Source organism: Sphaerodactylus townsendi, linkage group LG15 (assembly GCF_021028975.2).
Source record: "Sphaerodactylus townsendi isolate TG3544 linkage group LG15, MPM_Stown_v2.3, whole genome shotgun sequence".
NCBI lineage: Eukaryota > Metazoa > Chordata > Lepidosauria > Squamata > Sphaerodactylidae > Sphaerodactylus > Sphaerodactylus townsendi.
Window position 1 is genome coordinate 17,821,045 of NC_059439.1, and position 63,277 is coordinate 17,884,321.

The 63,277-nt window shown below is 46.5% G+C and overlaps 1 protein-coding gene and 1 long non-coding RNA gene across 2 annotated transcripts in view; both read right to left on the reverse strand.

The window, feature by feature from the left end:
* Window positions 1-8,555, reverse strand: part of HDAC5 (histone deacetylase 5) — a 102,818-nt gene extending 94,263 nt beyond the window's left edge. The window contains exon 1 of the mRNA XM_048516450.1: window positions 7,707-8,555. Within this exon, the coding sequence (XP_048372407.1) occupies window positions 7,707-7,857 (151 nt within the window). The 5' untranslated portion in view covers window positions 7,858-8,555. The remainder of the gene's footprint in view (window positions 1-7,706) is intronic.
* A 4,565-nt stretch (window positions 8,556-13,120) lies between these two features.
* On the reverse strand, window positions 13,121-58,029 carry LOC125445160. The gene is made up of 3 exons (XR_007246271.1): window positions 57,801-58,029; window positions 40,867-41,060; window positions 13,121-13,225 (listed from the first exon to the last, which is right to left on the reverse strand). It is a non-coding gene; the product is annotated as an uncharacterized LOC125445160 (long non-coding RNA).
* Between the last annotated feature and the right edge of the window lie 5,248 nt (window positions 58,030-63,277).

The window sequence follows — 63,277 nt, forward strand, 5'->3', positions numbered from 1 at the left end:
AAAAACATGGTTTAGAAATATAGTAAAGTTCCTTGTTTAAGGAAAGTATCCTTCTTTTGATTTCTAGAAACAAAATTAAGTATTTGAAAGTATGAAGTATTTGGCAGGCAGTCAGAGAAGTAGTTGTTTCTGTTGGCAGTAGACAATAGGACTTGCTATAACGAGTTTAAATTATGGACAGAGAGATACCAGCTGGAAATTAGGATCTTTTTTTTACAGTAAGAGTTTTTCACAGTAACAGAGAAATTATTAATGCCCCGCCCTCGGAATGCCCGGCCACGCCCCCTGTCGTGCCCCACCCAGCCCCATTGGCGCTACGCCACTGTTTGAATCCCACCACCATGGGAACCTGTTACTAAAAATTTTGGATCCCGCCACTGGATAAAAGGTCTGGATTCTGTGTCCCACAAGGAGCGGCTTAGGGAGCAAGGTATGTTTAGTCTGGAGAAGAGAAGGTTAAGGGATGACGCAACAGCCATGTTAACATTTGAAGGGATGCCATGTTGAAGAGGGAACAAGTTTGTTTTCTGCTGCTCCAAAGACTAGGACAAGGAGTAATAAATCCAGAGTACAGGGAAACATATTCCATCTAAACATCAGGAAGAACTTCCTGACGGTAAGGGCTGTTCAACTGTGGAATAGACTGCCTCGGAGTTTGGTGGAGTCTCCTTCATTGGAAGTTTTTAAACAGAGGCTGGGGGATGGCCATTGATTGGGAATGCTTTGATTGCGTGCTCCTGCATGGCAGGGGGTTGGACTTGATGGCCCTTGGGGTCTTTTCCATGATACAACCTTGGTTAAATACCACTCAGTACACTCAACAAGAGAGTCCAAACAAGTGCTTTCCCCCCTAACTTCTTCTCCCATCATTGAGCCTTAATCCACAAAACTCAACACATGCCCCTGCCCTTTGAGACACCCCCTCTAATTAACTGTCCTCTCTAAATTACCCTCTTTCTCAGGTTGTTCTGCCTGAAAAGTCACAGCAGCTGACATTTTATGGCACACGAACAATGACACTTTCTAGCCCTCCTCAAGATCTACTCACCCCACTCAAAACACTTGTATCTCCGCCCTCAATAAAAGAACGATCCTTTGTTTCAGAGGAAACCTATTATATTTATTCCATTTAGATGTTTATACCCAGTGTGCTCCCCAATGGAGACCTGAAGTGGCTTTCAACATAATGCTTCCCTCCTCATTTTAACCTCACAACAACTCTTTGAGGTAGACTGGCACATGCAGAATAAGGCACTTTTCAATCCACTTTCACAATCGTGTGCAAGTGGATTTTGCTATTCTGCACAGTGAAATCCAACTGCAAAGGGCACTGAAGTGGATTGAAAGTGCCTTATTCTGCACGTGCGGAAGGGACCTGGGATGGGGTGGGATCCAGTCAGAGGTGGGATCCAGAAGGTTCTCACAGGTTCCCGAGAGTAGGTTACTAATTATTTGTGTGTGCCGAGAGGGGGTTACTAATTGGTGATTTTGCCACGTGATTTTTGCCTTAGTTACGCCCCTCTCAGCAGTAGCGCGCAGAACTTGAAGCACTCTAGCAGGAGGTGCACCGGCGTGTGTGGCAGCCTGAACCTGCGTGCATTTGTTTCCCACCCAAGGACCGGCACAGCAGCTGAGTCCTTGCCACAGCCCCGCCCAGGAATGCCCCGCCCCCGGAATGCCCGGTCCCGCCCCCGGAATGCCCAGCCCAGCCCCATTGGCGCTACGCCACAGTTTGAATCCCACCACCATGGGAACCTGTTACTAAAATTTTTGGATCCCACCACCATGGGAACCTGTTACTAAAATTTTTGGATCCCACCACTGGAGAGCGTGACTGGCCCAAGATCACCGGATGACCTTCCGTGGCAGGAGGGGGTTTGAATTTGGTCCTCCTAAATGTTCGTCCAACACTCTAACCACTGTTATCACACTAACTCACTTTAAAACCATAAACTTGGGAAAGACTCGCTGGGTTCCAGCCCCCATCCTAGGACAGGATATCCTCTGTGTGAAACATCCCAGGCTGCTCTGTGTTCAGCTTTGTGGACTTCCTAGGCAGAATACTCCATGAGTCAGGTGCTCATGCACAAAAAAAAAGGAGAGAAGAACGTTTAACCCTTTCTACCTACTTACTTTCCCAAGCCATCCCTGCCCGCCCTTCCAGCTTCCACACTTCAAGAACTATGCTTAATCTCCCTAACCCGATGAAATTCTGCAGGGAGAGGGAATTCAGTGGGCAGGGAAAGAGCTAAGCGCCAACTTCACTGCTTTTCCCTGGAGAATTTTGCTTCCAGAAATTGCATTGTATTCTGTCTTTCTGTTAACGTACAGTTCGGCCGTCAAAAATAGTTAAATTCGCCTGGTTTCATTTGCCTTCTTATACGCAAAAAGCCCTCACCGTCTCTTGCCCAATGCACAGCGGATAATAGGGCCTGACCGTTCTGCCAAGATTCCCCCCCCTTGCATCCTTTCAAATAAAAGCTGTCTCTTTTCAGACCAAAATTATCTGTGGAAGCGCAGGAAAGCTGAAATGCAATTACAAACCAACTTTCCTGCAAGGCCTTCGATCGATTCAGAAGCCGTCTGATGCAAGCACGCTCAAAATGCCCTTTCTGTTTTTCACACACGCACACCGGGGAGGAAAAGGGATGTGCTTTAAATGGCACATGCAAACTCAAGTCTGCTCCACTCCAGGAGAAACACACCTAGCACAGATTCTAGACCTTTGAGCATCTTCCTAGCTCTCTTTCCCCTTTGTCAACAACCCCCCTGATTCTAAACCCCGGCAACGCAGACAGCACAAAAATGGACGCCTGGGTCCACAGAACTGTGCACAGCAGATGCACCAGACGTTTTACACTCTCTGCAGATGCACGTCCTCCCAGATGTCTGCTCAGCCTTTCCTTGAAAATCCAACAAGGCTTGGAAAAACAGGCCAATCTGTCAATCACTGTCTGTCTGTCGAGGGCTTCTCCTGTCATCCACACCAACCAGCCTGCGGTGGGACTCCAGTTTTCCTCCCAATTTTAACACAAACGGTTGACCAAACGTTCTAACTCTAGATCAGAGCTGGCCGGTAGAAGTTACAGAAGAGCGGGAGAATGTCAAAATGGGCATCTCGGTTAGAGCTTTGCCCGTTTTCTCTTATAATGCGTGGATAATTTTGGAGTCGTGAAAAGACAGGGCTGATCCTGGAGATCCTTCTCCTATAAGACTAACGCATGGCTCAGGCCTCATTTAGAAGAAGAGTTTGGATTTATACCCCCCCTTTCTCTCTTGCAAGGAGACTCAAAGGGGCTTACAAACGCTTTTCCCTCCCCCCCCCCCCAACAAATACCCTGTGAGGTAGGTGGGGTTGAGAGAGCTCCAAAGAACTGTGACTAGCCCAAGGTCACCCAGCTTGCATGCATTGGGAGTGCACAAGCGAATCTGGCTCACCAGATAAGCCTCCACAGCTCAAGTGGCAGATCAGGGAATCAAACCCAGATTCTTCAGCACCTGCTCTTAACCACCACACCACGCTGGCTCCAGACAACAGAATGAAATGGTTTAACAATGAAAGAATAAACCTGTTGAAAGTGTTATTCTGCCTCGATTCAGACCACCAGTTCATTTAGCTCGGCTGCAGCGATGAATAGAAGCTCTCCGGAGTCTAAGGATGAGAAAAACCTCTCCCAACTTGCCACTACCTTCTTAACTGGATAGACCAGAGACTGAAGCTGGGATTTTCCGCATGCAAAGCACTGAGCCACAACCCCAAGCTGTATCACTTCAGATTGTAGATGGAAGTATGTTTTTAAAAGCTTCCTATGTTTGTTTTTAAAGTCCCCTGCAAGCAAAATACAGTCTCTAAGATGGGAGATTTGGGGGCGGTCTCATCTAATTTTCTAGTTTTTGTGGGTTGGCCTTTCCCTCCGCCCCCCTGCATATGGGGGCTCTCAACAAATGGCACATGCGCACACACACCTGCAGTGTACAGGAGTACAATCCATTTCACCTCCACATTTGGTTGGATGAGCAACCCAGGCTTGAAATCTCTAAGGAAGGAAATTACATAACCTCCCTAGACAACTAATTTCCGTTGTTCAGGCACACACGCAAAGGCAACCCAACATAGTGCAACTGATAGTATTTCAGTTGTTGTTGTCCACAGCACACGGAGTACGAAAATAAAGCTTACACGCCTCTTTGAGCACCTGTGTACAGGAGGCTGGGCAGTCCGACGGAGAGACATGGAGTACGTGCATATTTTATTTTCGCATTTGGGACCTAAATGCAGCACCGGCTCTCTTTATGTTTTGTTGCATTAAACTGGGATCTGTAGCACTGCCACCAAGTGTTTTTAAGAAGTGGGTAGGGCCTGGCAGGGCTTTTGCCCAGCAATGCTTCTGACTGGCTACTGGAGATCTGATTGGCAGTGCAGAATTCTTTAAATGTTGCGTTAGCAGCAGCTGGGGCCACCACAACACAAGGATCTGCACGGTGTTACTCAAGCTAAACTGTGGTATCCTTTTGGGACTGGCTGCACTTCCTGGGGCAGCCATTTTGTGGTAGCCATTTTGTTTGGAATGCTTCAAAGCAGGGATCCCCAAACTTTTTAAACAGGGGGCCAGTTCACTGTCCCTCAGACTGTTGGAGGGCTGGACTAAAAAAAACTATGAACAAATTCCTATGCACAAATGATTGTAAAATGTTTGATTTCACCTTTCAGCCTTTCTGTCATGGTCTATTTTTAGAACAGTGACCAAAGTATGTCAAGTACAGGGTGGGCTACAAATATTGTTGGGGAGGCTGTGGAATACCTTCCCCTGTAAAAAAAAAAAAAAAGCAGAACTTTCCCAATGAAGCATTCCATCTAACCCAGGATCAGGTATCTTCCTGGGTTCTTTCCTCCCCAGCAGCCAGCGAGCGATTCGCCAGCCTGGCTGATGCCAATGGGAGTGAGGCAGAACAGAAAGCCTGAGAGCAACACATGGAGTAGCCGAGAGGGAAGGGCGGAGCAGGCGTTGCCACATGTAAGGTTTCCAACTCTGGGTCAGAAAATTCATGGAGATTTGGGGGTGCCATCATGTAACTGCAATCAACGGCCATTGGGGCCGGTTCCTCCTCTCCCTCGAACCCCCACTGCACATGAATGGAGCCATCGCTGCCATGCCTGGCGGGCCGGATAAATGCCTTCAGGGGGCCACATTTGGCCCCCGGGCCGTAGTTTGGGGACCCCTGCTTCAAAGCATGGCAGGGGGTTGGACTTGATGGCCCTTGTGGTCTCTTCCAACTGTATGATTCTATGATTTCTGAATCCACCTCTCAGTGTCAGAATGCGAGGGGAGCTTGCAGGTTCAAAGAGAATGGGGAGCCCTGAAATGGATCATCTCATCCACTATTCAGACTTGGTACCATCTACAGCATAGGTGTCAAACTCGTGGCCCTCCAGATGTTATGGACTACAGTTCCCATCATCCCCTGCCAGCATGATGCTGGCAGTGGATGATGGGAACTGTAGTCCATAACATCTGGAGGGCCGCGAGTTTGACACCTGTGATCTACAGGATCGCTGACAAGCAATTTACCATTTTTTTTGAAAAAAGTCTACAAAGAACCTTGACTGAATTTTTAATTTTTTTTTTTTAAAAAAAATTGCTGCGGCAGCCTCACACAAATGTGTTGTGATGTATTGTCAAAGGCTTTCACAGCCGGATTCAACTGGTTGTTGGGCGTTTTCCAGGCTGTGTGGCCGTGGTCTGGTAGATCTTGTTCCTGACGTTTCGCCTGCACCTGTGACCAGCATCTTCAGAGGTGCATCACAGTGGGTAACACACTTCGCTCTGTGATACACCTCTGAAGATGACAGCCACAGATGCAGGCAAAACGTTAGGAACAAGATCTACCAGACCACGGCCACACCGCCCAGAAAACCCACCAGAACCAGTGCCATGATGTCTCCTTTGGATCTTTACATTATGATGTCCGCCAAGGTTTACAATAAAGCAACAAAAAACTCAGAAAGTCAGTAGAGTCACAGCGCCAGAAAATATCAACAGACCCATCTAATAAAATTTGCCTTCGCTGCCAGAAAGGACTATCGTGCTCAGCGATGCTTGCGTGGCAATCCTTGGGCCACAACTAAACAGTGTATCTGCATAGCTCCCCCCAAAAAAACCTGCAGAGCGAATTGTACCATATCACCCAAGTCAGTAAGCCAAGTGTTATCCTGAAATAGAAAAAGAAGAAAACTCAAATAACATGGAAGCAATCCCCTACTTTGCTTTAAGGTTAGGTTCGTTAGAAACAGTGAGAGAACAGTAACTGAGAGAACTCCTGGCAACAACCAGAGGATCAGCAAAACCCAACACCGGGTCATACCAAGACAATTGTGAGTACAATCACAGGCAAGAAAAACACCTCATCCAGGTACGTGGCCGAGCGCAAGAGGCACCCCAATGTACACAGTCCCTGAATGCATGTAAAGCCTGCAGGCATCTCTGATGTGAAGATTTCACTCCTTTCTAGGAGCATAACCTACTTGAGCCTCTGAACAGGCAGAGTAACCTGTGCTGTGTGCATAGACCTCTCAGGACAGGTAACGAATATTGTGTTGCTCACGCCCAGCCATGGGCTAGCAGGAAAGGAGGGGAAATGCTCCATGTTCTCACTAGAGGACAGACTTGCAGCTAAGACGAGCTTCTCACATGTTTGCTTTTTCTAACATCAACAACGAGATAAAAGTTCTACCACACTATAGGTGCATGCCTCTTTGCAAATCCCCGGGGAAAATACTGCAGAATCCTACAGACCAACTCCACGTCTTGAAACTCCACGACACTTGAATTTTCGAAGTACTGGGAGCCCCATTGTGTGGCGGTGTCCTCACTGTGTAGCAGCCCCTATGCACGTGATAAGGAGGGCCACAACTGGAGCTCCTGATGAAATCCTGCAATACATCCTTCTTGGGAGGATCGGCACCAAGATACTTTACAGGGCCCTTTTTCAATCAAGGGAGTGGCCCCATGAATGCCATAGGAAACATTTGCAGAGGTTACAGGGAGAAAGAAAAGCAGTTCCTAGCACAGAAGGCATGAACTGGCTTATGTCAAATGAACAGCTTGGGAATCGAGCCCATTCCCTTGTTGTTAAGCGGCTGGATAGCAATTTGGAGCAGAAACACTCTCAACCCAATCCAGTAAACACAACCATTGAGGAGAAACATGCTTGTTGACAGACCCATGCCTATACGAGAAAGCCAGAAGAGACAATATAATTTTCTATGCAGAGCATGCTCAGCATCAAAATAAGATGCTCAGTATCAAAATAAGATTCCATTCCATTCCGTTCTACAATGCATTTCATGGGGCCAACACGGAAAAGTCTATTGCCATGAATGAAAATGTTAAAATCCCTTCTTTCCAAAATCAAATATCTGTTGTTTTAGGCACTGACGTTGCACAAAGATTCACATTTCCAGGTGCCAATGTCCAACTTAGGGGCATTCCAAGCACCTAGAATATCTTCCACATTGCTGTCTGCCGCGTGTGGGCCAGTTTCAACAGAACACCAATTGCTTTAAACTCAGACAGCGATGCGCAACATACAAGAACATTATCTTGTGCTCTCTTATGCATCAGCTGCTCCGTCCCAAGGTCCAAACCAACCCCCCAACATGCTCGACTTGTTTACTCTCAGGACACACCGGGTGTGCAAACACTCACCTGCCACAGGTAGGCCATGGATCTGTGCTCGCGACAGGAGCTCCAGCGACGGTTCGCGTCCAGAAACTCCATCTGAAGAGAAACACGATTCGGTTTCGTAAATCGTCTGCAACATCTCCGACAGTCCCCGTGCCGAGGATACAAGAAGCATGCCAAGGAGCAATCACGCACTGCCGGTGATCCACTTCAGTTTCCCTTCAGGATAATCCGTCGCGCAACCAAAAAGCTCGGGGAGTTGTCTGTTTTTGTGCTACACGGCCTTCGCAAGCTAGTCAACATCTTATTCCAGACACAAACATATACAGCTGTCCTCTCTGTGGAAGCATTTTGCTGGGAAAGTTAATTGTCGTTCAGCAATGAGGAAAAGGGAAAACAGAACACAGCCCAAAACTAAATTGAAGCCGCCAGGAAAGGAAAATACATTTTTTTTTCTTGCGTCCGAACTGTCTCAGGGGTTGAGCAGAGATGGAGGGCAACGGCTTTCTCAACTCCAGAAAAAAAGAGCTAGACGAATCTCAAGATGTAGAAGGAAACCGGGGTGACGAATAAGGGGGGGGGGGGGGGGGGTTTTACACCTCAGCAGCAACCGGATTCACACAGAGAGAGGTGGATTTAGTAAGACCTCCTTAGACACAAGACAGGCGAAAAGATCCAAAAACGGAAAAAGAAAACCCTCCACAAAACCGGAATTCTGGCTCCAGTCTCAAGCAGAGATCTCCAGTAAAGCAACGGCTGTCATTTTCCTTGCAAAGACCCCCTTTTACCAAAAGGACCCCTTTTTACCAAGGCACAAGTGTGGGGTTTTGTTTCTCCCCGTCCCTGCCACCGAACGAGATGGCTTCTGCCGGGGGTGACCTGAAATAGAAAGTGGGGAGGGGCTAGCTAAAAATAAACCCAGCCAAGCTCTCTGGGAGCCTGGGATGGTTCAGGAGAAAGGAACCGCCTGCCTATCAGAAGCTGCATTTCCACCACAGGGGTCAGTGGACAAGATTCCCGGGGGGAAAGGCTGCGCCGGCTGCCAAGCTGAGGAAAGGAATGGGAGGCCAGAACAAAAGGGGGCGGAATGGCTGCTTCTCTGTCATGGATGCCCGTGTCCATCGACAGCTACTGTGTTTATTAAAAGCCAGTGTTCTTAAAGAGGCATATTCTCATTTGTAAAAAAAAAAAGCTCCTTAGACTTTTTTAAAAGAATTTTTTTAAAAAAACCCCAAGAGGTGATAATCTGAAAAATGCAAGGGGAAGGAAGGAAGGAAGGAAGGAAGGAAGGAAGGAAGGAAGGAAGGAAGGAAGGAAGGAAGGAAGGAAGGAAGGAAGGAAGGAAGGAAGGAAGGAAGGAAGGAAGGAAGGAAGGAAGGAAGGAAGGAAGGAAGGGGCACTGAGAGAAGGAAGGAAGAGGAACTAAGAGAGGAAGGAAGGAAGGAAGGAAGGAAGGAAGGAAGGAAGGAAGGAAGGAAGGAAGAAAGAAAGAAAGAAATAAAGAAAGAAAGAAAGAAAGAAAGAAAGAAAGAAAGAAAGAAAGAAAGAAAGAAAGAAAGAAAGAAAGAAAGAAAGAAAGAAATGCAGCTCTTTAAAAAAAGAAAATAATATAAGCTAAAGTATACCAGAAGGGTAGGTGGTGGGATGCCAGAATAACAAGTACGTGAAGGGAACGGCAGGCAAAAACTTTTAGAGACCTCACAGGCTTCTCAGAGATGTTTTATGTATGCAAAGTGTTGTCAAGTCAGAGTCGACCTATGGCAACCTGGTTTTCAAGACAAGAGACCAACAGAGGTGGTTTGCCACTGCCTTCCTCTGCATAATGAACCTGGTATTCCTTGGTGGTCTCCTATCAAAATACTAACCAGGGCTGACCCAGAGGTGGTTTACGGAAGGGAAACGATTGAAGTGAACGGTTGCCAGTAATGCAAGTGTGAACCATGCACAGATTTAGGCCAACGTACTGAAAGAAATGTCTGGTGTGCCCCTTGAGTCTATTTATAACTGGTCTGGACCCTTCACTTGAGCTGGTCCATAACAGAACACTCGCAACAGGCAGTGTTTGGGTTGTAGAAGCTTTACGGATTAACCAACATGTCAATGATCAGTAAGGTTACGTTGTACGGTTTTAGTGATGCAAAAAAAGGGCAGTCTTATTTTGGCTTTTTGTTGATCATTTACTCTGGATTGTGGTGTTGTTTCAGTTCTCCAGGGTTGGTGACACCAGGTCCTCTAAGGCTGCATTCACATGTGACCACCCTCGCCTCTCCTTTTTTAATACCAGGAATTCTGGTAAAATGCTGAGGTTAAACAAAGGTGTACAAACACTGGCATGAACATTAAGAAGAGTTTGGATTTACATCCCCCTTTTCTCTCCTGTAGGTGACTCAAAGGGGCTGACAATCTCCTTTCCCTCCCCCCCTCACAACAAACACCCTGTGAGGTAGGTGGGGCTGAGAGAGCTCAGAAGAACTGTGACTAGCCCAAGGTCACCCAGCTGGCGTGTGTGGGAGTGCACAGGCTAATCTGATTTCCCCAGATAAGCCTCCACAGCTCAGGCGGCAGAATGGGGAATCAAACCCGATTCCTCCAAATTAGAACGCAACTGCTCTTAACCACTATGCCACTGCTGCTCCAGCTGCTCCTGTACGTTGTATCCAGGATCCAGTTTAGTGATAGCAAGAAGCAAGCCTTTATTGGCATAGACAGCAGTACAACAATAATAAAAAACGGATTAAAAAGCATATACAATACAAAATACATGTTAGGTCAAAGGAAATCTACTGGCGTTTAGTAATTTCCAGGAGAATGTCTGCCACTATCATACAGAGAGAAGGATCAGGGTTGTCCAACAAGTAGTATAATCTAATTAAATCGGGGAGATCGGGTAAATGTAAAGGAGTAAGATTCACATACTTGGATCTGATTTCCTTGAATCTGAGACAGTGAAGTAATTGGTGGGCCAGAGATTCAATGAGCCATCGTTACATGGGCACAACCTTTTAGCCTTTTCTTGCTTATTAAATCTGCCATGTAACAAGGCAGAAGGCATAACATTAAACCTGGCGAGCATTATGGCTCTCCTTTGAGCAGGGTTTATTAAGCAATACAGGTAGTGTGCCAAGTGGCCCCGTTCAAATGGGAGAGAAAAATACAGGGGGGGAGCACGTTTTCTTGGCTGCGGTGATTAGGGTAGAGAACTCTCTATCCAATAGTTGACCTTTTAATTTCCTATAAGCTTCTGAATAGGACAAAGGGCAAACAGAGCTCAGAGCGGCTTAATAGTAGTAAATTGTACAATTTATTGATTGAATGATTAAATACATTGATTAAATAAACAATTAAAACAGTTTAAAACAGTTATACCAGTTAAAATCCACTCTAATCTGGTTAAAACAATTTAAAACAGGGACAGTTAAAATCCAATCTAATCCGGTTTGAAAACATTTACATTAAAATCAACTGAAAGCTCAATTTCAAATCGAAGTTAAAATAAGGCCGATGACAAAGGCCATTGAAAGCAATGGGGACTCAGGGTTCAGCAGTTCAGCAATAGGGATTGGGGGATTCAGTTGTAAAACACATCATCTGAAAATCATCATAAATATACTTTAAGACCATCCCGCTCCCCCCTCCTAAAAATACATAATCATCCCTCCCCCCCATGATGCCCCCCCGATGGACTTAATTGGGTTGGGGCTGCACCACAGAGTGTCAGTATGGTGACTGCAGGAAAAAAGCGAAGTATCTTAAGGCAGGGGTCTGCAACCTGAGGCTCGCCAGATGTTCATGGACTACAAATCCCATCAGCCCCTGCCAGCATGGCCAATTGGCCATGCTGGCAGGGGCTGACAGGAATTGTAGTCCATGAACATCTGGAGAGCCGCATTGTTTAGGGATTAAAAGGTGGGAGGAACACCAACGTTGAGTGTCACCATTTTTGAAATGGGGCTAAGGACTCAGAGGTGGGATCCAGCAGGTTCTCACAGGTTCCCGAGAGTAGGTTACTAATTATTTGTGTGTGCCGAGAGGGGGTTACTAATTGGTGATTTTGCCACATGATTTTTGCCTTAGTTACGCCCCTCCTCTCAGCAGTAGCGTGCAGAACTTGAAGCAGTCTAGCAGGAGGTGCACCGGTGTGTGTGGCAGCCTGCGCCTGCGTTCATTCGTTTCCCGCCCAAGGACCGGCGCAGCGGCTGCGTCCTTGCCACAGCCCCACCCTCGGAATCCCCCGCCCCCGCCCCACTGGTGCTACACCACAGTTTGAATCCCACCACCATGGGAACCTGTTACTAACATTTTTGGATCCCACCACTGGTTAAGGTCCATTATCCACTTCAGACTGGATGTCGAACAAAGGACTTTTTAAAATCTAGCTTAAAAGGAAACGTTCTAGAATGCCATGGATCATATGGAAATGACCCCTCCCCCCAAATGGGGGCAGGCTGTGGTTCTACCTGAGAGCAAATCCTTAGGTGGAAGTACCGGTATTCCCAAACAAGCTAGGCCTGTTGTCAGTTCCTCAACAGCTGTCCAGTTTCTTGCAAACAATTCATCCTGTTCTTCTAGCCTTCATGGCTGGTTTTCTTTTTTGTTCCATGGTGGAGGAAATTTCCACTGACCTAGTACAACCAGTTTCTCCTCTTTGGCACTTTCACCAGGTAAGGTAAGGTAGTGATTGAATTTGTTTCTTTCCATTATGTTGTTCGCTTACACAACCCATTGAACCTTGCTCATGGATCCACCTTCTTGTTCGTGCATTTCGTTTCATTGTGTGTTGTTAAAAAGTTTATTTTCATGTTTCTAGGCCGCCTCGGGGACCCTAAACTTGGCGGGAAAGTGGCATTAAAATGGATTAAATAAGATAAAAAGTTTTTCTAAGCCCACTGAATCAACAGAAGGGAATCAACTCCGTTTAAGATTGTGCTGAAACATCACAGCAGAAATATCGAGCAGGAATTCTAGCCCTTAAACATTTTGGGGAGGTGGAGAAACATTTTCCTTTCCTGGGCAAGATCACTGAAAGGGCAGCTGCTAACCAGCTCCAGGGGTTTCTGTAGGAAACATCAGCCTTGGATCTTTTTCCAGTCCAGCTGCTGCGATGGCCATGGGGTGGAGATGGCTCTGACCGCCCTCACAGATGACCTTTGGAGACACCTGGACCAAGGTGAGTCTGAGGTGCTGCTACTGCTTGACTTGACAGCAGCGTTTGGCTTGGTCGCTTATGACATCTTGACATCGTGCCAACATTGGGATCTGTGGGACAGCTTTACAGATGTTGCACCAATGTCTCCAAGGCCAGGGACAGAGGTAGCAATCAGAGAGAGAACTTCCGCCTGCCACTCACTGGTATGCAGAGTCCCACACAGGGATGATTCTCTCACAGATATTATTCAACATCTACATTATTCAACATCTACTTGTCAGGTTGATCTAGAGGTTTGGACTAGGATGTCATCAGTACAGTGCTGTTACCCAGTTGTATCTGCTGATGGATGGTCACCCAGATGATGCCCCAGATGTTTTGGCCAGTTGTTTGGTAGCTGTGGTGGAATGGAAGAGTCAGCTCAAGTTAAATCCAGCTAAGACGGTGGGACTACATTCTAATGTGGCGGGGCGGGACTACATTCTATGCGGAAGCATGCAATTTTTCTCAACCACTGCCCTCAACTGACTGAACTATCATCTTTATGTGAAACAGTGTAGAGAAGTGGCAACAATCATTTCAGTGCTACATAACAGCTTTCTCCCCAGAGATCTAATATGGAACCATCGAAATGAATTGGTATGTATGAATTCTAAGCATGAGATTTTTTTAAAAGTTTACCCCAACTTTAGCAATATTGACTGTAGAAAGATCAATGCCAAACGATAATAATAACATTGACTGAAGCCTTTACAAATCGATAAAAGAAATGCACATGCCCCAATACAACGTTACAACAGGGCATAACAACACTAAACATATTCCCCGGGGCATGCATGATCACACATTGTAAATCCCATGCACGTGGGGGCCCAACCTGAAAAAAGGCCCCAGGAGTGTATACTCGTCCCACTGAAGAAACATGAGTGTCCCTCCCCCATCAGTACAACTGGAGCCACTAGTGAGGCAAACAGAGCCCCCAAGGCTTTTTCGGGTCACGAAAATGGGATTGGATAGAACGCATAAAACCAGCTGGTTTGCTTGCCATGGTTCTGATCCAAATCAAGACCCACATGTGCGTGTGGATTAAGTTCCCAGCACAGAAATTATCATAGAATTTGGCATAGGTGTCAAACTCGCACCCTCCAGATGTTATGGACTACAGTTCCCATTATCCCCTGCCAGTGTGAGATGATGGGAACTGTAGTCCATAGCATCTGGAGGGGCGCGAGTCTGATTCACAAAGTGGGCAGTGCCACCTGCCGGGGGGAGGGGGGCAGTGAGGAATTTGGAGGTGGTAGAGAGGTGGCAGAAAAATGTGGGGCATAGAATGGTAGAGTTGGAAGAGACCCCAAGGGCCATCAAGTCCAACCCCCTGCCATGCAGGAACACATAATCAAAGCACTCCTGACAGATGGCCATCCAGCCTCTCTTTAAAAACCTCCAAAGAAGAAGACTTCCCCACAGTAGCGGGGCAGCACAGGGATTCCTGGGCCAGCTGGCAGGAAAAAGGTCTTGTCCTTCCGTCCTTGCCGTGTGACAGGTGAGTTTTAAAGGAAAAGGAGCAGCAGTGTAGCCCGAGTGTAGCCCGAGTGTGGGGGAACCACGGCAAAGAGCCCCGTGGCCCTGCTTTGAAAGGCAAGATTTTTTTACTGCAGCAGCCCTCTCCTTGCTGTGCAGCCCTGCAGGGTGGGGAGCCGAGGCAAACAGCCCTGTCACCACTGCTTTGCAACGCACAATCTTTTTTTTAGAAAGGGAAAGCTGCACTCTCCTCACTGTTGTTTGAAATTTGTGATACAACTAATACAAAGAAAGAGGTGTGCGTTAAAATGTATGTGTTTGGGGGGGGGGGGCAGGATCCAAGGGGGCAGCAGCCTGAAAAAGTTTGGGAATCCATGGTGTAGGCCCTCCCGAGAAAGTGGAGAAATTATCTTTTTGGTCGGCCTTGACTCAGGCAACTGAGCTGAGGGCAGCCATTTCAAATTTCCGCCTGCATTCCAGCTCCCTGCTCAGCAAGGTCACTTGCTAACACTTTTAATTTGTTTTAATTGCGTAAATCCGCCTTCATTTTCAATAAGAAAATCAGACTGCAACAAAAGAAACAATAACGCAATTGCATTAAGAGGACCGAGTTTTCCATGTGTCAGAAACTATCACAGTAAAATGTTCAATCTTTTTAACCTTCTTTTTGACGACAGATTCCAGTTTGGGTTTTTTGTCTCAAGGTATCAGATTCGGAGGCACATTTGTCAAAATGTAGGGGAACTTCTTGTACTGCTTTAACCTCCCTTCTGTTATTCCGATGGTTCATCCATTTCTTTGGCTTGCTAACCTGTTTGGAATTCTAGCCTTTCAGAGGAAATGAGAGGGTGTTTTTTTTTTCTCAATCTACGCAACAACCGAGTTTAGAGGTTTTGAAACCTACGTAATAACCAAGTTTCAGATATTCAGAACATCAGTTTTACTGCCCAACTTCTAATCATAAGAACCAGGTCAGCGTTGGCTCAGGAAACCACACGGCTTGCAAGGTCACCCGCCCTTCCCAAGTGCAGACCACCTTCAAAAGACGAAGGAGGGCGTGTGTGGAAACTATTATGCCGCAGGGAAAAAACCCCACACTTATCCAAATACATTTTACATCTTTCCCTTCATAAAGTTAAATAATGGTATCTAATTTTGAACAAAGTGCCGTTTCTGAAGTTGACAGAGAGAAATTTTTCTCCCTTTCTCACAATACTAGAACCAGGGGGCATACATTGAAAATGCTGGGGGGAAGAATTAGGACTAATAAAAGGAAACACTTCTTCACGCAACGTGTGATTGGTGTTTGGAATATGCTGCCACAGGAGGTGGTGATGGCCACTAACCTGGATAGCTTTAAAAAGGGCTTGGACAGATTTATGGAGAAGTCAATCTATGGCTACCAATCTAGATCCTCTTTGATCTGAGATTGCAAATGCCTTAGCAGACCAGGTGCTCGGGAGCAGCAGCAGCAGAAGGCCATTGTTTTCACCTCCTGCATGTGAGCTCCCAAAGGCACCTGGTGGGCCACTGCGAGTAGCAGAATGCTGGACTAGATGGACTCTGGTCTGATCCAGCAGGCTAGTTCTTATGTTCTTATGTTCTTATGTTCCCTATTTTCCATATATGCGGATATATTCAGACTTTGTCTGATCTAACAGCTCTTAATCGGGGGGTGGGGTGGGGCATACAAGGCTGCCAAGGGGGCAAGGTACAAATCAGAGGCTTTGGGTAACTCCCCTTCCAATACCCTGAAGTGTAAACTAAAAAAAACCTACCTAGACTTTTTAAAAAGAATGTTTTTTTTAAAAAACCAAGAGGTGATAATCGGAAAAACGCAAGGAGGGCAAGATCAAGGCAGTAGAAACTTCATATTAAAATTAAAAGCTGAAGAAGAAGAGGAGGAGGAGGAGAAGTTTGGATTTATACCCCACCTTTCTCTCCTGTAAGGAGACTCAAGGTGGCTTACAAGCTCCTTTCCTTCCTCTCTCCCAGAGGCGTCGCTCCAAGGAGACAGGGGGGTGCGACACACATCTGGCTCACCAGATAAGCCTCTGCCACTCAGATGAAGGAGTGGGGAATCAAACACTGCCATACTAGGTCCGTGGGAGTAAATTAAAAGGAGAACTTAATGGAGAACTTCACTAGAATGCCTCATTTGAAAACAATCAACTATTTTTAATATTGTCGAAGGCTTTCATGGCCGGATTCACTGGTTCTGGTGGGTTTTCTGGTGGGTGGGATTCAACTGGTTCTGGTGGGAAGTCTTCCCTCTGTGATACACCTCTGAAGATGCCAGCCACAGATGCAGGTGAAACGTAAGAAGAAGAAGAAGAAGAAGAAGAAGAAGAAGAAGAAGAAGAAGAAGAAGAAGAAGAAGAAGAAGAAGAAGAAGAAGAAAAGAAGAAAAAGAATGAAAGAATGAAAGAATGAAAGAATGAAAGAAAGAAGAAGAAGAAGAAGAAGAAGAAGAAGAAGAAGAAAAGAAGAAAAAGAAGAAGAAGAAAGAGAAGGAAGGAGGGAGGGAGGGAGGAGGGAGGGAGGAGGGAGGAGGGAGGGAGGGAAAGGAAGGAGGAGTTTGGATTTATATCCCCATTTCTCTCCTGCAGAGGAGGGAACTAAAAGGGGCTTACAATCTCCTTGCCCTTCCCCCCTCACAACAAACACCCTGTGAGGTAGGTGGGGCTCAGAGAGCTCTGAGAAGCTGTGACTAGCCCAAGGTCACCCAGCTGGCGTGTGTGGGAGTGTACAGGCTAATCTGAATTCCCCAGATAAGCTTCCACAGCTCAGGCGGCAGAGCTGGGAATCAAACCCGGTTCCTCCAGATTAGATACACGAGCTCTTAACCTCCTACACCAAACTGCTGTTAGGAACAAGATCCACCAGACCACGGCCACACAGCCCAGAAAACTCACCAGAACCAATCTTTTTAATGGTAGTCAGTACTATCTCAATCAGTTTACAATATTCTGTGCTTGTAGAGCTGTCCAATAAACCCAGTGCCACACGCCGAGGCATAAGAACAAGATCTCCACCAGTCAGCGGTCTGATTATATATATGTACCATTGGCTGAAAGTCTCTAATATTTGTCTTCTGGAGCATCTGCCGAATATTTTCCACAGTATCTATATGCAGACTGTCCCATTTCTATCAATCTCAGCTCCGGAAAGGCTGCAATACTAACCATAAAACATCTCATAACAGACCGTATAAGATTCACGTAAGACGATGCCACTTTTTAAAAAGATGGATCGCCGAACTTCCGAACGTATTAATCACTCTTATTCTGCTGGGATCGCTTTGATATCTTATTATAAAATAATAATTTTCAAGTCTTGTCAAACGTCTCCGCAGTGTCATTTCTTAATTGAAAATATTAAAAGGACATTCTTCAGTTTGCCTTTTGGCTATTTTTTTGCTCTAAGACATAAATGGTAGATTCACGAGTCAGAACTGCTTTCGGACATCAATCCTGGAACTATCGACTCCGCAGCCTCGTGCGAGACCTGCCGAAAGAATCCATTACGTTCAAAATTAAGTAATTTGAAAATCTGGGCTTGATTCTTGAAGAATTACCCATCTGTTCTGCCTTGTCCTAAAAGTCTACCAGTTCGATACTTTTTTTTCCCCCTATAAATGAGCTTTGGTTTTACTTGCATCTTCAAGTTTCGGATTTGTTTCTGTTTTACAAGAAAGCTCAACTGACGCTAACAGGAGTGTAAATAATCTCTGCAAGGTAGTGTGGAATTGTTATTGTCCCCCATCACAAGGAGGCTGCAGAGTCTGAAAAGAGAAGAGAAATACCTCTCTGAGATGTGGACCCCACTGTAGGACTCGTATCACCTGAAAGACTTGCAGGGTATTGTTTAAAGTAGAACTGAACCTATGGTGATTGGACATTAGGAATGCCCGGAGCCCCTCGGGGATGGGGCGGTATAAAAATCTAACTAATAAATAAAATAAATAATAAATAAATCGGTGTTTCCCAACCTTTTTGAAGTCGCGGTACCCTTGACCTCGCTCTTCATATCTCAGGGTACCCTTGAGGTTCGTTAGAATTTTTTTTTGCATTTTTTAGGGTTTTTTCCATTTTTGGCCTGTAGGTGGGGGGTGTGGCAAGCAGGGGGAGGGGAGGGAAAGCAGCGTTGATAGCCACATTGTTTCTTTGCCTAAATTTGGCATGGATTGGGGGGATTTAAAGGGAGAGTTCCCTTTAAATCTACCCTCCCAATCCACACCAAATTTAGGCAAATAAAACAATGCCGTTTTTTCAATGTTGTTTAAAGGGAGCCCATGAGGCTTCCAACCCCAACCCCCCCCCCTTCAAAATCCATTTGATTCTGGTGTGGGAGGGCAGGTGGTAGAATTGTCAGGGTACCCCTGAGACGTGCTCATGGCACCCCAAGGTACCACGGAACCCTGGTTGGGAATCACTGGCCTAAATGTTCGCTACTCACTGGCTATAATACTTATTTGATCTGTACATGAATGTTCATGACCATGGTTATGCTCATGGGATGTGAAATGCGAGCCATATACTACTATACAGATAGAACAAGAGTTTGAAGAAAAGTTTGGATTTATATCCCACCTTTCTCTCCTATATGGAGACTCCAGGTGGCTTACAAACTCCTTTCCCTTCCTCTCCCCACAACAGAGGGAGGTTGTGAGGCTGGTGGGGCTGAGAGAGTTCTGAGAGAACTGTGACTAGCCCAAGGTCACCCAGCAGGAATGTAGGAGTGCGGAAACACATGTGGTTCACCAGATAAGCCTCCGCCACTCAGGTGGAGGAGTGGGGAATCAAACCCAGTTCTCCAGATTAGAATCCACCTGCTCTTAACCACTATACCACGCTGGCTCTCAACTGGTCTAGGGAGAAACAGTTTCCTATGGCATTTAAATTGTTAGGAAAAAAACACACACTGTCCAATCTAAATTCTCTCTGTTGAGAGAAGAGGATGCGAAAAAGGGGGCTGCCAGTCATTTTGTAACACCATCTTGATTACAGTGGGAAGGGAAACCTAGGAAAAAGAATTAATCTTATATCCATGACCCCTGTTCCAGCAAGCTAGGGATGATCATATGGCAGGGATTGAAGGCCTGGAGTTTAAGACAATAGGTTTAAGCTGCTGATCTGCCAGGGTCTCTTTTGGAAAATAGCTTTCATCTAAGCTTTACCTGGCTTCAGACCTCGCTGCTCTCAACGTACAAGTGCAGAAGTCTTGAGCGTGGAATAGAGTTGGAGATTTGCAAGCCGGGCTTTGGATGGCTTAAATCCTACAAGGTCTATCAGGCCCTTTGGCATCCCCAATCACTTATAGAACCAAGCCCTTCATGGTCCGCACTACACCTTGATCCTGCCTTTGCACGCTCCAAGCAGCCTGCAAAGCTCTCTCTTCTTTATCATGCCCCCACAAGAACACCTGCAAGACAGGCGGCCATTTTATCGGGGTCCCTTTGAGAGCTCTTCAGGCCCCACCTGTCAGTTAACAACCTGAAGAGTCACATCATCCCCACCCCTATTTCTTTTATATTTTCATTGCATCGGGGGAAGATACAGAGATAAATACATGCCGAAAAATTATTTATGGCGAGGGCCCTTGTAGCATCTGCCGGCTGGCAAACACGGCCCTCCGACTCCTCTGGGTTTAAAAGCCTAACTCAAACTAAACAGATCAAAGAGTGTGGTGCATTAAGGGAAACCATTTTTCTCCCAGATGCCAAAGATTACACTTTGTTCTGAAACAGCAATGCCCGTTGCATCATGCTCCACTTGTAAGTTGCCGAAGCTTCCTTGTTATGTAATTATTACCTCAGCTGCGCTCAGTCCAGAGCTATCTGTGTGACGGCAGTGTTCAAAATGCCACACAAACACAGAGCTGTTTTGAAGTGGATGAGCAAAGTCCTTGCAGTAAGACGTAGGTAGCCAGTGTGGGATATTAGCCGCATCGGCTAACGGCGTTGCCTTGTTGTTGTGGGCCTTTCCTGAAGAAGCAACACCTCACACATGCAAAAAACGGATCCTGCCCACACTCAGTGAAATCTTATATGAGTTTCCGGGTGTTCAAGAACTGCTAGAGAGGGAGCTGGGGGCAGGCAGCAGGGTATGCTATATGTGCTATACAGCAATCATAGTGTAGTGGTTAAGAGCAACGGATCCTAATCTGGAGAACGGGATTAAATCCCGCACTCCTCCATATGAGTGGCTGACCCTAATCTGGGGGCTTTCCCCACTTACCTTCTGCTGCGCGCTACTCCGGGAAAGTAGCGCAAGGTCTAGCGGCGCTCCCCACTTGCAAGGGCGGCAACCACGCAGCCGCCCCGACACTGCCGCTCTTGCACCACCTCAGCGCGCGTCATTCCTGGCGCTGAAGAAACGGCACCTTTTGATGACCCCGCGCAGACCCCACGCAGAGCGCAGCTGGAGCGAGGTAAGTCAAGATAGGGAACCCCAAGAGCTAGCTGCCAGGAATGGCCCAGCTGAGGGGCGTGAGAGCGGCAGCCAGAAAGGTGAGAGTGGGGAAAGCCCGCTAATGGTGAAACTGGAATTTGTTTCCTTTCTCCTAAACATGAAGCCTGTTGGGTGACCTTGGGCCAGTCACAATTCTTTCAGAACTCTCTCAGCCCCACCTACCTCACAAGGTGTCTGTTGTAAGCAGAGGAGGAGGAGGAGGAAGGAGGAAGGGGAGTTTGGATTCATATCCCACCTTTCCCTTCCTCTCCCCACAACAGGAGAGAAGACTCAATGTGACTTACAAGCTCCTTTCCCTTCCTCTCCCCACAACAGACACCTTGTGAGGTATGTACGTCTGAGAGAGTTCTGAGAGAACTGTGACTAGCTCAAGGTCACCTAGCAGGAAAGTAGGAGTGTGGAAACACCAGATAAGCCTCTGCCCCTGAGTGAGGAATCAAATCTGTTTCTCCAGCTTAGAATCCACCTGCCTTTAACCACACCACGCTGGAAATGAAAGGAGTTTGTAAGCCACTTTCAGACTACAAAAAGGAGAGGAAAGGTGGGGTTGAAATCCAAACACTTCTTCTCTTCTCTATTATGCAACGGGGTGGCAATAGGCAGGTCGTGGACAAAATATGAAATATCTGTTCCACAGGTTGGACCTTCAAGAACCGGGAGTCTCACTCTACAAAACAGGCAAATTCTACCAGCAGAAGGCTCTTCATAGTAGAAAACAGAGTCCCTGGGGGAACCCAACCTTTGCAATCCAGCCCCATGGCTTTTATCATGTTCACACTCACGGCAACCTTGTAAGCAACGACGGGGGAGAACAATAATTTCCCAGGAAAATTTTTCCACATGACATATTTATCTATAGTTTCATCTATAGTTTATCTATAGTTTTCAGGGCTGTTGTGCTACAAATCAATCATGCTAGATGGGTTAAATATGGGATATGAAACATGACACTTGACTTGCACATGGTCCAGATTTCTCCATGGTGTAAATCAGTGGTGCGATTCAGCCCATTTGCACAGGTTTGATACTACTGGTACCTAATTTTTTGTTGAGTTCGGCGAACCGGTTGTTAGGGCCGCCCAGCTGCTCTGAGAAGCTAAAAGCTTCGTTGCTCCCTCTCCCTGGAGAGGGGGAGCTAGGGGATTTTCTGAGCCCCCTCTCCCAGGGGAGCAAGGGGGCTTTCAGAACAGCAGCGGCAAGGCCCCATTGCCCCCCTTCACCTCCTCAAGAAGTTCCTCAGCAGCGGGTAAGCGGGCGGCGGGGGGAGGCAGGGAGGGGAGGCACAAATTGGTTGTTATTTATTTATTTATTATTTATATTTATATATCGCCCTCCCCAAAAGCTCAGGGCGGTGTCCATCAATCCTAAAACAATTTAAAACATCAAATACATAATTTACAATAAAATAATATATAAAATCCTAACTACAGATGGCTGTACTATACTATAAAATACTAAACAACCCCTCCTTCCCCCTTTATGTACCCACGGGAGGCCAGATGTTCTCATGGCGGAGTTGTCATCATCCCGGCTGGCCAAACGCCTGGCGGAACAGGTCTGTTTTATAGGCCCTGTGGAAACTTTGTAAGTCCCGCAGGGCCCTGATCTCACCTGGAAGCCTGTTCCACCAGGTAGGGGCCAGAGCCGTGAATGCCCTGGCCCTTGTAGAGGCCAGCCGGATCGCCTTGGGGCCAGGAATCACCAGTAGGTCCGCCTCCGACGAGCGGAGGGGCCTAGAAGGGTGGTTAGAATCCCGCCCCTGGTGTAAGTGCCTTCTTTCGCTCCTATTATTTGACTTATTGCAATCAGAAAATTTTCCAATTCAGATTGTCCTGGAAAACCCAGGTCTCTGCCTGCAAAACCAGATGGGGAAGTAAGGCAGAGAGATTTACCGACAACTTCACATGGATATGGCCGAGTCCAAGCCCACTTTCTCCACCTTCCCCAGGTATTCCCCTTTGTAGTCAATCCAACCTGGGTAACGAGGCACACATGGAAACCTACTAAGGGCTGGTTTTCAAATCCCTGCATCCCACATGCTAAAGCAATAGGTCATCACTGGATATCAGTGCAGCCACTTGGATATTTCTGGGCAGGTCAAGAGCTAGCCCCGTATTTACCAGCCCTGTTAATTTAAAACCTAGACTTTAAAATAGCCGCGGGATATTTATAGGATCTCTGTCCACTCTATCCCTCCCTCTACACCCTCCTCATGTGCTCTTGGACTTAACGTCAGAGAAGTTATTTATGGACGCATGAGTGAAGGAGAGGCCAGAAGAGCTCTTTCATCCACACACCCCTTCTTTGCATGACTGGCCTTTCAGATCACGTCAAAGGGGAGGCTCACAATACAAGGAAAGGCGATCTCCCATATGGCTGTCCTCCCCAGTATGAGGTCTTGGTTTTCATCCCAGAGGGGCAGTCACTCTCCAGGGAGCTGCCCATCTGAGCCAGAAAACAGAGAGAAACACGGCCTTCCAAAGTACTTGAAGGAGACCAGGAAGACTTTTCTCTTCCAATGGAACGAGCGCCCAGTTTTTATTCATTTGTGAAACATGGGATCCAGGCTCCTTTTCTTTTCTGAAGTGAAACCTGTTGCGGCAATAGAATGATTCAAAGCACAAGAATATATCCTATTAATACACAAGCCTCAATATAAAGTGCACAGTCCGTTTATTGTGCTAGTTTATTGTGCTAGTGTGATTCCAAACACCCTCTTATAGCTATACCTAACTGACTACCACTATTTACTCTAATGCCTAATTCCAACCCCCAACAAATACTTATTCATGGGATCCAAAAATTTTAGTAACAGGTTCCCATGGTGGTGGGATTCAAACTGTGGCGTAGCGCCAATGGGGCTGGGCGGGGCCTGATGGGGGCGTGGCCAGGCATTGCAGGGGCGGGGCTGTGGAAAGGACACAGCCGCTGTGCCGGTCCTTGGGTGGGAAACAAATGCACGCAGGCACAGGCTGCCACGCACGCCAGTGCACCTCCTGCTAGACTGCTTCAAGTTCTGCGCGCTACTGCTGAGGAGCGGAGGAGGGGCATAACTAAGGCAAAAATCACGTGGCAAAATCACCAATTAGTAACCCCCTCTCAGCACACACAAATAATTAGTAACCTACTCTCGGGAACCTGTGAGAACCTGCTGGAATCCACCTCTGCATAACATACAATTAAACATACAAAAAACTCCCATAAAGGATAGAGAAGTTGGGGGATGTTATCCCTTAACTCATCCGTTTGTACAGTCTTATGAACTTCCTCCTCTTCTTGGACCATAAAACCAAAACAATTCAATTATCCATAACAAAATTCCAATTAGGCACAAATCTTGGAGGCCATCCACAAAGAAAGCTTCTCTCTTCTCTCCATCTGAGCGTAGACGGGATCCGCAGTATCATTCCACGTTTTCCAAAAAGCAATCTTCTTCATTAGAAGCTCAGCATAAAGGTAGTCAAGTCACTTGATAAGGGTGTCATAAGCTGTTAAGCTGCCTGTCCCTCTTAACTTGCCCCTTCCGCGCACGCAGAATAATGCGTTTTCAAACCACTTTCACAATTGTTTGCAAGTGGATTTTGCTATTCCGCACAGCTTCAAAGAGCACTGAAAGCAGTTTGAAAGTGCATCATTCTGAATGTGTGGAATGAGCCTCAGTTACCGGTAATGTTTCCCCAATGTTCAGACGGTAATCTTTCTGTCTACAGGACAATGAAGCTTTCTTCTCCATTGAATACATAATACAAAAAAAACACCAGTTCTGATTAATTACTTATTAACATGATTCAGATGTAGTTGTGTGTGTATTTACACTCCTCTCTTCCATTCTAAATAAAGATTCCCACTTCTGTGGCAAACTACGGTTTGCAAGTTGCCTGGAAATCAGGAATCCAAATGCAATAAACCATGGTTTGGAATTCTGGTTTGCAGGAAAACGTGAAAGATGATTTATTGATTGGCTACAAGGGCAAATTATGGTTTGCCACAAGTGAGGAAATACCTACTTATCTGGCTACACAATTAAATGGGGAAGGAGGGGTTATGTAAACCCAAGAATCCCCCAGACCCATTCATGTAGTGACAAACAATTATGGTCTGCTGTTATGTCTGACCCAAGCCATAGCCTGTTATTAAATGTTTCTCAATATATAAAATTCAACAACAAAAATGATGGAACAGACGGAAAAATAAATGCAAACCGGATATCATCTTTAGAGGACTGTGGTTGAGATTTTCGTTTCCTCCTTAAAGTATAATCTTAAACATTCTTTCAAGCATAAGGACATTTTGCTTACTTGGTTTTTCCAAACCGCTGCAAAAACATACACTGCCAATCCCCCCATTCAATCATTTAAATTCAACCAATCTCAGAGGATTGCTGTGTGGATTAAATGCAGAAGAGATTCTTGTATATTACCCAGAACTCTTTGGACAAAAGGGTAAATAAAAATGCCATGCAAGGAAAGACATACGCCTACTGAAGGCCTATTAGCAAGCCACAGAGGCCGAATCTTATTCCCACAACTTGGGCCCCTTCCGCACATGCAGAATAATGCAGTTTCAATCCACTTTCACAATTGTCTGAAAGTGGATTTTGCTATTCCGCACAACAAAATCCAGCTACAAAGTGCATTGAAAGTGGATTGAAACTGCATTATTCTGCATGTGCGGATGGGACCTCAGAAACAGAACACTGCTTTTTACTGGAGAACTGGTTTTAATTCCCTGCTCTTCCACTTGAGCAGTGAGAGTTAATCTGGTGAGCCAGGTTTATTTCCCCATTCCTACACATGATGCTTGCTGAGGGACCTTCGGCTAGTCACAGTTCTCTCAGAACTCTCTCAGCCCCACCTACATCACAAGGTGTCTGTTGTAAGGAGAGCAAAGGAAGGCATTTATAAGCTGATTTGAAACTGCTTATGGTTGAAAAAAAGCAGGTATAAAACCAAACTCTTCATCCTCCTCTTGTACCATGGAGGCTCCATTTAACCTTCATGGCTAGTAGCCAATAATGGATTTATCCTCCATGAACTCAATCTGGGAATAAAACCACCTTTTTAAGGCAAAGCTAATGGCTTGACATTACATCTGTACAAAGCATTTCTTTTTCAGTGTGAACCCATGTACAGTTACTCCTGTTTAAGTTGATGTCAGTGGCTCAAACTGAAATAAATCTGCACAGGATTGCTATGTTCACCCTGAATCCAGACTGCCCATGATCTTCATTGTGTGCATGTGAGATGACAGACAGAATAATAAGGGAGAGATATAAAAGTTCACTTTGGCCCATAATGCATGGAACGCTTACCGCGGGACTCTTCTCTGTGCAGTGGGCTTGCAGAGGGCTCTCCTTGCATTTCTTTTTACATACAAGGAGGCACTCCCTCCCTGGAGTTGGTCCAGTGGTGGGATCCAAAATTTTTAATAACAGGTTCCGATGGTGGTGGGATTCAAACAGTGGCGTTGCCACACACATGCACCTCCAGTCCCTATTGGGCAGGGAGGTTGCTTTAGTAACCCCTTCTCTGCACTCAGAAAAAATTAGTAACCACTTCTAGAGAAGTGGTGAGAACTGGTTGGATCCCACCTCTGAGTTGGTCACCTGAAAAACCATATATATTCCATACTCCTTTCTTTTCCAAACCTATTTTCCAATGTTTTACATCTTAGCAGCTCGTGTGTGTGTGTGTGTGTGTGTGTGTGTGTGTGTGTGTGTGTGTGTGTGTGTGTGTTTATTGCACTGAATCAAGTGCTTATGAACCTCTTATCCCTATAATACAGACTGTAGGGATAATATTCCCCTCTGTGGATTTTCTTCCATGAGCTGATCTTTGTATACATTGGTATTAAAGATTCCCTACCCAGCCTCTTGCAATAGTAACAAGCAGTCTGATTTGAGTTAATTTTCCCCACATTATTGAGAGACTGCAATTCCATGTGGGTAACAACAGCTTAAGGAAACCGGTCCATACAAGAAATCTTGCTGCAACGGACATTTGGCCCCATCACACAGCAAGCACATTGTGCACAATCAGCCTTTAATCACTAAACATCAAGCCAATGAAGAGCTGCTAGGATAAAGAACTAAGGATCACACTATTTGGTGATACTTTGGTCACTCCTAATAAAACAGTTAGACTACCTCTGTTTGGAATTTTTCTGTAGACCAACACAGCTAGCTACGGTCTTTGTCTATCCGTCTATTCATTCCTCCTCTTTTCTGTACTCAAGGTATATAAATAGATGTGCTAAGGAAACAGGAACCTCAGAGAAGGGTAAAATGTATGATGCAGACGTCTGAGAGAAAAAAGAAGACAGCAAATGGTCTCCAAGGACCCCTTCCTGGTAACCTGCCAACCAAACTAGCACCATCTAGTGACTGCTATCAGTTGACAGTGCAGCTATTCCCAGTATTAAACCGACGGTTAATACCACCAAGGCCCTGGGCACTATCTGGGAGACCGAAAGGCTTTTTCTCAATCCTGGGCATGCACTTCTGAAAACCCTGTTGAACTAAATATATGCAGAAATTGAAGAGGTCAGTATCTTCTACGGCCACTTTACACATCTGCTGAAGTAGCTTCTTACCTCATGCAAAAAAAAAAAATCCCTCAAGTCTAGATGTTGCCACAGGACACTGTTGTCTTGGGACAATGCTAACCACAGGCAACCTACCGGTATTTGCATTTAGGGGGGCTTCGATGATCAAATAGCAGACAGCGGTCCAGAGAAAACCACCAACCTGCAGCCTAACAGCTCGCAATAGAGGCAGAGAGCAGAACTTCACACAAAACTTCAGTAGAAAGAGAATTTTAAAAAATTATTCTGCCCGACAGTCGTCGGAATGAAGATTTTTATTCAAAGTTTACCTAGCAAGAAAAAAATGAAGAGGTATTTGGCTTTCTTCTTGGCTTGTTTGAGGGGAGACCCAAACGGTTCAGCATTATAATTAAGTATACAGCTACTAGTTCATCCACCCTACTTCCATCACAGCTAACCAGTCTCAGTCACAGCAAACCAAATATTAGAACACAATTGCTTCTTCACTTACATTGCAGGCCAGGGACTTCCAAATAGCAGACTATGACACTGGGGTGCACTTATTTATGTATTTATTTCTGCAATTTATACCCTGCCCTATACCAAAGTCTCAGGGCGGCTAACAAATGGGGATGAAACCCATTAAAACATACAAAGCTAACATGAGAATAAAAACATAGTTAAAACAGTATATAGAGTCCGTTAAAACCGCATTAAAAATCCCCACCCCACCCCCCTGTGGCTGGCATCAGTGAGAGGCATCACAACTACAAAAAATAAAATACAATGAACTAAAATAGAGCTTGCTTCACCTACAGCATACCCCTCCCGCAAACAGGCCCACAACGGATGGCACCCTTGTGCTGCTGCCTTGTGCTGCTGGTGGAACTCCTTAGGGGCAGACTGGCCACTAAGGCCACTGGGGAAATGCCTGCTCAGCCAGAGGTGACCCCATTGACTTCAAATGACTTAGAAGGGTTTAAGTCTACCCAGAGTTGCGCTGCAAGCGAGGAAGTGAGGAAGCAACAGGATTACCCGTGGTTAACAAGTGTGAGGAATAGCACAACTTTGCAATTTCTGAAAAAAGGATGGATCTATCCTGAATATTGTCTGTTTGGGTAAAGAAGAAGAGTTTGGATTTATATCCTTTCTCTCTTGCAAGGAGACTCATACAATCTCCTTCCTCTCCCCCCAACAGGCACCTGGTGAGGTGGGTGGAGCTGAGAGAGTGCCAAAGAACTGTGACTAGCCCAAGGTCACCCAGCAGGAATGTAGGAGTGCAGAAACTAATCTGGTTTGCCAGATAAGCCTCCACAGCTCAAGTGGCAGAGCAGGGAATCAAACCCAGTTCTCCAGATTAGAGTGCACCTGCTCTTAACCACTACACCACGCTGGGTATTGCCCCAGGCACCATTTCCCCCAGGTACGCTTCTGGTAGGCACTGGAGTGTTAAACAGCAATACGAGGGCACAAATAGAAGAATTTTCAAGACAGCATTGGGTGTTTTCACCCGCATCACAAAAACTACCTTTGAATTTCTGTTACTCTGTGATCGTGGTTTATGTGAGATGGTAAGCATTTTAAAAGAGAGGCACTTTCAAATTCATTAGCGCTCCATTCTAGCAACGAAAGAAAAGCAAAACAAACAAACAAAACACAAAACCTTTTTACAGTCCAGCCCCACACAAAGTCAGACACATACATAAGCCCACCAAAAGCAGCAAACACAGACACAAATAAGATTTACTGCCTCGGGCTGTGCTAATTAAAGTGCCTTTCACCCGCTTTTGGTTTAACTATGTGAAAAATTGCGGGCTGATATAAACACCGCCACCCTCCGACTGAAATCACATGTGCTTTTAAGACCAACATGCCACACAGGATGACCCATAGCTAAGAAGCATGTCTAAAAAAAAAGCCGGAGGCTTTACAAAAAAAGATGAAGGCAAATTGCACTTGTAACGTCACTATCAATGCAGAAACAACACAACTGACAAAACTGGAAATCGTCCTTTAACACTGAAACTATTTATACCGCCACAGAAGCAGCTATTCCAGGCAGAGGAAGCAACAGGTCAGAACGAAGGAAGTAGGAAACAATAAACATCTCCGTCGCATCAATGAATTCCCTGCCAGTTTCCTTTCGCCCTGATCAGAAAATGGAAGCTTTATTCTGGACCCATGAGGCCTAGAAACTTTGAAAAAAAATATCGAGCCTCATGGACGCAGTTGGCGTCCCATTAAAAAAACAGCAACAACCAACTGTAGTTGGCTTCCAAGCAGCAGTGGCGTAGGAGGTTAAGAGCGCGTGTATCTAATCTGGAGGAACTGGGTTTGATTCCCAGCTTTGCCGCCTGAGCTGTGGAGGCTTATCTGGGGAATTCAGATTAGCCGGTACACTCCCACGCACGCCAGCTGGGTGACCTTGGGCTAGTCCAGGAGTAGGGAACCTGCAGCTCTCCAGATGTTCAGGAACTACAATTCCCATCAGCCTCTGTCAGCATGGCCAATTGGCCATGCTGGTAGGGGCTGATGGGAATTGTAGTTCCTGAACATCTGGAGAGCTGCAGGTTCCCTACCCCTGGGCTAGTCACAGCTTCTCTGAGCTCTCTCAGCCCCACCTACCTCACAGGGTGTTTGTTGTGAGGGGGGAAGGGCAAGGAGATTGTAAGCCCCTTTGAGTCTCCTACAGGAGAGAAAGGGGGGATATAAATCCAAACTACTACTACTACTACTACTACTACTCCTCTTCTTCTTCTTCTTCCTCTTCTTCCTCTTCTTCTTCTATGCTGGAGTCGAAATTCAAACCTGGGTCTGATATTCCAATCGCTACATCATGCCAGCAAACCTAGTAAAAGACTCTAACGAGGAGGAAACTATCAAAGGCTTTCGTGGACAGAATCAACTGGCTGTTGTGGACTTTTTGGGCCGTGTGGCCGTGGTCTGGTAGTTTTTGCTCCTAACGTTTCCCCCCGCATCTAAATATTTATTTATTTACTATTTGATTCACTATGCCGCCCATCCCCCCGAAGGGCTCTGGGTGTTGTCCAGGATAAAACCATTAAAAGTCATAAATAACAGTTAGAACAGAATTAATTTAAAATACAAACAACAAACCAGCAAAAGCCTAGCACTGAATGGTAACCCGGCAAAAAACTCTAACCCCCTGGGAGAGGACCAGGAACAACAGATAATGGCCCAAATAAGATGGTATACATGGGGAGTGGGAAAACAGGTTTTTTTGGGGGGGAGGGGGGATAGATTTTTATTTAAAAGTATCCTTTCAACAACAACAGCAGGTGGTGTGGGAGGCAATCAACACCCCCCACCCCCAAAGGCCTGGTGGAACAACTCCGTTTTACAGACCCTGCGGAACTGTCCAAGGTACCATTGGGTCCAGATAGCTGGAAAGAGAGCGTTCCACCAGGCAGGGGCCAGGGCTGTAAAGGCCCTGGCCCAGGTAGAGGCCAATTGCATAACTGAGGGGCCGGGGACCTCCAGCAAATTTGCCTCTGCAGATCACAGAGGTCGAGCAGGGACATATGGGGAGAGACGGTCCCTAAGGTGCCAACCTTAGATGTGGGTGAAATATTAGGAGCAAAAACTACCAGACCACAGCCACGCAGCCCAAAAAACCTGCAAAAGCCAGGTTTTGAAACTTTTCATGGAGAAGGAAAGATCACATGACAACCTCCACCTCCCATAGTAACAACTGTCAGATGAACATGAGTGAAGAAGAAAAGGATTTATACCCCCTCTTTCTGTCCTGTAAGGAGACTCAAGGTGGCTTACAAGTTCCTTTTCCTTCCTCTCCCCACAACAGGCACCTTGTGAGGTAGGTGGGGCTCAGAGAGTTCTCAAAACCTGCGACTAGTTTAAGGTCACCCAGTAGGCTTCATGCGTAGGAGCGGGGAAGCAAATCCAGTTCGCACAGTCTACCGCTCACGTGGAGCAGTGGAAAATCAGACTTGGTGCTTCAGATCTGAGTCCACCGCTCCTCGCCATTACACCACATCAGGGAGGGTGTGGCCAGAGGACAGCCAATAGACTGGTTCACAGTCAAAATGAACACATCTGTATTGCAGTAAGCATTCAGAGCAGATTTCAGATACCATCAGAGTCACAGTCATGCGTTGAGGCCTAATTAATTTCATTCAGGCTGGGCCACACAGCATGCATTTTAAAAAGGTGCATAACACTTTTTTAAAGGGAAAGCAATAGTCCTCCTTCGTGCACAGACAAAGAGCCTGCACCTTAGTCACTGCACCTTGATTACTGGACAGGGGTGCCATGGCGGAAGTCTGTTTGGAAGCCAATTCTTGCCCATCCTGTCACTTAACACAAGGCGCGTAGCAGGCTGCTAGCATGTGGCTAGCAATGGAGTTTCATACAGTGGGCATAAAAGATGCACGCAGGGAAAGTGGTCCCTGGCCTTTCAGTGATGCGGCTGGCCTCCACACGGGCCAGGGCCTTTACAGCCCTGGCCCCGGCCTGGTGGAACACTCTTCCTCCAGCTGTCTGGGCCCTGCGGGACCTTGGTGAGTTCCGCAGGGCCTGTAAGACGGAGCTGTTCTGCCGGGCCTTTGGAGGAACCGGCCGCTAACAGTGCCCCCCTTGTGGCCCTATCACCCAGGCCACCTACCATCTAATGAGACTCACCATGCCTCCCTTCTCAGGGGAGAGGGAATTTTAAATCTGGAATACTGGACACCAATTAAATATTTATTTACCGAGATCTACTGCATAAATTAAATTTCTAGTTTTTATCGCTGCTTTTAAATGTTTAACTATTTTATATTGTTATTTTAATACGCTGTACACCGCCCAGAGCCCTTCGGGGATGGGGTGGTATAAAAGCCTAATAAAATAAAATAAATAAATAAAATAAAAGGCACAGAACCGAGTGGAAATTGCAAAACTTCCAATCTTCTGGTTTAGTGGCAGAATTCCACAGGCTCAGCACTCTCTCGGGCAGGTCCGTTCTAAGACTTTCTTAGCTTGGGAAACAAACCCAGAACTAACTCTGGCTTCCCTCTGAAATCTTCCATTCCCGTTCTCAAGAATTCCCACTGCAGTTCTACCAATTCTTCACCCTCTCCACTGTGGCCTGTTTCCCCCTTTTCTTTCCAGTGTCTCTCCTCCCGTCCTCCCATCTTTTTCAGGTCACAATCAAGAGCAGGGACGGTTAGGAAACAAAAGTCCCTAGTTTGGATCTCCCTATTACTTCATTGCTGCCATGACACACGGAGGCCTGGCCCTGAAAGCAGTTTCCAATGTTGTGCTCTGGATCAAATTAAATCCTGCAAATGGGAAGAGTTTGGGTACCGTGTGGACAATAGCTAATTTCCAGCCTGCCTGGAAACCCCACCCTTTGGCCCGAAAACTTTGCCTTTTAAATCTCAAATGGGTAAAAGATGACTGGCGTTGCTCATAAAGACACTGTGCTCTGTATATTTTCAGAAGGGCGCTCTTCTTTAGGATGGCCTCAAATTATTTAGCACTTCCCCCTGCAATTGAAAGCAGGCCCCAGGAATGAGGCCCCATTTAAAACCAAGCCCTGCGTTTCAATTATACAAATGCAGAGGGTTTAGAATGCATTATGGAACCTAGAAGGCACTTATTCTTGCCTAATTTCACACTTTATGGGGAAATCAGGGAACTGAACTTCGAATCAAAATGCCAGAAATAGAGACACTTGCTCATTTAAAAAGATGCTTCTCATATACCCAATACAGCTATGCCTATTCCATTCTCCATATGAAACTTGTTTCATTTCCCTACATGGAATGTACCTTGGTAGCTCAGCCCCCGACACCTTTTTTCAGTCACAATGGCAGCACAAATGGGTAAAGATCTTGCCCGAACTAGTCAGGGGTCCTTTGTGGCTTGCACTCTAAATAGTACTTAATTCCAAAAGAGAGGAAATTTAGGAGAAGTGGGTGTGCTAATTCTTTTTGCAGCAAGACGGCAGTCAGTCCAATGGCTCCTTCAGGACTAACAGATGTATTGTGGCATTATAATGCGGGGGGGGGGGGGGGGGGAGAGAATTAGGGCTAATAAAAGGAAACATTTCTTCATGCAACGTGTGATTGATGTTTGAAATATGCTGCCACAGGAGGTGGTGATGGCCACTAACCTGGATAGCTGTAAAAGGGGCTTGGACAGATTTATGGAGGAGAAGTCGATCTATGGCTACCAATCTTGATCCTTCTTGATCTCAGATTGCAAATGCCTTAGCAGACCAGGTGCTTGGGAGCAGCAGCAGCAGCAGGCCATTGCTTTCACATCCTGCAGGTGAGCACCCAAAGGCACCTGGTGGGCCACTGCAAGTAGCAGAATGCTGAACTAGATGGACTCTGGTCTGATCCAGCAGGCTCTTTCTTATGTTCTTATAAGCCCATGCTTTTAGGCACTGTTGTTCTTATAAGAACCCCCCAAATTTAAGCCTGCCCTCTATATATTGCAGGGCTGGTCCGTAAAAGGCCGTTTTGTGTGTTCATTTCCCAGAAATTTATACAAGCCAGGAGAAGATAGGCCCTATAACTGCCACAGCTGCCCATTTCAGTTTTTTAATTGCAGCCAGGGTCCATTTCCAGCAGCTGAATTTTTAAAAAAGAAGCAGGCAAGCGTATTTTTTAAGGCAGTAGGGAGTCATGATGCCACACATCCACCTTGCCTTTATCCCATAAAAAGGACGTGGAAACGGGAAGGAAGAACGACAAAGGAAGATCCTCTCTTTGCCAGAATGTGTCTCAAAGCGCTGGTCGGCCCCGGAAGGCTCATCAGCGGCAAAAGCAGCCATATTCTGGTTGCCACTCTTGAAAAGGGGCTTGCTCTCCGCTCAAGCTGCAGCAGCCAGAAATGAGGCGTTGCCATGGAAACCGTTAAACTGCCATCTCGCACTTCTCGGTATTTGGTGATAGCTTTTAAATATGGGTATTAAACCGATTCAAATAAAAACCCAGCACACAGTGCCTCTGCTACACATAAACTGACAAGAGGTCTTAAAAGGCTTCATTACGGGTCTAGGCCCAGATTTATTTTTTTTAGCAGAACCGGGGTTCAGTCCTGGAGCATGGCACGTAACCACACAGAGTACCTCTTATGTGCAAAATGGCCTCTGCCTGACCGTAGAGCTGCCACACAACCAACCTTCACATATTTTCAGTAAAGGCAAGCATGGCTTCTAGGGGGCCTTCTCCTTTCAAAACGTTGTAGCTCGCCTCCACGGACATTTAAGAACTACAGAACACAAAAGGCTGCAGGAATTCTTCAACAAGCAATATAAATAATTCACCAACTGTGTAAATTGGGCATCTCATTTCCAAGAGTATAAATACATTAGGAAAATTAGATTTAAAATATATGTGTGCACTTTTGTTAATTAGATTTTAAATATATATATACCCATATATGTATCTTTTGTTTGATGTGGGTTGCATACATTGCACGCGCTTGAGTCGTTAATATGGAAACATAAGGCGAGATATAGACATCTGAGCTGAAATTGCTCTGTTTCGAAAAGGCTCTGGAAAGCATTGTGGAATGCTCCCAGCTGAGGCATTTTGGGGATTGTTTCTACTGTGAAACACCTCCACCAAACACCATGAAGAGCAGCTGACCATCAGAGTAGACAATGCTCACCTTGACAGACCAATGATCTCATGCCAGGAGAAAACAGGTCCTGAAACTGGTGGAATGACTCAGTAGACGAAGGTTTCACATGAACAACAGTTGTCTGGTGACTCTTGGTTTGTCTGTCTCACTTCAGAATTCCCATCATTTTCTGAATCTCGCAATCCACAGCCTCGAAGGCCGCAGAAAGATCTACAGGGACTTAACTGCCTGTCAATCTCGGCATGATCTGGACGAAATGTGAGCCTCCATGACAATATACGGGCAAAAATCAATCAGGTGGCCGGTGTGGGGTTTTTTGGGCTTTGTGGCTGTGGTCTGGTGCAGGGGCGTAACGAGGCAAACTGTAGCCTTGGGCAAAACCTGAGTTGGATGCCCCCCCGCCCCCCATTGGCGCCCACTCCACCAAGGACAATTTTTTTTTGCACCAGGACATTGGTGCATGCAGGGGGTGCATTTTTAGACATATCAGCTAGCCTAAAAACTGCGCCCCCTGCAGGCCAAAAATGGAAATCCACTAAAAATACCAAAAAACGAACCCTGCACTTTGATGCCCCCCACAAGGTGGTGCCCTGGGCAGCTGCCCACCTTGCCCAATGGGCATTACGCCCCTGGTCTGGTGGCTTCAGTTCCTGATATGCATCTTCCGAGGAATGCCATGAAGAATGTCCCAGCTTAGACAACTGGGAATATAAATCAAGAGAATACACAATCATGGCCAAACTAATGAGTTAACGTGAATAAGAGATCTAATCAAGAATTCCATGACAAATGGAAAATATATTTTAATTATTATTTGTGAATGAAAAAAAACCAAATGCAGAAGTACCGTATATACTCGCCTATAAGTCGACCCGAATATAAGTCGAGGCACCTAATTTTACCACAGAAAACTGGGAAAACATATTGACTCGAGTATAAGACTAGGGTGGGAAATGCAGCAGCTACTGGTAAAAAAAAAACAAATGCAGAAGTACCGTATATACTCGCCTATAAGTCGAGGCACCTAATTTTACCACAAAAAAACTGGGAAAACTTATTGACTCGAGTATAAGACTAGGGTGGGAAATGCAGCAGCTACTGGTAAATTTCAAAAATAAAAATAGATACCAATAAAAATGTTTTTGAATATTTATTTCAAAGAAAAACAGTGTGGTATCAACAATAACTTTAAAAGTTCTGAAGTGGAATATATAACTCTCACAGACAGTATCTCTTCAGAGTTTCATAGGGAAGATGCTCAACAAGATCCCCCTTTTAAAAAGTCCCTACAGGTTCTCCTTCAACATGGATAGCTTATCGTTACACAGCGAAGATGCTTGTGTGGTGATGGCAGCTGCCCCAAAGCAAGTCTTTTTTGCAGGTCTGCAAGCTCAGCTGGACAGAAGTCCCGCCTGCTTTCCAAAAACACTGGGTGGGGGCCAAGAAAGGTGCTGGCAGCGGCACCCTGTGTGTGGGCGGGGGGGGATCTGCTGCCACCATGGGCTCCAATGGTGCGGATTTCTCAATGAGTATGGCTCCCTAGCATTCATGGAGATTCCTGGCCTGAACAAAAATTCTGTAACATATAAATTTATCATTTAATATTCACACCTATTCACTGAATATTCACTGTGAATGAAGCTACTGGCCACCTGTAGTGCAGCGAAGCAACAGCCCAAGGCTTACCTGGAGCTGCCTTTGTGTACACATAGAAGGGGGCAGGTGCAGAAAAATACCACCAGCTCCCAGCCTCTTTTCTCTCGCCACCCGTTCACGCGCGTATAAGTCGAGAGGAGCTTTTTTCAGCACAAAAAATGTGCTGAAAAAGTAGACTTATACGTGAGTATATAAGGTACATTGTTCTTGTGTTAAATCTAAATAAACAACAAATAGTTTGCTTAGGCTTAGTAATGAAATAATGGGGTTGGGGGGAAGATTTTAAATTAGAATGGAAAATTATATCAAATAAGGAGATATTTTGAAAGTAATTATAGTAATTATAGTAATTGTAATGTTTTTTTTTTAAATATATATGATTATCTTCTCACTGACTGTCTTACGTTTTTACAGAATATCGTTTACATACAATGTTGGTTTTTTTTAATTTCCAGAATTGCAATCAAGTTCAGATTGGTTCTCTGTTCTTAGTATTCTTATTCTTGTTCTATATTATCTCGTATATATGTTTCTATTTGTTATTAATGAAAAATAAATGTATAATTAAAAAAACACAGTCAGTTGATTCCAGTTACAAAAGCCAAAACCAATTTAATCTTTCAGAAAGGCAAGAATGAACATAGGATGAAAGCCAACAATCCATATTCAAGCAAACTTTTTCTAGCAAATTATCTCTGTTTGGGTAGCTTCCCAATTCTGACATTAAACATCACCACGTTGGGTTTTCTGGGCAATTTTCCATATATGTATGTTGAACCTGACTATACTGCAAACACTGTTTCCAAGCCACACAACCTGTTTACATCTTGGCCAAAGGTCATACGTTTGAGTCTGAGGACAGGGATGCACTTAATTGCTGTATTTTATTAGCAAATAATTGGTCTAACTTCCTGGTAGATGAAAGTACAGCTTATTTTAAAGTCCTCTCTCTACTTATCTTTATTCTCTCAAAATCATGCAGTATCAGCCCTGCTTTAATTCCTACTTACAAAACTTGAAAGGTTTGGAAAGTCATCAAGTCCAACACTCTGCCACAAGGTTGGGCTATCCCCTATGGACATATACAAACACGCTCCCCAAAGCGGCCACCACAGAGGCAGAGCAAGGGGGAATTGTGCCCAGGGCGCACGTGTGCCCTGCGCCCCGCCACAGTGCCGTTCACCCCTGCCCCAGAACACCACGCCGCCGGAACATCCCAGCCACACCCCCGCCACGCCGTGATCCCGGGGCATCGCTCCCCCCATTCCCCATTAGTGCTACGCCTCTGAGCCACCAGAAGTATTTCTTGCCATGTACTAAATATGCTTTGTTATGAGGTGGTAGGGACTTATCTCATCAGATCTCAGAAGTTAAGCAGGGTCAGCCTTGGTTAGTACCTGGATGGGAGATCCCCTAAGGCACAGGTGTCAAATTCGTGGCCCTCCAGATGTTCATGAACTACAATTCCCATCAGCCCTTGCCAATATAGCCAATGCTCATATTGGGAGGGACTGATGGGAACTGTAGTTCATGAACATCTGGAGGGCCGTGAATTTGACACCCCTGCCCTAAGGAACACCAGGGTCACAATATAAACCCAAGCAATGCCAAACCACCTCTGCTAGTCTTTTGCCTTGAAAACCCTACTGGGTTGCCATACGTTGGCTGCACTTTGATGACAATTTGCACACACACAGTGGGAAGGAAGGAAGCTGAAATACACTGAATCTAGATGCCCTCCCATCTGCCCACGGGCTTTCATCCTCTGGCCTTTCTGTGCATGAAAGGTCAGCCTGAATCAGCCACTAACAAACGTGCATCTATATTTGCCGAATGCAAGTTAAACCAACTTTAAGACATTTATATTTGGCCAGGTCCACTGTCGACCCGCAGCCGAAGTCGCAGTTCAAAAGGCAAGGAAAATATATTGTTTACCTATTGACTTAAAGTAAATTTGAATTTTTTTAAAAAAAATTGCTGCCCAATCCCACACATTGAGCCTCTCTTAAAGGGGCAGGGTTGTTTTTTTTCCTCCAGGCAGTTTGTAGCCCCTATTGTGGTCATCTCCTAGTTCTCCTAGGGGCAGGTAGATCTTTCCGCCACAAACAACCACAAAGACTTAATTATAAAGATCATATACACAATATCTCAGAATGCTATTTGTGATATATTTTGTGACAGTCTATGTGTTTTTAGATATGAATGTATATTGTCTGTTGACATTTTTATGAATAAGTTTTATTGTTAAGCCTACGGCATGGGGCAATGAAATACATATTTAATATTTTAATGTATATTTAGTGGACTTTACAGTCAGGAGGATTCCCTCCTGCGATCTTAATGCCCAGGCAGGAACGTATGGGAGAAGACAGTCCTTCAACTACCCCAATCCTCCGCCAGGTAGGGCAGCCATGTAGAGACAGTGTGGCGTAGTAGTTAAGAGCAGGTGCACTCCATCTCGAGAACCGGATTTGATTTCCCACTCTGCCACTTGAGCTGTGGAGGCTTATCTGGGGAACCAGATTAGCTTGTGCACTCCAACACATGCCAGCTGGGTGACCTTGGGCTCGTCCCAGTTCTTCAGAGCTCTCTCAGCCCCACCCACAGGGTGTTGGTTGTTGGAGGGGAAGGGAAAGGAGGTTGTAAGCCCCTTTGAGTCTCTTTACAGGGGAGGAAGGGGGGATATAAATCCAACTCTTCCTCTTGTAAAGGACAAAGTCAGCATCTTGAACTGAGCTCAGGAGCAGATAAGTAGATAGACTAAACTGTAAAATAAAACATGCATACAAGTGCAATAAAAAAACAGACAGAAGCACAATGCTGGTTTAGCTCCCAACCCTCTCCCAAAAAATCTGGTGAAAAGCAGCAACCGTTTCCTTTCCTCTGAAAACAGAGGAAGGAAGAAGCTACCCTTGTTTACTTATGTGCATGGCATCATTTCACACAGAACGCTGAAATCATTGTTATACCATTCGATGTAATTGACAGGTGCTATTGGAATGCACCTGGATATATTATTCCCAATCTTAAAGCCCTGAGACAGGCGAAGACATGTGCCCGAACAGATGAACTTAATTTCCATCCCAAACCGTTCCGAGTGTTCTCTCTCTGTAATTAACTCCATTCCCAAACCTCTGCATTTCTATCTCCACATTTGCAGTTATACTCCACGTGATAGAATTGTATGTTAGATACGCACCTCTCATTATCAGGTTCACACTTAGACAGTCAACTGATTAGTGTTAATTTGGTTTGGAAAACAGAGATGTCATTCCTGTTTCCCTTGGAAAAACAGAAAGAGACTGGAGCCACAGTGTTTAGATTCAGTGTAATACTGCATAAAGCTGCATCATATGAAAGCCACCCAGGGCTAAAAAAAAATTTTGGGAGATTGTGAGGGCCCCCATTCAAATGTTGGGAGACTGTGAGGGCACCCATAGTTGTGAGGGCACTCATTCGAATGGCAGAATCCTTGCCTTCTTTTCTTATAATACAGGCCATTTTTCCTAAGTCATCTTTTTTTCTCATCAGAGAAAAACAGCAATGATTACTTCTCGTGGAAATGGCACCGCAGACAATACTGAAATGATTATGCTGCCATTCAAGTTACTCCTAGTATAAAACTGTTGACATTTGGAATAGTCAGGTGTAAACCAAGGCTAAGAAAGAAAAAAACAAACATGAAGGCAGACTCCAGCTCAGCCCTCAACACCCCCCCATTGAGTTCTATGGGCCAAAATCAGAGGTGGGATTCAGCCACTTCGCACGGTAGGGAACCAGCTGAATCCCACCATGGCACTGTGAACCAGAGGCACGCAGGCCCCCCACTGGTCCCCCACCCCACCCAGCTGGGTGACCTTGGGCTAGTTGTCGGGGACAATCGAACATGAACAAAACTCGCTCCTCGTGAGGGATACTTCATGAATTTTGTGGTCACACTTCAACACTAAAAGTCTGGCTTCCAACACGAGTTCTCCTCTCCCAGAGCTAAACTGCAGATATCTTTTATTCTTCATATGTTCGTCTAAGTAAAAAAAAAGCCCATCAATCTGGAAGCTGAAGTTCCTGTACCATCATCAGTCACTTTTCCAAGGACATATGAAAGGGACAGTTAACAAGAGTTAGGAAGCAAACCCCATCCACCTTTCTGGTCCACAGAGACCAAAGCCGAGGAGAGAACACCACCAAGAATCACTCCACCCACGTCGCCTTCCCTGCCCTCATCTACCTGACTCGTTCTTGGAGTTCATGTTGTCCTGGTTGGTAGGCGGCTGCTTGCCGATAGATCAGGAAGGAGCTGTTCTCAGAGCTAGGCCTCCAGCGGTGTTCTCGTGGGGAGTGGGGCAGAGGTGGTCAGATGCTGTTCGGCCAACACAGCTGGGACATCCTTTGAGGCAAGAGAGCAAATCCTTCCACGGGACCCTGTGACAAAAGAAGAGAGAAAGATCAGCAACTGTCCTCATAAGAACAGCAGGCCACCTGGGGTCTACATACTGGTCTATGACTGCAGTAAAGGATCAGTTTGATTGAACCTGGGGCATTTTTCATGCCAAGCAAATGCTCTACCCCACACTCGCAGCCCCTGACGGCTGCTCCTCATTGCAACCCACACTCATATGGCTTTTATCAACGCAGGTCCCATTATCCCCAGCACAGCCTTTTGGGGTACCCAATCGGGACTGCTCTTTCCTTTCCCACCACCAGGACAATGGATTAGATTGGCACATGCCCAGAACACAATTCTATGTGCCGGTTAAACTTCAGCTTTGCCTCAAGGTTTGGTTGCTGGAGGAAGACACAAACTGCGCTGCAATATGCCTTCCAGAATCACAGCTCGTGAACACATTCAGGATGCAACGGCAGATGTCGGGACTGAACCCCAGCTCAAACCTTGTGCCCACTTCAAGTAGGCCAGAAAAGAGACAGTGTGGTGTAGTGGTTAAGAGCAGGTGCACTCTAATCTGGAGAACCGGGTTTGATTCCCCGCTCTACCACATGAGCTGTGGAGGCTTATCTGGGGAACCAGATTAGCTTGTGCACTCCCAACCTATGCCAGCTGGGTGACCTTGGGCTAGTGACAGTTCTTCAGAGCTCTCTCAGCCCTACCTACCTCACAAGTTGTTTGTTGGGGGGGGAAGGGGGTAGGAGATTGTAAGCCCCTTTTGAGTGTCCTTACAGGAGAGAAAGCGGGATATAAATTCAAACTCCTCTTCTTCTTAAAATGAGATATATCCCATGGGCATTCCACTATCATGGTGAAAATTTGCAGCACTTATGACGCAAGTGTGCATTTCAGTATGAACACCAGCTCAACACTAACACTTGCTTTCAGAGGGGTCAGAAAAAGATACAAAACACAGCAGGCAATCCAGACTTTTGGACACCTGAGAGTGGGTAAGACTTGGAGGACCAAAGGTCACTTGTAGGTACGTATCAGCAAATAAGGGTATAAAGATAGAACAGGGGCAAGGCTGCACAAAGGTTTAAAGATAAGGGTAGGCATTCGTGCTGCAGGCAGAAGGCAGTGGAAATCCACGGTAGAGATTTGAGAAGGGACAGCACATAAGCAATGAGACAGCGCAGAGTTGTGTGTGGTGGTGTTGTAATTTTATTGGTATCTATTTTTATTTTTGAAATTTACCAGTAGCTGCTGCATTTCCCACCCTCGACTTATACGCGAGTCAATAAGTTTTCCCAGTTTTTTGTGGTAAAATTAGGTGCCTCGACTTATATGCGAGTCGACTTATACACGAGTATATACGGTAGCTGAATATTATCAGCATTACAGGAGGAAGCACAAAACTTTCAGTTTTCTTAGGGTCACCTAAGGCTAGCATGAAGAAAAAGAATTGCAGGGGAGTGTGATCCTGAAAAGATGAGAGGAGACCTGATTTCAACTGATAAATGTTGAGATGCTCCATTTCACTGCTGTAAGCCACCATCTGCAGTCTGAAATATCGTCCACATCGGGGGGGAAAAAAACCTTCAAGTAGAAGACCAGATGTCAGGAAATAGGATTTAAAGCCCAGCTGTCTCCCTGACATGTTAACTTGTGATGTTCAGGGATTTTTCTTCCCTATACTGACAAGTAATTCTGTCACGTGAGCCCGCAGAAGAAGGCTGAAGCAGGGCAGCTCCGACACAAGTTTACTACCTAGGCCCAAAGTGCTTCCTTCTCGTAAAAACAGTCAACAACCAATCTGACAGGATGAGTCAACGAAGTCAGTGAGTTCGGGTTTTTCTTTTCTTTTTTTTTTAAGAATAAGGAAGGCAGCAACATATTTGCATGTGGAAAAGAAACAGAAGTGGGATCAATAGTGGAAAAAACCCAGCGTGTTGTAGTGGTTAAGAGCAGGTGCACTCTAATCTGGAGAACCGGGTTTGATTTCCCGCTCTGCCGCTTGAGCTGCGGAGGCTTATCTGGGGAACCAGATTAGCTTGGGCACTGCAACACATGCCAGCTGGGTGACCTTGGGCCAGCCACAGTTCCTTGGAGCTCTCTCAGCCTCACCTACCTCACAGGGTGTTTGTTGTGAGTGGGGAGGGGAAGGGAGTTTATAAGTCCCTTTGAGTCTCCTTACAGGAGGGAAAGGGGGGATATAAATCTTCTTCTAAAACAGCAGCAGAGGGATCTGAAGATAGTCTCAAGGAGGTCCACAAGGGTACAAAATGAAGAGGGAAGTAATACTGTCAAGGGGATATTGGGGAAGAGAAATGGATTCAGGAAGTGCAAGAGAGCAGTCTGCATCTTCACAAAGACATTAAGAACTGGCCTGTTTTTCCGGATGGCATAAAAAGAAGTACAAGTTATCTGGTTCCAAGCAACCCCGACTTCTTCCAAACTCGGATGCTCAGTCCACAGCTTCTCCTGGTGGTGGAGTTGTCTCTTCGACCGGAATGCGTTTGTTATTACCGTTGTACCTTCCACAGGAGCAGCAGTGGGGTAGGAGGTTAAGAATCTGGAGGAACTGGGTTTGATTCCCAGCTCTGCCGCCTGAGCTGTGGAGGCTTATCTTAGCCTGTACACTCCAACACAAGCCAGCTGGGTGACCTTGGGCTAGTCACAGCTTCTCGGAGCTCTCTCAGCCCCACCTACCTCACAGGGTGTTTGTTGTGAGGGGGGAAGGGCAAGGAGATTGTCAGCCCCTTTGAGTCTCCTGCAGGAGAGAAAGGGGGGATATAAATCCAAACTGTTCTTCTTCTTCTTCACATTGCGACTTTCCCCATTGCAGTTTCGGCTTCTCGTGGATCAGCATAAGAAATTAAACTGGATTGGGGGGGGGGAGATGTTTTGCGAAAGCCGCAGACGACACGCGAGGACCAGACGACGTGCAGAAGGTGTTTTGCGGCAGCCATAGAAGCTGCGGATGACATGCAAAGGCCAGCAGATGACCCAGACTTGTTCTCTGGTACAAAGGGAGGGCCCAAACATTTTACGCAAATTGGTGGTGGCCCAAAGTGCCCTCAAGCTGCAGCCGACTTATGGCAACCCTGCAGGGTTTTCAAGAGAAGAGACGTTCAGAAGTGATTTGCTAGTACCTCCCCCCACGTGGGCGGAGAGAATTCAGAGAGAAGAGCCACTGGCCCGAGGTCGCCCATGTGGAGAGGTGGGGAATCGAACCTGGTTCTCCAGATTAGAGAATCACTAAGGGCCAGCATTAGTATATCCTGAGGTGGGGCATCTGCCAGGGCCTACTTCCACCAAGCTCCACCCACATCTCTGTCACTTGCCTGAGGACCCTTCCCTCACCACTCACAAGCTCTATACCTCCTGACGTGGCTGTGGCTGGTGAGAGTAACTGGGGGTGGGGGTAGTAAGGAAAGGGTGAGCTGGTGGTCCTGGTGGTGGGCAGGAGAGAGGAGGTGGCCCGTACACCCTGTCCACCAAGGGCTCTCCAAAACCAGGAACCAGTCCTGTTTTCATTCATTTTGTTGGTAGCCCCAGTTCCAAATATATATCCCAGTGGTGGCGAACCTATGGCACGGGTGCCAGAGGTGGCACTCAGAGCCCTCTCAGTGGGCACACGCAAACAGTGTGCCCCCCCCCCCCCACATCTAGGCTGGCCTGGGCTGCTGGGCTCGATTATTAGCATTAAACCTAAGACCTAGTTTTGGGGAAGCAGTGTAGGTAACCCTGTTAAGCGTTGTTAAACCCCATTGATTTTCACGCAAAGAACTATAGCGCGATCCTTTACCTGGGAGTAAGCTCGGTTGCTGGCAATGGGGCTTGCCTCTAAGTAAACTCTGCTAGGGCCGTGATTCACCAGTTGGAAGAGTTGCACGATTGCTTCAAAGCAAAGCCACCGACTACCACCAATCTTACTCCTGAGTAACGCACGCCTCGGAGCCAACCATTTTTTCTAAACTAAAACCTCAGTATTCAGGTTAAATTGCTGTGTTGGCACTTTGCAATAAATAAGTGGGTCTGGGTTGCAATTTGGGCATTTGGTCTCAAAAAGGTTCGCCATCACTGATATATCCTGTTTACTGATATATCCTGTTTATCCTGAAAGAAGAGTTTGGATGTATACCCCACCTTTCTCACCTGTAAGGACTCAAAGTGGCTTACAAGCTCCTTTCCCTTCCTCTCCCCACAACAGACACCTGGTGAGGCAGGTGGGGCTGAGAGAGTTCCCAAAAACTGTGACTAGCCCAAGATCACTCAGCAGGAATGTAGGAGTGTGGAAAGACATAAGCCTCTGCCACTCAAGCGGAGGAGTGGGGAATCAAACCCGGTTCTCCATATTAGAATCTCTTAACCACTACTCTAAGGCTGGCTCTCAAATAAATACTGCTCCCTCCCCCCACACACACGCACAAACACAAACTATCAAGAAAAAGAGGAGTCTGCCTTACATTATGTACTGTAATTTTTATATATATATAAAAATATATATATATAAAAATATTGTATATATATATATATACAATATATATATTGTGTGTAACTTTTCTTTAAAAGACGGAATCATCTCACATTCAGTGTCGTATTCCTTTCCAGTAAATATGGTCACTCTGGTCTCAGTTCAGCACTAGTCCAGTTTTACTCCTCTACTTAGTCCTCCAACTCTTTCTGCCATGTTCAATACCCTTTTCTGAAACTGCTACGATGTTCTGTCGTCTTTATTTGGTTGGAAGCTGTTTGATGAACGCACCACGGCGCCTTTTTTGCTTTAATAACTAAGCTGGACCCCTGGCTGGGATCCATGCCTTCTGAAATCTCTCTCCTTAACCCAAAGCCAGCTGTGATCACTGATGAGGGAAGAGAAATTTCTCCCTATGCTCAGAGGAACCCATATGGGCACAACTCGTGTCAGATGTGAGAGTTTTCAATTTCGAAACCCTACCACAGGCTTTTTGGAAATAAAGGCTGGCAAGAGCTGCTGCAAATTAAGAACGGAACCTGGTTCTTCTGCCGTCGTTGAAACGCTCAGTTATTCTAAAACAAAACATATTGGCAGGGCTCTCTTCTGAAAGCCCGCGCCCGAAGCATTCGGAGCATGCTGAACGTATAAAGCTGCCTTCAAAATGAGTAAGGACAATCGGTCCATCATAGTCTCTAGCAGTGATGGCTAACCTTTTCGAGACCGAGTGCCCCAATTGCAACCCAAAACCCATTTATTTATCGCGAAGGGCCGACACGGCAATTTAACCTGAATACTGAGGTTTTAGTTTAGAAAATATGGTTGGCTCCGAGGTGCGCGTTACTTGGGAGTAAGCTTGATGAAGCAACCGTGCAACGCTTCAAATGGGTGAATCACGACCCTAGGAGGGTTTACTCAGAAGCAAGGCCCATTGCCAGCAACCGAGCTTACTCCCAGGTAAAGGATCGTGCCCAGGCTAGCCTAGATATGTGTGTGTGTGGGGGGGGGGGGGTGATTTTCTGCCACCTCCACATGATGAACTCTGTGCACGTGTGCCCACAGAAAGGGCTCTGAGTGCCACCTCCGGCACCCGTGCCATAGGTTCGCCATCACTGGTCTATAGTGATTTGAAGTCGCTCTCTGGACTCTCAGTGTAGAAAGCTTTTTTCTCGAGAGCCTGAGATCTTTTCTAGAGATTCCTGAGGACCAATCTTCTGCATGTAAAGCTCCACCACTGCGTCAAGGCCCTTGCCCATGGACATTTGTGCACTGTTGTCGGTGCCACAGCAAGGGTACAGTACCTGCAGGTCAGATTCTCAATGGCACACAAGTTTTCCTCACTTCCAAACTCACCACACTGCAGATGACAGATTCCCTGTGGTTTTTTTAAAAGCAGGGGAAGCGCGACTTTCCCCATGCCTGCTCAGGGAAAACGAAGAAGGTGACATGCTTCTTCAGGTTTTCTCGCTCCTCCCTGCCTTTGCCCACCTGAGCGTAAGATGTGCTTTGGAAGGAAGCAACTGTGACTGGAAAAACAGCCGAGAGTTTTCAGAGCCGGTTTTCTCTACCTGAAGGAATCTCAAAGCAGCTTACAATCACAGCCCCTTCCTCTCCCCACAACAGGCACTTTATGAGGCAGGTGGGACTGAGAGACTTCTGAGAGAACTGTGACTGGCCCAAGGTCACCCAGCTGGTTTCATGCAAAGGAGTGAGGAATCGAACCACCACACTCTTGAGGTACTTGAGCAGGAAAGTAATGGACAGAAACAGGTTAGGAATTGACATTCCTGCTATTTTAATGCTGTCAGCTATTTCCCCCCTCCCAATCCAGACTTTTATAGGGAAAAAGGGTCGTCATCACACGTATTTATCTGTAATATATAATTTTACCCAAAAGTCCTCTTTAGCAATGACCTAAGCATATACATGGAAGGTTTTGTTTTCTTTCAGCACAAAAATTAGAGTTTTAGAACTCAGCACTGATCTCATCCCCAAAAAGAAAGCGGGATCAATATCTTGCCTAGTCCTCAGAAGAGACATGGGACGGAGGCTCCAAGTCTGATTCCAGATTTCCTTTGGGGAGAGCACAGTCGAATTGCTCTGTGGTTTGTTGTGATCCTCCTCCACTCCGATCCAGTTGGAACTTCTAACAATAAGTGTTGGCACCGAGAAACCGCCAGGTTTCCTTGGTGAGCAATGGGGCTTTCCTACTGCTCTATTTTTAATTGTACGGCAGAAGGCTTTGAAAACACTACTGCTGGCATGATTTGTTGATGTGCGGTGGGAAGAACCGAGCTCAGGGGACAGAAGTCTGCAAATACACTTGCTAGGGATAACCATGTCTTTTGATGTAACAAGAAGAGAAGGAGGATTTGGATTTATACCCTGCTTTTCTCAACTGCAGGAGTCTGTCCCGGGACAGGCAGAGCCCCCACCACCTAGGAAAGCCACAGGACCCATAAGCTGCCCTCAAGACACTCCCGGGATGGCCACGAAAGCCCCAAATTGCACCAGTCCACTCCTGCACACCTGGTAGGACTGGGAAAGCCCCAAGCTATTTTATGGTACCCTCAAACCCCTTGACATGAGGGATTTAATGCAACTGCTAGGTTCTGCAAAGTACACGTAAAGTACTAAATAAATATTACACAGGGTAACATCAGCAATTTGTACATTTTTTTCCCCCAGGAATTCAACATTTAGCAAATTACAGCTGAGGGACACATGCATTCTGTCTTATACTTAAACTCCGTTGCATAAACATCTTGGATCCATTAAATATACCTGGCCTATCCTAGACTTACCTCTTCATTTCTGGTCTTTCATACATTTGGTTCTTGAGCTCTTTGCCTAATTAACCTTTCGAAATCAAAAACCAGAAAGCTCCAGTTTCTGTAACAAGACCTTCAGAGAATAAGGAAAACTGATTGGAAAACAACATGGATTCACTTGTACCCAGTTGTAAGCTGAGCTTTACGTAAAGCGCAATTCGGTCTTGTTCCAGGTAGCAGGAGAAAACAGAGGGAGCAAATCTCACAGGTGCCACGAAAGAGAGGAAGAAGCCGGTTACAGATAATCAGAGGCGAGGCAAAGCTATATGCTCAGGGCTGTCATTTCAGACAGTTTCTTCTTTTTAAATTATTTCCATTGAGATTTATCAAATGGCAAAAAATTACTTGAAGACATTACATTAAAAAAAGGAAAAATACATCCAGGGGCTCCCAATTTCCTCTGTGCCAAAGATACACGTTGAACTGTTGACCACTTGCTCCCTACTTACAGAGCTGAAATAATTTCTCGGGTTCAACCCTGACAATACTGGAATCAGCCTTGAATGGGACATGAAAGGAAAGTTAAGATTTCTCCTCAGCTTCTTGGTAAAAATCAAGATCTCAACAGAACGCTGGTTGGGATTGGTGGAGAGGCGGCACTGATACCTCTTTAGAAACTGTGCATACCTCATAGAGCTGAAAGAAACCATAGAGGCCATCAAGTCCAATCCCCCGCCATGCTGGAACACACAACCCACCTCAGTAGAGAACACCACTTCTCAGTACAAAAAGCCAATTTGCCATCAGTTTTCAACCTCATATTTTCCAGCACAAGGATCTAGAACATTCCTTTTTTAAAAAAAAATCACCCAAGCTGAGAAGATGGGAATCTAATAGCTTGTTTAGAATCTCAGGACTATCAAATTATAGTAATGGAAAGAACAAAAAGGCCAACTAAGCTACTTGACGACACAAGTCATTTATACAACAGTTTACGAATACCAGCAGCGCTTAGCACACTTTTTGGTAATCCTGTGGAACAGATTTCCAACAGTCCATACTGTTTTCCCTCTATTAAGGATGGGGGGGGGGGTGTATGAAGGGGGAAGGCTCAGAAACAAGGGGTTGCCAGAGGTCATCCAGCAAGTGTACAGCTGAGGAGAAATCGGACCCAGGGATTTCCTCAATTACACAACCTGTACATCAGTCTCCAAGCAGATCCACTTGTGCAATCCAGACGACCATGTGCAAAAGACAGAGCGAAGGCACATTATAACCAGAGCACCTGACAGATCCAAGCAGCTAAAGCAAGCCAAGATATACCACACAGCAAAGCCCAAAAGTTCATAGCCAATCAGGCTCTCACCAGGTTGACTTAAGTGACAAAAATAAGCAAATCGAAAAGTATATTTTTTCATTCAAAACTGCTTACAAGCAAAGGTCACACTTTACATGATCTTTATATTCTGCTTCTGTCCCCAATAGGGACCTAACGCTGTTTACAACACTGCTCTTCCCACCTCTACTTTATCTTCAAAAACTCTGCGTGGTATGTTAGGGACATCACTGGCCGACGTCGCCCAGTGAACTTCCGCGGCAGAGCAAGGATTTGAACAGGGCTCAACCACTACGCCACACTGACTTCCTCCAGCGCATTCTGAAAGTAACCTGTCAGTCAGCAGCAGCCCAAACAATTGGATTCCTACACCAAAGAAGAATACAGGATAAACAGTGCAGGAATTAGAGCAAACAGGGATTTGTCCTTAAGGACGAAGCCAACATTAACTCTCAAACAGTGGTATAGTGATTAGAGTGTCGGACTAGGATGGTTCAAATCCCCAGTCTGCCACAGAAGCTTGTTAGGGTGACCGTGGGCCAGCCTAATTTACCACATAAGGTTGTTGCAAGGATAAAACAGAGGAGAGGCGAACGATGCAAATAGCTTTGGTCTCCATATGGAAGAAAGGCAGAGAATAGATGCAATAAATCAGTGGCTCTCAATCTTCCTAATGCTGCGACCCTTTAATACAGTTCCTCATGTTGTGGTGACCCCCAATCCTAACATTTATCCATTTTACAGATGGAGAACACTGATGCAGAGAGTCTTAGGCGACCCCTGTGAAAGGGTCATTCGACCCCCAAAGGCGGTCCCGACCCACAGGTTGAGAACCACTGCAATAAATAAATACTTTTTTCCCAGCTCCAAAAAGATATCTGGACACCAACATGGCAAATGGAGTCCAAGATAGATACCAGTGTCATCCTAAGAAGGTTTAAACATGCTCCAAGTCTGCTGAAGTTGACGGGCTCTGGAAGTGGGCATATCTGCTTAGGACGGCCCTGTAAGTATACACCCTGGGACCCAAAATCCTAACTGCTTTTCAGCCAGTTGAGATCTAAATTGGCAGCAACTGATCAGGGGAAGCAAACAGGAGCTTTGCAGCATTTGAAAGGCTAATGATGCTTGGGCAGCCCCATCCAGAGCCGGGTGCCAGATACCCCTTGAGAGCCAGAGCAGCCATGCGACGGTGTGAGTGTCCTCCCACCAGAACGACAAGCAAATGAACCAGTGGGGGGTATTTAACCCAGAGGTTAGGCACCGCATGGCTCTGTGCCCTCAACTGGGCCCATTGGCAGGAAAAGCTGTGCCAGCAAGGCGGGGGGCATTCCAGGAGATGGAGCCGACATTTGTCAATTTCCTCCCAGCCTTTGCCCACTGGAACACGAGCGCTGGCATTTGGGGCTCATGCCAACCTTTTGGGCGATGTAAACCCACAGAGCCCAGTGTAGGGCTTTTAGTCAGCAGGAAGGCTTTTTGTTTGTTTTTCGCCTCCCTGCTCTGCCGAGAAGCCCTCCTGGAGAGCCAGCGTGGTGTAGTAGTTAAGAGCAGGTGGATTCTAATCTGGAGAACCAGGTTTGATTCCCCACTCCTCCACCTGAGTGGCGGAGGCTTATCTGGTGAACCATATGAGTTTCTGCACTCCTACATTCAGAGGAGTATCTAGGGAAACTGGAGCCTGGGGACAAAACCTGAATTTGGCGCGCCCCGCCCCGTATGGGCGGCCACTCTCCCCCACCACCAAACAATGATTTTTTGCACCAGCTCACAAAACACCTCCCACCCCCAGCAAAACATACATGGCTCTCTCCCCACCAAATCTCTTTCCTAATTTTGTCCTCACACCAACCCTATGAGGTAGGTTGTTAGCCTGAGAAATAGCTCCAAGCCAGTGCAAGTGGGTATTAAGCATGTAAATCTCTCACAAATCACCCCCAGCAAAACATTTACCAAACAATTGTCAGCATCATCTCTCACAAAACACCTCCAGTGGAATCCACCCCCAAACAGTATCACTTTCAATGGTGTTTAAACTAGGGAGTCCAGATTCTTCTTTTAAATCCACCTGAAAGGGAGAATCTGGACTCCTCGGTTAAAACAACATTGAAAATGATGCTGTTTTGGGGTGGATTCTCCCCCACCCTGAAACAGCATCACTTTCAATGTTAAAACTGGGAACCTCACATTCTCCCTTTAAGTCCATACCAAAGGGGGTGGATTTAAAAGGCGAATCTGGGGAAATCTGGAGTGTGCCTGCTATCAGGAGTGCAATTGTTAAGCTAGCAGCACCAAAATTTCAGGGTATCTTTAGGAGACTATCCTGATGATACAACCCAGGTTTGGTGAAGTTTGGTTCAAGGGATCCAAAGTTATGGACCCTCAAAGGTGTAGCCCCATCTCCTATTAGCTCCCATTGGAAACAATGGGGGATGGGGCACCCCTTTTGGGAGTCCATAACTTTGGACCCCCTTAACCAAACCTCATCTAACTTGGGTGGTATCATCAGGAGAGTCTCCTGAAAAATCCCTGAAATTGTGGTGCTGCTAGCCTAAAAAAATGCACCCCTTGCAGGCCAAAAACGGAAAAAAAAACACTAGAAATACAAAAAACACACGAACGAACCTGAAATTTTTGCGCCCTCCACTAGGGGGCGCCTGGGGACTTGGGGTACCCCATGTTCCCTAGGCAAATACGCCACTGCCTACATTCCTGCTGGGTGACCTTGGGCTAGTCACAGTTCTCTCAGAACTCTCCCAGCCCCACCTACCTCACAAGGTGTCTGTTGTGGGGAGAGGAAGGGAAAGGAGATTGTAAGCCACCTTGAGTCTCCTTACAGGAGAAAAAGGTGGGATATAAATTCAAACTCTTCTTCCTCTGGAGGTGGCGGGGCAGTGCTGAAGCTGCATTGTGGTCCACCGCCAACCGGCTCTGGATTGGGCTGTTATTCTCACACAAACTTTTATGGAGGTGCAAATGATGCTATCCTCTCCACAGGAAGACTTTAGTCCCCAAAAGCTCGCACCGGAACAAAAGTTTCATTAGTTTTTAAAGGACCATCAAGATTCCTGATTACGCTGCAAAAGACTGAGGACGCTTTCACACATACTGAATAATGCACTTTCAATGCACTTGAATGATTGTCCGCAAGTGCCGTTTCCCAAAGCAAAATCCAGCTGCAAAGTGTATTATTCAGCATGTGTGAAAGTGCAATTTAACTCAGCACCTGGGGTTCTTGAGAACAGCTCAATACACTGTAGACTTTGGTGGGGGTTGATGGGGGGAAATATTCCTGATCAATATGGAACACTTTTTATGTATATGACAACCACGGCAAGGATGTTATTTGCATACAAATGGAGGCCCAACAGAATTCCAACAAAACAAGACTGGATCTTGAAAGTCACAGAGTATGCAGAGATGGCAAGGCTGACGGTGGTTACAAGAGACAAGAATACGGACTATGTTCTGGAAGACTGGCAATCCTTTGTGGACTACTTATTGAAAACATATACAAACAGAGAAACAACGGCAGGATTCGAGACGTAGATGAAAACAGCGTATTGGATTAAGACAACTTTATAAGGAGGACTAACAGTGGAAAAAATGTAGATATTAATTATAAGCACGGAGTTAGATTTATGCTTGGAAGTAGCTGGAAGTCACCATATGCCCTGTTTCCCCGAAAATAAGACATCCCCTGAGAATAAGACGTAGTAGAGGTTTTGCTGAAGTGCTAAATATAAAGCATCCCCCGAAAGTAAGACGTAGCAAAGTTTTTGTTTGGAAGCATGCCCGTCGAACAGAACACCAGAGCATGCAGCTGTGGAGCGGAAAAATAAGACATCCCCTGAAAATAAGACATAGCGCATCTTGGGGAGCAAAAATTAATATAAGACACTGTCTTATATTCGGGGAAACACGGCATATGTGTAGGTGTTTGCGTAGGTGTTTTATTTTATTTTCATTTAGTACTATTATTATGCGGGGCAGGGGGACTAGAGCGGGACCTTTTCTTTATCTTTCTGTGTACGTGCTATTTATATGTGCACAATAAATAAAAATTCTCATTAAAAAATACACTGCAGACTTAGAAAGGTAGCATCTATGCAAGTGATTATTAGGAAAGGGATGGAAAACTAGCCAGCAGCAATAACGGTTTTGTACAAATCTGTGCTGCAGCTGCACTTGAAAGAACACTCCTGCCACAGAAAGCAAGTTGCCATGCCTCAAGAATTATATATACAGCAAGGAATGGCCCAGAAAAGACACTCCAAGTAACCCAGAGCACTGAAACACCTTCCGTCCCCATTGTAACTAAACCATCCGAGGCTTTTTTATGTTAGAAAACGAAACAAGGGAGGGAGGCACTGATAAAAGACGCACTTAAACATCTTGCAGACCTCTCCCTACTCCAATAAAAGGAGAACTTTGGATCACTCCACAAAACCAATTCCGAACAGACAGATGGAAATACGTCTTCACAGAAGGCATAATTTAAAACACCTGGAATTCACTGGCACGGGATGAACAAGATCAGAGGGATAGCCAGATGGGGAGCAGAGAAATGCATAGGTCTGAAACTCGTGCATGTTGCCATTGGCATGCTAGAGAAACCCCACCCATCTCCCATCAAAGGACAATCAAGACCATGCCTCATTTTAAGTTGCCTTGACCCGCCACAACTGTATAACATCTAGTCCACATGTACCCAGGGAACGGGATAAAAGTGGGGTCAGCAGTGGTGTAGCGGTAGTGTGTGCTTCCGCAGCGGAAAAAAGTCCCAAAAGGCTATGAGCAGGCAGGCAAGAAGTGAGATGGGATGGGAGGAGGCGGGCGGGCAGGCCTAGCTTGGCAATTGGGGTGTTCAGAAAGGGGGGGATGTGGATGATGTTGCTAGGCCTGGCGGGAGAATGGAGGCTTGGTGTTTGGGTCAGGGTGAGGGAAATGGGGAGGCTGTTGATGAGCCCAGATTGGGGCTTCAGCCAGGGCGAGGTTGGGGGATAATGGGGAGGGTGTTCAGCCAACTCAGCTTGGGGTTTGGGGGGGGGGGAGGGAATGAAGAAGAAGAGTTTGGATTTATTTTCCACCTTTCTCTCCTGTAAGGAGACTCGAGGTGGCCTGCAAGCTCCTTTCCCCTCCCCTCCCCACAACAGACACCTGGTGAGGTAGGTGAGGCTGAGAGAGTTCAGAGAGAACTGTGACTAGCCCAGGGTCACCCAGCAGGAATGTAGGAGCGCAGAAACACACCTGGTTCACCACATAAGTCTCTGCCACTCAGGTGGAGGAGTGCAGAATCAAACCCGGTTCTCCATATTAGAATCCACCTGCTCTTAGCCACTACATCACGCTGGCTGCTGATAGGCCCAGCTTGGTAGTTGGACTTGGGGGCACTAGGACTCAACAGGAACATCCTACAAGGAAGGAGGTCCAGGAAAAAGCAGTAGATGAATTCAAAAATCTCCTGAGATCTTTTGGTGAGAAATGGTAGAGCTGCAAGCGCTTCTGAGCGCAAAAATCAGCCCAGCACTTTTCCAGCATCTGTGAGTTCAGAAGGACAGTTTGGATTTATACCCTGCTTTTCTCTCCTGTAAGGAGACTCAAGGCAGGTTACAAACTCCTTTCCCTTCCTTTCCCCGCAACAGCAAACTTGTGAGGTAGATGAGGCTGAGAGTTCAGACAGAAGGCTTCATGTCTAGGAGTGAGGAAACAAATCCAGTTCACCAGATAAGAGTCCACCGCTCATATGGAGGGGAATCCAACCCAGGTCTCCAGATTAGCATTCCATGCTCTTCACCACTCTACCACGCTGGCTCTCCAGAAGTAAAGATACTCTTGAGGCATGCACTGCTCCCACACGAGGTGACAACTTGCTGCCTGCGGGGAAGGTACGAGCTTCTGTCTTAAAGTATGCAACAGTTATTGCCCATGCCTTTAGGAAAACATCAAATTGACGTAGAAAAGCAGGCACATTTTCTGGGAAATGCATGTCAAACTATCAGGAACTATCAAACTATTCAGGAAGCAAACTGACACGGAAACAGCATACACCTAACCCAGTGATGGCGAACCTTTTCGAGACCGAGTGCCCAAATTGCAACCCAGAACCCACTGATTTATCGCAAAGTGCCAACACGGCAATTTAACCTGAATACTGAGGTTTTAGTTTAGAAAAAACGGTTGGCTCCGAGATGTGTGTTACTCGGGAGTGAGCTTGGCGGTAGTCGGTGGCTTTGCTTTGAAGCAACCGTGCAACTCTTCCAATGGGTGAATCATGACCCTAGGAGGGTTTACTCAGAAGCAAGCCCCATTGTGCCAGCAACCGAGCTTACTCCCAGGTAAAGGATTGCGCTTTAGTACTTTGCATGAAAATCAGTGGGGTTTAACAGCGCTTAACAGGGTTACCTACACTGCTTCCCCAAAATTAGGCCACAGGTTTAATGCTAATAATCGAGCCCAGTGGCCCAGGCCAGCCTAGATGTGGGGGGGGGGGACTCTGTTTGTGCGTGCCCACTGAGAGGGCTCTGAGTGCCACCTCTGGCACCCGTGCCATGGGTTCGCCATCACTGACCTAACCATTCAAGCATGGTCTTCTAGAGACTCTGATTGAAATTAACCAGAGGCTGAAATTAACCAGAGGCAAATCCCAGCCTTCCCCCACTCCAATTTCCAATCCAAAGGGAGACAAGTTAGGGTCACCAGATCGCACCCAATTCATCAGGCATCCCTGCCTGACCCTAGAACGTGCTGGAACACGGCTCAGTGGTACAGCACCCACTTGGCATGCCGATCAGAGGTTCCAACATCTGCAGTTAAAAGGAGAAGAAGCAGATGCTATGAAATAACTTCCACCAAGTGACCCTGGAGAGCCACTGCCGGAGTAGACAACACTGTCCTTGACAGAAGGGTCCGCCCCAGCCCTTCATGCCGCGTCCCCGCTGCGGACGAAAGCAGAGCTCCCATTCCCCGTCCCATGAACGTTAGCAGCATCTGTCATTCATTACAGACAAGAGATCTCGTTTTGTTCTTCGCCCAAATCCCCCCATTCAAGCGCACCCTCCCCCCCCCCAACACACACACAAGCAACCTCCTGTTTAATATTTCTGGCAGGCGCTAGGAAATCTTGGCCAGGTCCCCACCGAGAAGCACTTTTTTTCCTTCGCTCCACGCTTCGTGCCCTTCCTATTCCGCTGCCACCCCGCCAAATCCACGGTGGCAGCGAGAGAAGCCAACCTGGCAGGTCCAAGATGAAACATTGGTATGCCAAGCCGTGAGATTTGGGGGGGGGGGGGCTTGGTGTCTTTCCCCCCACCCTCTTGCCCGCAGTTGCTCCGGCAACCAAAGATCAGTCCTCCAAGGCAGATCTGGTGGGGTAGAATTCCAAAAATACAAAAGGAGCAACAGGGGTAGGAAGGATGCTGCGATCTGCAGAAGAAACCCACTGAGAGGGCTCCAAGGAGGCAGGCTGGCGGGTGGAATGCCAAAGTCAAAGGCGAACCTTGCAGGAGGGGGAGACCGCAGTGGGCGCTCTCGCACACCAGGCAGGTCTACTTTCGAGTAAGACCGCCCTCGTTTCACCTCTCCCGGCTGCTTCTGCAAACATCCCCAACTGTCCTCTTTCGGGGAGCTCCAACAAAAAGGCTCTTGGGGGGGTGGAGGGTAACAGAGGAGGGGAGAAACCTGCCCTCGCCCCTTGCAGCTCTCCAGGAGGGTTTTGTTGCAATGACCCCCGGGAGGGAAAGGGGCAGGTTTGGGGGGCGCAAACTCCCCCTTGCCCGGAAAGTCGCCCCTCTCCCCTCGCCCCGGCACAGCCGGCGAGGCTCCTGCTCGGCTCTGTTCTGTCCCGGCTCGGCTCACACGTTCGCGGCGGAGCACTCCCTCCAGCACCCTCCCCCCCCCCCCCGGCTGGGAGAAAAAACCTTGCAAAGCTTCCCCTCATACCCCCCCCCCAAGTCTGGGAGAAGAAAAGCCTTGCAAAGTTGCCCTCCATACCTTGCCAGGCTGGGAGCAAAGCCTTGCAAAGCTGCCCCCCCCCCCCCCGCCCCATGCCCCTTCCAAGGCTGGGAGCAAAGCCTCGCAAAGTTGCCCCCCCCCCCCCGCCAGGCTGGGAGCAAAGCCTTGCAGAGCTCCATTGCAAGCAGCGGCGGCTCTCCCAACCGCCCCCCCCCCCCCTCCCCGTAGTCTCCTTTACCTGCAAGAGGCTGCGGGGTCCTGCTGGCGCCCTCCTGCCCCCCCGCTGGCCGATGCCCGCGCACAGGAGGGCCCCGCTGCAATGCCCAGGCCCGGGCCCGGCCCCAGATCGCGTCCCCCCCTCCCCGTCCGTGCTAGAGCCGCCCGCCGCAGCCCTTCATAGCCACAGCCACCGCCTCCTTTTCCTCCGCTCCTCCATCTTTGCGAGCTCGCCTCCCTCCGCTCTCCCACCGCCAAACACTAACAACAACATTCAGTGACGTCAGTCGCCGTCACGTGACAGACAGCCCCCCCCCCCCGGCTCTATAAATAGCTCCCTCCCCCGCCCAGGCGGCTGTGGGGGTGGGGGGGGAGAAGAGAAAGGGAGGAGGAGGAGAGGAGGAGGAGGAGCTTCATCGGCCGCTGCCAGGCTCCTTGTGGGCACAAACTTGGCAGAAAGTGGCAGTTCCCTCTTTTGTGCTCCCTGCAGGGTTGTTGTGTTTTTCAGGAGCGGGGGGGGGGGGAAGGATCTGACCTTGAATGTTGCTCGCACTTCGTCACCGGGCCCCTGCTGTGGAGGTGGGGTGGGGGAGAGAGAAGAGAAAGGGCGGAGGAGGAGCTTCATCGGCCTTGCCCGCTGCCAGGCTCCTTGTTGGCAGAAACTTTGCAGAGATCAGGAATGTCGAATGTCTTTTCTGCTCCTTGCGGGGTTGTTGTGTGTGTTTTTAGGGGGGGGGAAGGATCTGACCCGGAATGTTGCTTTCACGCATCACTTGGCGACGGGGACTTTGAAAAGCAACGCGGCCGTTGCTGCAGCAGCCCCTGGCTTGGAAGGCAGGGCCAGGCCGCCCTGGGTGGCGCTCCAAGCCGCTTAAGGGGAGGCGAAGCCCGCGCGGGCCACAGACTAAACACGGCTGGCTCCCCGCGCTGGAATTTGCAAACAAAAAAAACCCCAACCTGGGACGCTGCAAGGGTGAAGTGCAGGCAGCCGCTCGGGCGGACTTTTCTTTTCTTTTTTGGCTCTCTGTCAGTCCTTTTCTCATGACATGAACTATAAGCCGTTGGAAAGCTTGGCGCAGGGCGGGGGTGGAGCAAGGGACAGGGCTGGTTTTTTTTTTTTTCAGGGGAAAAATGTGCACCCAGGCGCAAAATGTGCGGGGAAATAGTGTGCTGCTCGCACACTGAGACTGTTGCATTAGAGTGAAGAAGAAGAAGAAGAAGAAGTGAGCTCCCAAAGGCACCTGGTGGGCCACTGCGAGTAGCAGAAAGCTGGACTAGATGGACTCTGGTCTGATCCAGCTGGCTTGTTCTTATGTTCTTAAGAAGAAGAAGAAGAAGAAGAGTTGGATTTATATCCCCCCTTTCTCTCCTGTAAGACGACTCAAAGGGGCTCACAAACCCTTTTCCCTTCCCCCCTCACAAAGAACACCCTGTGAGGTCAGTAGGGCTGAGAGAACTCAGAAGAACTGTGACTAGCCCAAGGTCACCCAGCTGGCCTGTGTTGGAGTGCACAAGCTTATCAAGTTCACCAGATAAGCCCCCGAAGCTCAAGTGGCAGAGCGGGGAATCGAACCCCGTTTCTCCAGATTAGAGTGCACCTGCTCTTAACCACTACACCACGCTGGCCAGATGTCCTGCTCTGAAGAGTTTCTCCTACTCGAAGGAATGGGATTCTAAGCAGCAAAGCATGCGCATGCCTGATGTGCTGCAGGAAAATGTGCAGGTGTATTGGAGGGGGACAGTATCTCCTGCCATTGTGTAGTCCGCATTTTTCTGGTTAAAAAACTGCTGATTTGAAAGTCCACCCCCTGGGATAATAAGGATTCGAACAAACCCATCCCACAGTTCCTTGCAGGATCTAATTTATGATCTGAAAACCAGCTACTTACCTAGAGTCCTGCACATCCAACAAGATTTCCTTTAAAGATAACTTTTAAAAAATAGCTCCAGGACCTAGTTCGCTTACAAAATTAGCAAAGGTGTTTCCGTATCAAAATAGCTATTGGCTATGGGATCAAGAATCAGACAGGTCGAATTACGTATGTTGTCATATACATTACCTGAGCCTCCCTACTTTGGGGCGATTTTTTCAATTAGACACAGTTACGTAAGGCTACCCCAATGGAACCTCCGGGATTTGTTTTCTTAAAGAACCAACTAGTCTAAATGAAACGGAAAAGAAAACACAAGCCTAGAGTAAACAGAGGAGATAAGAGAGCCAGTCAACAATTGAAGAAAAACAAGAGACAAAGTGGCGAAGTTTGAAGCCTTTGGTGTGCTATTGCACAAACAGTTGTGCTGTGCAACAAAGGAAATCAAAACAAAACCTTTCCTCTTCTGGTTTCACTACAGAGTTTTGTGGGGCGGGAATTCAATCTTTCCCAGCTCAGTTATGGTTTAAAAGATGGGTGAAGATGATGAAAAGAATACCCAAAACTCAGTTTTAAGAGCAAGAAAAGTATTTTTACTGTGTCGATCCATACCTACCCTTCACCTTAAAATCAAATTTGCTAGTTTGACACAAAGCTGGAATTTTCCTCTGCTCTTTGGCTTGTTGTCTCTTCCATAAATAAGGCAATAAAACTAATTCCAGCCTTCCTGGTTTCAATCCAGATAACCAGTTTCCAACATTCCTGAAGGGGACGATGTCCAAAGAGGAGCTTCCTTCAAAATAACATGATTTCACATACATCTTATTTACTAAAAAGGTGAAAATGGTGTAACAATTATTTATGATATTTGGTTTCCCTAGAATACATCCTATGCCTACCTTTCCTATTCACTATCATTTCAGAGTTCATTAAAATATTGAAAGACACATTTTAATTATCTCATTAGAGTTACCTCTCCTCTAACCTTTGACATCTTCCTTTCTGTATTTATTAACTTAATCTCTCTTAGGGGCTTTTCGCACTGACAGAGTTGTATTGGTTTCTATCTAGGTTCACCTCAGTGTATCCGCACTGCAACTGAGCTCAACGTTGTTTTGTCTCAGTTCCCCTCCCTCAAAACTGCGACATCCCTGTCACAGTTATGAACTGCACCTTTCTGCTGGAACAAGGTCGATACCGCTTTGAAGCTTCGAAGTGCGGACGCATCGAAACGACACCTCATCCGTTCAACCAATCAGGAGCCGCTTTTGTGGCATGCGCAGAACGGGAGAGTCGTGGTGGGCATGTAACTGTAAACTGTAAAAAAAAAAAAAGAACGCTCCCGTTTCCCATGGTAACACAAGCTCCAATCACGATCGAGGAGCAAAACAGGCACCAAGATGATCCCGCCCACTTAGCTCAGTTCCAGGGGGCCAAGTAAGTTGCTGTGCGGACAGCCTGGAATCGCCCCCCACTGAAGGGAACGGAGTCGACCTTAGCTCCCTTCTGTAGTGCGGAAAGCTGAGGATGTCTTTAGGTCTATAAAACATGCTCCAATTCACGTCACCGGGATGTTATAAATTCCTTGGTGATATGATAAGATCTTCCCTGCTTTGTAACTTTGCTGACTTAGTTACTTTTTACTACTGAGAGAGAGACTCCCTGATTTTCAGTTTATATAGATCCCTTATTCTTTTATATCAAATATAATATTCAAGCCTGTTTTCCTGTTCCCATAGTTTAGCACACCGAAGGCCATTAAAACCCACATTTTCACAATACTTACCCTTGCAAGAGGAATGGATGAAAAAAGGTCCTGCAATATAGAAATATGGATTTATTAACACATAAATTAAGAGGAAATACAGATACTGGAAAAATAGTCAAGTGGGCTGTAGTAATGGCTTACCTTTGTAAGAAGATTGGCCTTCAGAGATACCTGATGGAGAAAACCTGAAATGGATTTGACTTATGTAGTATTATTATAAGTCAACAAGAGAAATTAAGGTTTAGAATAACGCAGAGGGGATTGTCATAATTTTTGGTGAATAAGCATAGTGTTTAATGCTGAAAACAGCAACAATAACACTAGGACCAGCTTCAGAGCCAGTGGACCAATGTCGCACCAGAAAGCTGTCCAAAGAGATCTGTTTCTGACTCCTCTTTGAGATTTGTCTGAAATGGGGCAAGACATTGTCATTAAACAAGTTGCAGACATGGCCTGCAACAGCTTTGTCCGGGTGATTTTTCTCCACAAACCCCTACACCTTACTGCAAATCAATTAAAACCGAGGCAATCGATGAAAACCGAGATAAATTTTTCACTGAAAAGATCGATGAAAACCGAAACCGATGAAAACCGGAGGCAATGAAAATGGAGGTTCCACTGTATTTTAATTTAGCATGAATGATAGGACAGCGTGGAGTCGCTAAAGGAAAGGAGTGGGGAGCCTTAGCTGATATCAGGATCTGGTGGAGAGAAGCCAGCAGCTAATCTGCTGAGCTAGCGGTCCCTGGCACCTTTTATTAGGGTTTACGGGAGAGCCGGAGTTCCCGAGGCCCGGAGAGCGGGAGAATCCAGGGAGATACATGAGTCATAGGGACTGCATACGTGCGGGAGGAAGCGTTCCTGTGTGGGCCTAATCCATACTTGGGGGTATGCACCTTTTGTCCCTTTGTCCAGGGCAACCCATGACCGTGAGTCATGTGGGTCTTGTGACAGGTGAGCTCACCTGCCCAGAGGGCAACAGATGGCGCAGGCATTCCCGTGCTCTGTGTGAAGCTCTGCTGGGTGAGGCTGGCTCACCCCAACAGAGGCAAATCGATGAAAACCGAGATAAATTTTTCACTAAAAAGATTGATGAAAACTGAAACCGATGAAAACCAGAGGCAATGAAAACCGAGGTTCCACTGTATTTTAATTTAGCATGTAGCCTCAGAATGTTTTGAGGTAATTGTTGATGTGTTTGTAATGGCCCATAGCTACATACAAATACATTCATTCATTCACAACAATCCTGAGAAGTTGGTCAAGACTGAGGATGTGTATCCGTCCCAAGATCAGCCCAGCATGGCAGAGTAGATATTTGTACTCCACCATTCAAAATGGTGCACAATGGTTACAGCAAAGATCGGGGAACTGGGTTATGACAGTGACTCCTTCAATATGCTAACCTTCACTGAAACTTTTGCCCTCATTAAAGAGAGGTTGTTAGCAATGGACTATCAACAACTGCAGAGCTTGGCAAATAAATCTTGTTCGCCATCAAATATGTCAATTCCTTTCATGCAGGGATACCCAGCCTATTATATTACAGGGCTCACAAACCCCATACACAGGAGAGCCTATATGCTGGCTAGATTTATCATCATGCCATCTCCGCTACACAGAGGAAGACTTAAAGGTCTTCCAAGCGACAAGAGGTTTTGTCCCTGTAGCATAGGACAGCTGGATTCCATCCCACACATTCTCCTGAACTGCTTATTATACCAAGAACTCTGATCCAGTTTGTTATCCCAAGTTATAGACTCCATGATTGATTATAATGAATCAGATAAAGTAGTCATGCTTTTAAATTGTCAGGATTTTCATTATTGCCTTATAGTGGCAAAGTTTGTAAGTGAATGT